The 72,089-nt window shown below is 36.1% G+C and overlaps 2 protein-coding genes across 2 annotated transcripts; one reads left to right on the top strand and one right to left on the bottom strand.

Moving 5' to 3' along the window:
- Positions 1-18,041: 18,041 nt before the first annotated feature.
- On the bottom strand, positions 18,042-20,796 carry LOC127151153 (uncharacterized). The gene is made up of 3 exons (XM_051090570.1): positions 20,025-20,796; positions 18,973-19,799; positions 18,042-18,692 (listed from the first exon to the last, which is right to left on the bottom strand). Exons 1-3 carry the CDS (start codon positions 20,794-20,796, stop codon positions 18,042-18,044), a joined length of 2,250 nt encoding a protein of 749 aa, XP_050946527.1.
- Positions 20,797-28,864: 8,068 nt separating this feature from the next.
- Positions 28,865-38,216, top strand: LOC103496730 (protein NRT1/ PTR FAMILY 5.1). The gene is made up of 4 exons (XM_008458706.3): positions 28,865-29,186; positions 29,308-29,525; positions 31,212-31,780; positions 37,163-38,216. Exons 1-4 carry the CDS (start codon positions 29,084-29,086, stop codon positions 38,031-38,033), a joined length of 1,761 nt encoding a protein of 586 aa, XP_008456928.2. The 5' UTR covers positions 28,865-29,083; the 3' UTR covers positions 38,034-38,216.
- Positions 38,217-72,089: the final 33,873 nt, after the last annotated feature.

The raw sequence follows: 72,089 nt of genomic DNA, 5'->3' as shown, positions 1-72,089 counted from the left end.
CTTAGCTTACTGTTTTACATTTAAGTATAAATAAATATATACTTTAAAAATAAATAAATAAATAAATACATTGAATTAAATTACATTTAAAAAATAATTCGGGATCGGGGCAAGGATACCATGCTCGTCCCCTACTAGCGACCCGATTTTTGTTCCCAATTTGACCTCATCGCAGTCAAATCAAAGATTCTCCGCTCCAATGGGGTCGGGTACCCCTATGGACTCGATCCCTTGGGGGTTTTTTCCATTCCTATTAAGATTAGTATGTCAATGATAGTGTCTATTGTTAATAATCTATAATGTGTAGACTTTGTATGTAATATGGGTACATTGGTGAGATGAATTATTACCATTTGAAATCTATCAATATTTAGAAAGAGATAGAATATATGTTGTTTGTGGATCGCTATCGAAATCTATCGATTATTATAGTCTATCATTGATATATTTAGTTTGTGAGTTAAAAACATGTCTAATAAACTTCTAACTGTAAAAAAAATATTCTAGAACGGTAGAAGGTAATATAAAAGTTCGAAAAATTATAATATTTTTATATTATAAAAAAAATTACACTAGATATCCTTGGTCAACTCAATTCAAATTTATACACCAAGCACTTCTTTATTAGGTCCAAAGACAATTATAAGTTGCTCTATTCAACTCAATTCTACACATGTTAAATATCCCACTAGTGTTTGATCACGTCAGAATACATAGCATGTTAGATCAATATTAGTTGATATTGTTGAAATTAAATTAATCTAAACTTAATTTATGAATTTGCATTATTAAATATACATGAACAGTTGAGATACATGGAATAGTTAATTACTAAATACATTGATATGTGAAGAGTCACATGTGTTGATATTTATTGTTGATGACTCTTAATATACTTTCCTAGTAATATAAATATGCGTAAGGTTTCTCATTTGTAAGTAAAAAAGAAAGTAAGAAATTCAGGTTTAAGAAATATTATTCAATTTCTTATTTCTTCTAAATTGTGTGAATAAGAGAACAATCTTCATCTCTTGTTTCTTGATTTGTATTGTGAGGGCCTATTACGTTTCCAACAAGTGGTATCAGAGCTCTAGTTAGCCACTACTACAAAAATCGGATTACTTGACGTTAAGACAGTGTCAAGTAAACGTTTACTTGACGCTTTTAAAAGCGTCAAGTAATCATACTACAAGTAATCGACTGTCAAGTATAGTCTGATTACTTGACACTAAAAAATCGTCAAGTATACGTATACTTGACACTACATCACCGTCAAGTATAAGTATACTTGACCCTTAAAAACCATCAAGTATACGTCTACGTGACACTAAAACACCGTCAAGTATACGTTTACTTGACACTAAACTACCGTCAAGTATCCATTTACTTGACACTAAAAAACCATCAAGTATACGTTTACTTGACACTGTATTAACGTCAAGTAATCCATCAAAGTTCACCTTTTATATGTCAAGTAATGTTGTATAGTTGACGCCTTATACGTGTTAAGTAAACATATACTTGACGTTTTTACATGTAAAGGAATATCGTATACTTGACATATATTTAACGTTATGTATAGTACTGTTTATTAATATATATTAAATATACAAATTTTTCATTTTCTGGTTCTTGCATTAGGTCATTTGTTTCAATAAAACATATTTATCAACAAAATAAAATTTTCAGAATCAGTATAGTTACGCAACAAAAAAATGACAAAATAATTAGGTAAACCAACAATAATTTCATTTGTTCTCACCACTGTCATCAACGATTACATAATTCCAATCCAAATATAGCCAACTAAAATTTCCTATCTGTGGCCTACTCCAAAATCAACAATAATAATAGCTACCTCTTATGTAACCAATAATAATAGCTATCTTGTATACCAAAACTAAAGTCTCTATCCTCTTGCATCTATTGCATCATCTATAAGTATAATGGCTATGAACAAAACGTTTACACAAAAAATGTTATGGGCATTCTCCTATGTTAGCCATTTACAAAATTAAGAAGAAGATCATATCTAGGTGTATCTATCATATGTACCGGGACAAAAATTCAGCCCACTCCACTCGTACTTCATCCAATTCAAGCTGTGAGTACGAGTTTCTTGTATCAATCTATAAAACATAAAAGTCAAGTAGACACTTTGTTAAAAAAATAGTCATATTATAGTATTTATATCGTTACAATGTAAATAGTTTAAAAACATACCGCATCAGTAATAATGCTTGTGTCCTTGCTCAAGATTTTGCGTATGTATCTCATGACATAATATCCACATTCAACAGTTCCTACCTGTAAAGGACACTATAACACAAAACCAAATAACAATGTATATTAGATTATGTGCTAAATTAAATTGTAAAAAAATTTATAAATATATTTACCTTTACCGCTTTCCAGAATGTTGTTTTTCTGGTCTTTTTCAAATTATTCTGAGATTGGAAAATCGTCAAGGCCCTACATTTCCCAAAGTATAGTATAAATTAAAATGAACTAATTTATTTAGTGATTAAAAATAAAGAAACATAAATATAGTTAGCTTACATATTCATTACGTATTTAATATCATCTCGGGAGCTTGTTCTCAAGGAATCAAGATGGTACACCACATCATCATATGGATTAATAATTACTAATGACCAATGATCCCTAAATGAAATAAATATGCAAGTAATTAGTATTTTCATACTAATGCAAGTTTAAATTGATAAAAATTATACTTACCTAGGATTATAAGGAGCAACAACCAATTGATCTTGTTTGGAAGTCATTAATCTACTGTAACGTCCAACAAATTCGATTTTTTTTGTTCATTGTCATTAATATTTAAGTGTGGTTATGGGAATTTTAAATTTATTGGAAGAACCTTACCATTTTGATTTCTCGAGTAATTAAGGTTGGGAATCCTTATTTTGTTTAAGATAATAAGTATTTTTTATTATCTTTATTGGAAATAATTGGGGAAGCCTTTATTAAACTAAAGTTGGTTGTTTTTAGTGAGATTTGGGGAGAGAGAGAAGGTGGTTGTTTTGGGTTTTTAAAAGGAAAAGGAAAAGAATTATCTTCTTATAAAGCTGCGTTGGGACCCGTGCATAAGAAGAACAAAAAAAAAGAGAGAGGAGCAATTAAAGATTTAAACCCTAGCCGCCGAAACCCTAGCCGCCGACCCGCGCCGCCGCCTTCGCCGCCCGTTCAAGCACCAGCGCTCGGGAGCCAGCCGCAGTAGGAGCCGAACCACCCTCCCAGCCGCGTCGGACGAGTCAAGCCGCCGTACGCCTAGGAGGAGCTACGCACGCCGCGCCGCGTCTGCAGTCGTCTCTCGCACGCCCGAAGCCGAGTCGAAGTAACCTTCGCGCGTCCGCAGCCAACCCGTCAGCCAGCCGAGTCGCGCCGCTTCGATCCGACGCAGCGCAGCCGAAACGCTCGTGTGCAGCCGTCGCCGAGCGAAGCAATGGTAGCCGGACCACCAGCAGCCGCCGCGCCACCCGAAATCCGGAAGCCAGCGCCTCGCGCGGAAAGATCCGACCGAAAACCCGCTCCGCGACCCGAACCGACGCGCGCCGTCTTCCGAAACCCGACTCGCGCCCGCGTGCAAGCCGCGCCGCCTGCACCACAACCTGAGCCGCGTCTCCCTCCTGTCGCAAGCCGAGCCGCACGCGTAAAGTTCCTGTACCGAGCCGAGTCGAGCCGCGCCTGCGCCAAGCCGAGCCGGTCCCTGTCCTTTTCCAGCCGAGCCGCCAAGACTAATTTGGCTCCATCCACCTAAATTTTGGTAATTAAATTAATTATTGTGGCATTACCCGGTAAGACTCAATGTTTCGGACGCTAAGTAATTTAATTTGGGACTAAATTAAATTATTTCCTTAAGGGACGTCTTGGACCAAGTAATTGCTGCAGCGCGGGATTTCTTCAGTAGAGGCTCGAGCACTGCAACCTCTTTCTAGGGTAAGTCATTTCAAACGAGTCTTGAACCGTTAGTCGTTGGTGACCTAATTACGAATTTTGGCATATTAAATAGTTAGGACCTCGTCGCTTGGAAAGCATACTGCCTCGCGGTTAGGACTCGTCAAGTAAATCTCCAGGTAAGAGATTCTACTACTAGCTCCATGTTTAGAATTATGAGGTCACGTATACCTTCAAATGTGCATGTTGAGGACTAGACTGTACGATGCATGAAATCAATGATAGTATGATGCAAATGATGATATGATTATATTATAGCATGTTGTTGTGATGACAAGAACTGTTATGGCTGTACGACGGGTGTCGAGATGGAGAGTGTAATGATGATTTATCTGTTATTTTATATGATGACGCCATATGTATGTATACTGCGATTAGGGTACCTGTTAGCTTAACCTGTTAGAGTCGTACCTGCATGGGTGTCCTTCGGGATCACCACCTATTTTGGACTATGCGGTCCGACGGGACACCAGTCTAGCATGGATATAGATATGACTCGAGTGACTCGACAGGGTCCTCGTATCCCGATTGTCCTAGGTGTCCCCCGGGGCACCGAAGACCAGAGTTACGTTCTTACGGGAGCGCATGTTGCACGTGTTCGGGAACGTGCCAGAGATTGGGTACCAGTTACAGGACTCTGACAGGAAGTTAACAGGCACCTAGTGGGACTAGTAGTGGGTCCCTTACTGAGTATGTTATACTCATTCTCTTCATGTCATGTTTTCAGGTAGAGGACGAGGCAAGGGCAAAGGCAAGCTGGCGAGCGACCCGAAGTGACCGTGGCGGGCCATAGGGACTACTGCTTCCGCTTATCCTTATTTTAGACTTTCGTACCTGAGTTTGAATATTCTTCAGTACTTACCATCTTATTATGTAGATAGGGCCCGAGTAGGACTTTAGAACACATTACATCTTTTTGCATAACTACCTTGTTTGAATTTTCATAAATAAAATTTCTCAAACCTTATGTGTTTTTAATAAATTTTATGACTTAAACCACTTGTTCTATATTTAGTAATGACTTCGATTCAGTATAAGGAGTTGGGTCTTTACATCTACTACAAAGGTTTCGAGCTCTAATCTCTCGAGTACTATGGCCAGCTGAAATAAGAGATGGATCTACAAAATCGTACTTTGAAACCTTCTTTAAATCAATAATGAGTGAGTATAAGTACCTACAATAAATTGTGAATATATATATCATGGAGAAGTAACATTTAATTGCATACATCAACTTACTACTAACTAAAAAGTGTGAATATATATATCATGAAGAAGTAACATTTACTTACGTAATATAGGCTACCATTGATAAAGTCTTAACTTTTTGCATGTTGCAAAAATCAATAACATCTTCTCGCAAAACATAAATCTCTCGAGATATACCAAATAACTCAAGAGGTAGTTGAAATAAAAAACTAGACCCATCAACCATTACCCTTTCAACATATCTAAGAATATACTTCAATTGTATTGGTAGATTTGATGATTCACTAGTAACTTCCACCTCCTTTGTCATCGACCTTGAAGATTTTACCTAACACAAGTAAGCAACAATCTAAGAACTCATATACGTAAAATTGTTTGCTTACAATCCACCTTCACATTTACCTCATTCTTTGTCATCGGCGTAGTAGCAATCACTTCCTCCTCTTTCACTTCCTCTTCTTCTACGACCTTCTTCTTTGATGTAAAAGATACCGGTGGTACACTAGTAGCAATCCCTTTCTTATCTTTTACTACATTTTCTAAAACTTTCTCCTAAAACCATCGATATTTTCAAAGCACAAGTAAATGATAGCTTCACTTTGATAAACAATTAATATTGTAACTTTACTTTAGAAACAAACATTTTACCTTCTCTTGGACTGTAACGACCCAACTTTCCGGACTAAGCTGAGGTCACTACCAAATACCAAAACTCGACCATTCAACATAAAATTTAAAACAGACCAGTTACGATTCATTGAAACATTAGAAATCTTACAAAAGACAGTTTCGGGCCCTATTTTAAATAAATCAAGAGAGTCACAAAATAAAAATATCAAGGCACCAGTTCAAAATCACAAGTCAAAATATGCTGACAAAATACATAGCGGATACGATTAAGAAAACCGGACGCGTCCATATGGCCTTCACGCGTCCTTCCTGCCTCTCGTCGGTCTGCCCCTCGCTGTACCCCTACCTGAAAAGTTAAAGAAGAGAAAGGGTGAGTATAAACATACCCAATAAGGGACCCACTACTGGGCCCGTTAGGGGACAACAGTTAACTTCCCATTCGGGGGTACCCTACATATCAGTCTAGTGCTCCCGAAGGATGCACATATCAGTCTAGTGCTCCCGAAGGACGCACATATCAGTCTAGTGCTCCCGAAGGACGCACATATCAGTCTAGTGCTCCCGAAGGACGCACATATCAGTCTAGTGCTCCCGAAGGACGCACATATCAGTCTAGTGCTCCCGAAGGACGCACATATCAGTCTAGTGCTCCCGAAGGATGCACATATCAGTCTCGTGCTCCCGAAGGATGCACATATCAGTCTAGTGCTCCCGAAGGATGCACATATCCGTAAGGCACACTACCCCATAGATGAAGCTAACCGTTACCCCTCAGTCCGAACTAAACTGTCTACATCAATCACATCCCAACGGCATTCATATCACAGTCCCGCCATAGGCTTTATCAGTCAGATAGTATAAGTTTAAACATCTACACCCTCAGTTGCTATATGCATTACCGATTCGCACACCAATAGGGAAAACCCTAGGTCCAATCGACTAACCAACCAAAACCGGACTCACGATCCATCCCCGTCCAAATTCCATGAACCACATCCAGACCGGTGTTTACTACATACTGAACCATAACTTCAAGGTCCGTCAACATAAAATCTCAATCCACAGTTATCAGTCACAGTATATTCACATCAGACAGCATATAATATCAGTATCTAACAGCCAACACGCATACAGTTATTCAGTACAGTCACTAACGTGTAATTCCCTGTGAATTACTACGTTTTCAGCCTGGACTCGGGGTCCAGTAGTAGGAAAACCCTTACCTGATACTCGGTTATGCCCCTCGATTGAATCCACGCTCAACAGATCAACCTAAACGAAAACACAACGGTTTTAGTTGATGACGTTAGTAGCAGTTGTTTTAAAAGGTTATCCGTTGACTTACCCAAGGAAAGGAAACTATCTCCAATCAGGTCTGCCGCGGAACCCGAGAACTTAAGCGTCAACTCTGTACTACCTTCAAGGGAGAAAAGTAGGGCCACATCTTAATCCGACATTCAAACTCGAATCGGACGAGGTAACATTAGGGAATTCATCAAAACAATCCTTACCGAAGACTCACCGTGAACCGAAGTGGAGGAAAGAAGGCTTAGGTGGCTCGGCTCGGCTCGGCTCAGCTCGGCTCGGCTCGGCTCGGCTCGGCTCGGCTCGGCTCGGCTCGGCTCGGCTCGGCTCGGTTCGGCTCGCAGCTCGGCTCCCTCGGCTCGCGGCTCGGCTTGGTTCGGCTCGCGACTCGGCTCACTCGGCTCGCGGCTCGGCTTGGTTCGGCTCGCGGCTCGGCTCACTCGGCTCGCGGCTCGGCTTGGTTCGGCTGGCGGCTCGGCTCACTCGGCTCGCGGCTCGGCTTGGTTCGGCTCGCAGCTCGGTTCACTCGGCTCGCGGCTCGGCTTGGGTTCGGCTCGCGGCTCGGCTCACTCGGCTCGCGGCTCGGCTTGGTTCGGCTGGCGGCTCGGCTCACTCGGCTCGCGGCTCGGCTTGGTTCACGCGGCTCGCTCGGCTCGGCTGGAAACGGTTTCGGGTCGGGTCAGCTTGGAGCCGGGTCGGGTTGGCTTGGAACCGGGTCGGGTTGGCTTGGAACCGATTTAATCTTCACACTCCCGGCGGCGGAACGCGGCGGCGATGGCAGAGATGTTTTGCCCGGTTTCTTTCGTCGACGACGGTAATACGACGGCTGACGTTTTACCACCAAGGCAGAAACGGCCGACGGCTGGCCGTGCACGCGGATCTGAGAAGAAGGGTAGTCGGGGACGGCCGTCGCTGATGCCTCCCGCCGGTGATGTGCGAACACCGAAGTGGACGGCCGACGAAAACGCGCGGGGCGACGTCTGAGTGCCGGATGAAGAAGCCGAAGAGAAGAAGAAGGCGAAGGAGAAGAGAAGATGGACGGCTCGGGTGGCGGTGGCGCGGCGTGAGGAAGGAGAAGGCGGAAGAGAAAAGAAAAATTTCGACGGGGGGGGGGGGGGGGGGGGGTAGGCGGCGCGCACGGTAAGTTAGGGTTTTCTTTTTTTTTTTCTTATATATATATATATATTAAATTAAATAATAATAATAATAATATTCAATAATAATAATAATAATAATAATATAATTAATAATAATAATAATAATGTAATAATATTAATATATTAATAATATTAATATTAAATAAATAATAATTTATTATTATGTAATAATAATGTTTATTGTTTTAGAAATAATAATATTTCTATAATATTAATTAATAATAATAATTATAATATTAATATTATAACAAATAAAATAAATATTAATAATAATAATATAATTAATGTTATATTATTATTATATCACTTGCACTTTACATAAAACGAGAAAAATTTTACCTTAAATTTTCGGAGCGTTACATTCTTCCCTCCTTAGGAAACTTTCGTCCTCGAAAGTTTTATTTCTCGAACAGTTCGGGATAACGGGATCTCATGTCGTCTTCACGCTCCCATGTAGCCTCTTCTACCCGGTGATTCCGCCATAAGACTTTAACTAAGGGAATTTGTTTATTTCTCAACGTCTTCACCTCTCTAGCAAGCACCTCAACAGGTTGTTCAACATAGCTCAAGTTTTCATCAATCTCTAGTGGCTCGTAATCCACTACATGGGATGGATCTGGCACGTACTTCCTCAACATAGAAACGTGAAACACATCATGGACTGTCGAGAGTGATGGAGGCAACGCCAAGCGATAAGCTACAGGGCCAATCCGCTCCAGAATCTCAAACGGCCCAACAAAACGGGGACTCAGCTTTCCCCTCCTTTCAAAACGCACGACACCTTTCATAGGTGCTACCTTTAAGAACACCTTATCCCCTATCTCAAACTCAAGGTCCTTCCGCCTCACATCTGCATAACTCTTCTGTCTACTCTGAGCGGTATGCATGCGTGATCTAATCTTCTGAATCGCTTCGTTAGTAGACTGAACTAACTCAGGACCCATCCATCTCTGCTCACCTACCTCCTCCCAGCAAACCGGGGATCTACAACATTTGCCGTACAGGGCCTCAAACGGTGCCATGCCAATAGTAGCCTGATAACTGTTATTATAAGCAAATTCCATCAAATGTAAGTGGGAGTCCCAGCTACCTGGAAATTCCAATGCACACGCTCGCAACATATCCTCTAAAACCTGGTTCAGACGCTCAGTCTGACCGTCAGTCTGTGGATGGAAAGCCGTACTAAAGTCCAATCTCGTGCCCATAGCAGTCTGCAAACCCTTCCAAAATTTGGAAGTGAAACGGGCATCTCTGTCAGAAACAATCGACACTGGCACTCCGTGCAATCTCACTATCTCAGACATGTACAACTGTGCCCACTTACTAGCAGTATAGGTGGATTTACCCGGAACAAAGTGCGCTGATTTAGTAAGTCTGTCCACCACAACCCAGATCACTGTAAATCCCCTCAGAGTTCTCGGTAGCCCGGTAATGAAATCCATGGATACGTTCTCCCACTTCCATTCCGGTATGCTCAAGGGTTGTAATAAACCCGCTGGTTTCTGCCTTGGTGCCTTAACCTGCTGACACACCAAGCATTTACTAACAAATTCTGCTACTTCTCTCTTCATGTTACGCCACCAATAAACCCGCTTTAAGTCCTGATACATCTTCGTACTACCTGGGTGCATGGAAAATGGGGAACTGTGCGCCTCAGATAATAATTCTGTCTTAACCGCACTATCTGACGGAACACAGAGGCGTCTCTCAAACAACAGTCCACCATCAGAGGATAACGAGAACTCAGCCGTTTGCCCTGCCTCTGCTAGGCCACGTTTCTCAACCAGATAAGGATCGTTACTCTGAGCATCAATGATCCTCTGCCTCAAGGTCGGCTGTACCGTCAACTGGGCTAACTGCATAGTAACTGCCCCCACTGACACTGCAATCTCAGCCCGCTCGAGATCCCGATGCAATGGGGCCTGCCGGGTAATAGGTGCTGCTGAATGTGATACCTTCCTACTAAGAGCGTCCGCTACCACATTTGCCTTGCCTGGATGATACAGTATCTCACAATCGTAATCCTTCACTAACTCAAGCCACCTTCGCTGTCTCATATTCAATTCTTTCTGAGTAAAGAAGTATTTCAAGCTCTTATGATCTGTGAATATCTGTATCTTTTCACCGTATAAATAATGCCTCCATATTTTCAAAGCAAAAACCACTGCTGCCAACTCTAGATCATGTGTAGGGTAGTTCTGCTCATGACTCTTCAATTGACGAGACGCATAAGCGACCACCTTACCCTGCTGCATCAAAACACAACCCAGACCCTTCTTGGAAGCATCACTATAAATCACGAAACTGCCAGAACCATCAGGTACCGTAAGAACCGGCGCGGTAACTAGCTTCTGTTTAAGGGTCTGGAAACTGTCCTCACATGCCTTGCTCCAAACAAAAGGAGCTCCCTTTCTGGTCAACTGAGTAAGAGGAGTAGCTATACGGGAAAAGTTCTCCACAAACCGTCGATAATAGCCGGCTAAACCCAGAAAGCTACGGACCTCACTGACTGTGGAAGGTCGGGTCCAACCGGTGACTGCCTCTATCTTAGCTGGATCCACAGAGACTCCATCCTTAGAAACCACGTGGCCCAGAAAGGACACCTGCTTCAGCCAAAACTCGCATTTCGAGAACTTTGCATACAACTTATTATCCCGAAGTGTTTGCAAAACCATACGTAAATGCTCCTCGTGTTCGGCCTCCGTCTTGGAGTATATCAAGATATCGTCGATAAACACAATCACAAAAGTATCTAGGAACTCCCTAAACACTCTGTTCATCAAGTCCATAAACACTGCCGGAGCATTCGTCAAACCAAAAGACATCACAATAAACTCGTAGTGTCCATATCTGGAACGAAATGCTGTCTTCGGTACATCCTCATTCTTAATTCTCAGCTGATGGTATCCCGACCGAAGATCAATCTTAGAGAACACTGTGGCTCCCTGTAACTGGTCAAATAGATCGTCAATCCTGGGCAAGGGATATCTGTTCTTTACGGTTACTTTGTTCAACTCCCTATAGTCAATGCACAGACGCATCGATCCGTCCTTCTTCTTAACGAATAAGACTGGCGCACCCCAAGGTGACACGCTCGGTCGAATGAATCCCTTATCAAGCAATTCCTGTAACTGTACCTTCAGTTCTTTCAGTTCTGCGGGGGCCATTCTGTAAGGGGCTCTGGATATAGGGACCGTGCCCGGCTCCAACTCTATGGCAAACTCAACCTCCCTGTGCGGAGGTAACCCTGGAAGTTCCTCAGGAAAAACGTCCGGATAGTCCCTCACCACCGGTTCTGACGACAGGGATACATCCGCCTCTCTAGTATCCACCACACTCGCTAAGATACCCCAAGTACCCTGACTGAGCAGTTTACTGGCCCTGATGGCTGAGATTACCTGAGGCAACGACTTTGACCCTCCTCCCTTAAATTTAAAACTGGCCATCGAGGGAGGGTTAAACGTTACCTCCTTACGTGAACAATCTATACTGGCGTGGTTAACGGCCAACCAGTCCATACCCAGGATTACATCAAAGTCTAGCATATCCAGAACTATCAGCGTTACTTCAATCACATGACCTGCTATCTCAATCTGACATGCCTTCACCTTTTCCTTCGACAACATACATTCCCCGGAAGGAGTAGATACTGACAGAACATGGTGTAAGGGCTCTACCTCTAAGCGGGCATGCGACACAAATGCGGAAGAGATAAAAGAATGCGACGAACCCGAATCAAACAAAACTAAGGCGTAATGCCCCAACACTGGGAGCGTACCTGTTACTACTGTGCCTGCCTTCTCAGCCTCGGTCCTGTTGGTAGCAAAGACTCTACCCTGATGTGGAGCACCTGCTCCCTGATTCTGCGCGATCCCCGTGACTCTCAACGGGCATCTATCAGTTGTATGACCCTCTTGCCTGCACTTAAAGCAGGTCCTGGTCCCAAATAAGCAACGGCCCAGATGGTGCTTCCCACAAGTGGTACACAACGGCTTTCCTCTGGCAGCCTCCCCTGTATCAAAAGGTTTCTGCTGGAAGCTGCGAAACTCACCACCGGGTCTGAAATTCCGCTGTGGCACTGGAACAGGCTGCTGCTCAGCCTTCCTCTTCTGTCCCGATGTCGAACCTCTACCAGCGGTCTTAGACGAGTTGGCCCTCTCCTGTAAACTGAGATCCACTGCCAGGCGCAGTGCATCGGCATGAGTAGCGGGTCTGAAAGCTCGGACCAAACCCTGAATGTCCAGTCTGAGGCCTCTAACAAACTTATCAGCTCTGGCCGCCTCGGTCGCTATCATCTCGGGAGCGAAGCGGGATAACATGTCAAACTCCGCATCGTACTGCTCCACGGTCATGTCACCCTGCTCTAAGTTCAGGAACTCCTGCCGCTTGGCATCTCTCAAACTGGCAGAGAAGAATTTCGCATATAAACTCTCCTTGAACTGCTGCCACGTGATCTGACTCACATCACCACCTAGCATCCTCTCTGTGGTCTCCCACCATGCAGTACCTCTGTCAGTCAACATAAAAACAGCACACTGAACCTTCTGATCCTAAGGGCATTTCATGTAACGGAATATGGTTTCTAAGGACGATAACCACATCTGAGCCCTGGTGGTGTCCTCCAAAGACCCATCGAACGTCGTGGGATTATACTTCCTGAAATCCCTCAGATGCTTAGCCTCTGCCGACAACTGATCCGGCACAAACTGGGGGGCACAAACTGGGGCGCAACTGGTACTGGAGCCGGAGCTGGAGCAGGAACTCGTGCTGGAGCTGGCGCTGGAGCTGGCGCCGGAGTTGGCGAGGCAGGCTTCTGCTGCTCCCGCATCTGCATAATCATATCTCTAAACCTCTGCTCCATGGCGGCTAGGTCCGCATGAGTAACTGGCGCAGCCGGGTCAGGGGCTTGGGCTACAGGCTGCACCTCAGGCTGAACGCGTCCTGCTCCCCTTCCTCGGCCTCCTCGGCCACCCCTACGTGCACCTCTCCTTGGTGGCATTTTCCTAACAACCACCAAACGATTCCCTTTAGTCATAAATGGTAATTGAATTTTCAGTTTAACTTAGGTAAGGTAATGCATGTAGAGTTATACATATACTTTCATGAGAGCGTACCTGACGAGCGGCAAGGATCGTTTCAGCCATAAGGACACAAAACACAGACTCACATTATAAGTCAGTCTACAGAACCTAAAACTTAGGCTCTGATACCAACTGTAACGACCCAACTTTCCGGACTAAGCTGAGGTCACTACCAAATACCAAAACTCGACCATTCAACATAAAATTTAAAACAGACCAGTTACGATTCATTGAAACATTAGAAATCTTACAAAAGACAGTTTCGGGCCCTATTTTAAATAAATCAAGAGAGTCACAAAATAAAAATATCAAGGCACCAGTTCAAAATCACAAGTCAAAATATGCTGACAAAATACATAGCGGAAGCGATTAAGAAAACCGGACGCGTCCATATGGCCTTCACGCGTCCTTCCTGCCTCTCGTCGGTCTGCCCCTCGCTGTACCCCTACCTGAAAAGTTAAAGAAGAGAAAGGGTGAGTATAAACATACCCAGTAAGGGACCCACTACTGGGCCCGTTAGGGGACAACAGTTAACTTCCCATTCGGGGGTACCCTACATATCAGTCTAGTGCTCCCGAAGGAGGCACATATCAGTCTAGTGCTCCCGAAGGATGCACATATCAGTCTAGTGCTCCCGAAGGACGCACATATCAGTCTAGTGCTCCCGAAGGACGCACATATCAGTCTAGTGCTCCCGAAGGACGCACATATCAGTCTAGTGCTCCCGAAGGATGCACATATCAGTCTCGTGCTCCCGAAGGATGCACATATCAGTCTAGTGCTCCCGAAGGATGCACATATCCGTAAGGCACACTACCCCATAGATGAAGCTAACCGTTACCCCTCAGTCCGAACTAAACTGTCTACATCAATCACATCCCAACGGCATTCATATCACAGTCCCGCCATAGGCTTTATCAGTCAGATAGTATAAGTTTAAACATCTACACCCTCAGTTGCTATATGCATTACCGATTCGCACACCAATAGGGAAAACCCTAGGTCCAATCGACTAACCAACCAAAACCGGACTCACGATCCATCCCCGTCCAAATTCCATGAACCACATCTAGACCGGTGTTTACTACATACTGAACCATAACTTCAAGGTCCGTCAACATAAAATCTCAATCCACAGTTATCAGTCACAGTATATTCACATCAGACAGCATATAATATCAGTATCTAACAGCCAACACGCATACAGTTATTCAGTACAGTCACTAACGTGTAATTCCCTGTGAATTACTACGTTTTCAGCCTGGACTCGGGGTCCAGTAGTAGGAAAACTCTTACCTGATACTCGGTTATGCCCCTCGATTGAATCCACGCTCAACAGATCAACCTAAACGAAAACACAACGGTTTTAGTTGATGACGTTAGTAGCAGTTGTTTTAAAAGGTTATCCGTTGACTTACCCAAGGAAAGGAAACTATCTCCAATCAGGTCTGCCGCGGAACCCGAGAACTTAAGCGTCAACTCTGTACTACCTTCAAGGGAGAAAAGTAGGGCCACATCTTAATCCGACATTCAAACTCGAATCGGACGAGGTAACATTAGGGAATTAATCAAAACAATCCTTACCGAAGACTCACCGTGAACCGAAGTGGAGGAAAGAAGGCTTAGGTGGCTCGGCTCGGCTCGGCTCAGCTCGGCTCGGCTCGGCTCGGCTCGGCTCGGCTCGGTTCGGCTCGCGGCTCGGCTCACTCGGCTCGCGGCTCGGCTTGGTTCGGCTCGCGACTCGGCTCACTCGGCTCGCGGCTCGGCTTGGTTCGGCTCGCGGCTCGGCTCACTCGGCTCGCGGCTCGGCTTGGTTCGGCTGGCGGCTCGGCTCACTCGGCTCGCGGCTCGGCTCACTCGGCTCGCGGCTCGGCTTGGGTTCGGCTCGCGGCTCGGCTCACTCGGCTCGCGGCTCGGCTTGGTTCGGCTGGCGGCTCGGCTCACTCGGCTCGCGGCTCGGCTTGGTTCACGCGGCTCGCTCGGCTCGGCTGGAAACGGTTTCGGGTCGGGTCAGCTTGGAGCCGGGTCGGGTTGGCTTGGAACCGGGTCGGGTTGGCTTGGAACCGATTTAATCTTCACACTCCCGGCGGCGGAACGCGGCGGCGATGGCAGAGATGTTTTGCCCGGTTTCTTTCGTCGACGACGGTAATACGACGGCTGACGTTTTACCACCAAGGCAGAAACGGCCGACGGCTGGCCGTGCACGCGGATCTGAGAAGAAGGGTAGTCGGGGACGGCCGTCGCTGATGCCTCCCGCCGGTGATGTGCGAACACCGAAGTGGACGGCCGACGAAAACGCGCGGGCGACGTCTGAGTGCCGGATGAAGAAGCCGAAGAGAAGAAGAAGGCGAAGGAGAAGAGAAGATGGACGGCTCGGGTGGCGGTGGCGCGGCGTGAGGAAGGAGAAGGCGGAAGAGAAAAGAAAAATTTCGACGGGGGGGGGGGGGGGGGGGGGGGGGTAGGCGGCGCGCACGGTAAGTTAGGGTTTTCTTTTTTTTTTCTTATATATATATATATATTAAATTAAATAATAATAATAATAATATTCAATAATAATAATAATAATAATAATATAATTAATAATAATAATAATGTAATAATATTAATATATTAATAATATTAATATTAAATAAATAATAATTTATTATTATGTAATAATAATGTTTATTGTTTTAGAAATAATAATATTTCTATAATATTAATTAATAATAATAATTATAATATTAATATTATAACAAATAAAATAAATATTAATAATAATAATATAATTAATGTTATATTATTATTATATCACTTGCACTTTACATAAAACGAGAAAAATTTTACCTTAAATTTTCGGAGCGTTACATGGACTTTGCTCTTGGAGCAACTACCATGTTCCGATGTTGGGATGCTTTGAACTTTTTGTTCCAACTCTCGAATACGTTTACGAAGTGCTTCATTTTCATCAATAATTTGTTGGGTTGTATCCACCTTGTTTGACTTTCTTGGCTTTGCTTGATGAAAATAAACAGTAGGTGTAATGAAACCACCCACACCACATACTCGTCCGCCATATTCTGGAGCACCCAACGCTTGAGTCAATTCATCATTGGGTGCTTTATCCAAAATCTCATCCTAAGAAAAGATTAAATATGACCAGTAATACGTTAGAAGTATATTCATGTGATTTGATGCAAATGTAACATTGAGAATCTTACTATTTCATTGGCAACTTGTTGTACATCTTCGTTTATGTATCCTCCATCTTTTTTTGTCCGAGCTTTTTTCCACATATTAGCTCGTCCAAAATCCTGTTCTTCGAAAGAACCCTTTTTCTGTATATCATTAAGCACACCATAGTTAAATTTTAGGATATTTGTAAAATACAATAACATTCTTAATTACCATATCCTCGGCAAGATTAGCATAGCCACGTCTTGACATATTATAAGTATATTTACTCCTCTTTCTTCAATCTTGCTGTTCTCTTCTCAGTTTCTATACAAATTTTACGTAAAAAGATTAAAATAAAAAACATGTGCTTTATACTATTATTCATTTGATTACAAGACAAAAGGTTAATACCTGAAATTTTGAAGACATTCTTGACCAAACAAACTCTTGCCAAACAAGTTTATCAGGTGGATCTATCAAGAGTTGTGGTTCATCCATAAAAGGGATAATATATTGAGTTTTCAACCAACTCTTGAATTGACGAAATGAAACTCCAGCGGTTTTCATAATGGCCTTCTTACTTCGACCTTCAACTACGAATGCTCCCTAGACAAACCGAACAATGTGTTCATTTAGAACAACTACAACTAATATATGAATGATTGGCTACCATAGTACAACAACAAGTGTGTCAATGTATGCATGATTGGCTACCATAGTTGCAGGATAGCCACAGCATAGTACAACTTAAACTATACAATAAGTGTGTCAATGCATGATTGGCTACCATAGCTGCAGGATAGCCACAACATACTACAACTTAAACTATACAATAATTGTATCAATCTATGCATGATTGGCTACCATAGCTGCAGGATAGCCACAACATAGTACAACTTAAACTATACAATAAGTGTGTCAATGCATGATTGGCTACCATAGCTGCAGGATAGCCACAACATAGTATAACTTAAACTATACAATAAGTGTATCAATTTATGCATGATTGGCTACCATAGCTACAGGATAGCCACAACATAGTGTAATATTTACACGATTTTAGAAAGAGAAAGGATTATTACATACCTCAACCATGCTGCATATTTTTTCTTTTAATTCAGTCAGCACTACCTTCCAAGATGCATGTGTGATGGGGATATGATGATGCACACAAGATCCAATGAAAGATTGAAGCTTGTGCCCATTCTCCCCAATAGGTATTCCATTTTCATTGTATTCAAGTACTGTTTTCTCTCCCGTACTCTTAATTCTTGTAACATCATGCATCAATGTTAGTCCTCTTGTTTTCTTCTTCTCGTTCTTTGATGCATCAACTTGTTCTAAGTGATCCGTGTGTGCATTATCCAAACCTATTTCAACCTCGTCCAATCCAAGTGTTAAGTCCTCATCAGTTGGTAGCTCCATTGTATAAGAATGAATCTGAGAAAAAAAATAAAGTTTAGTTAGCTAAGTATAAGATGCAACATATTCATATAAATTAATAAGTAAAAACCTACCCAAACATTTACTCATTAGCAATCCATGTGCCTTCACAATCAGCTCGCACATATGTTGGAGTATTTTCGTCTAAATCAAGGCTAGATTTAATATTTATTGTAGCTTTAGGCATTCCTTGACAATTTAAAACTGTATCTCCAAGTTCATCATCATTATATTGATCCGCAAAATCTCTTTGAGGTGAAGTAAGAACAATAGACCACCGACTATCACTTGGATCCTCAACAAAAAACACTTGTTTTGCTCGGGTTGCAAATATAAAAGAATCATTCTTATGCCATACTCTCCGTAAGTCAACTAACACAAACCCAAGCTCGTCAGTTTTGATACCACCACTATTTTCAACCCAATCACATTTAAAAATGGAAACCTTAAATGAATTATAATTAAGTTTCCAAATCTCTTCTATCACACCATAAAAGGATATTTCTCCGATTATAGGATTTTTATCTTTCGAGCTACATACTTGCATTGTTTTTGCAACTAAACTAACTCCACTATTTTGTACAGTTTTATTCTTGTCATGCGACTTTGTGTGGTAGTGACATCCATTAATAGCGTAACTATTGTAAGTAGTAACAATTGGATGAGGGCCATGAGCAATCCACCGCAAGTTATCTGAAACCTCAACATCTCCTGTTGCAAGTTCCGTTTCAACCTAAGTGACAACGACTGAAAGAATTAGAATATAAATGAGAACGGATAATGTTAAATAACTAATTTCAAGTTATACCTTCTCTCATAACCAAGATATGAAGGTTCGATTGTGTTCATCTTGAATCCATTTCTGGTTTGTTGATCTACTTCGGTGTTGTTGTTGCAATGCAATCAAATGTTTCCTTATGAAATACAACAAGAATGTAATTACTTTTAGTTTCATGAATTTCAATGAAATAAATGGATTATAGACAGAAGAACTTACTCTATATATGGTGCACATCAACGGTATTCTCCAAAACATATCGATGAGCTTGATATAAAAGCTCTTGTTCAGGTATGCTAGTAACTCCGCTTGACAATGGTTTACCAAGTTCTGAATAGTCAGAATTGTCTTTTAACTTTTGACAACCAAGTCCAATAGGATCTACTCGACATAAAAATTCTGAAAAAAATTCAACAGCTTCTTCTAATATATAACCTTCAGCAATACAACCCTTTGGACGATTTCGATTTCTCACAGCATTTTTTATAACCTTCATGAACCTTTCAAATGGATACATCCATCGCAAATAAATGGGCTCACAAAGTTTTACTTCTCTAACAAGGTGTACAGTGAGATGAACCATTATCATGAAGAATGAAGGAGGGAAGTACTTCTCTAGTAAACATAATGTAATCACAATGTCTTCTTGCAACTTCTCTACTTGTGTAACATCTATAACTTTGTTACATATAGAATTAAAACAAAGACACAAACGAGTTATAGCATATCGAACATGTTTTGGAAGCATAGATCTGATTGCAACATGGAGCAATTGTTGTAAGAGGACATGACAATCATGAGATTTTAGACTATTCAGTTTTGAATCTTCTATTGACATAAGATTCGTAACATTGGATGAGTAACCCCGAGGAACTTTCATTTCTGATAACGACTTCAAAAGAAACCGCTTTTCTTTCTTAGTAAGTGTATAACAAGCAGGGGGAATGAAAAATTTTTTCTCCCCATTAATAGGAGTAAGCTCAGGTCGAATCTTTAAATCAGCTAAATCACGTCTAGCATTCAAACCGTCCTTAGTTTTTTCTGGAATATCGAGAAGTGTACCTAAAATATTCATACAAACATTTTTCTTAATATGCATCACATCTAAACAATGTCTAACATGAAGATGCTTCCAATAAGGGAGCTTGAAAAAAGCAGACTTCCTATTCCAACAACTCTTGGTGCTTCCTTTAGAGTGATTTTTTTTTTTTGTTTATTTTTCCTCTTTGAAAGTCAAGATCTTTAGTTTTTTCAAATACAACCTCCTCAGACAAAGGTCAGGAATACTTCCAAGTTCTCGCTGACCATTAAACGATTTCTTTTGACGACGAAAAGGATGATTATGTGGTAGAAATTTTCGATGCCCAAGGTATGCCATTTTTTTTTCATATTTCAATCGTATTGAAGATGTGTTATCTTCACAAATTGGACATGCCTTATACCCTTTCACACTACATCCACTAAGGTTTCCATAGGCTGGAAAATCATTAATCGTCCATAGTAGAACTGTTCTTAGGTTTAATAGTTCCTCATTGTAGGCATCATAACATTGCACACCACTTTCCCACAAAAGTTTTAAATCATCAATCAATGGTTCTAAGTATATCCCAATGTCATCTCCTTGTTGCTTTGGACCCGAAATCAAAATTGATAACATCATGAACTTTCGTTTCATACATAACCATGGGGGAAGATTATAAATCACCATCACAACTGGCCAACAACTGTACTTGGAGCTCATATCACTATAAGGATTTATTCCATCTGCTGACAATGCTAAACGAAGATTCCTGGGTTCAAAACTAAAATTTGGCCACATGGTGTCGACTAACTTCCAAGCTGGAGAGTCAGCAAGGTGCCTTAATTTATCATCAATTTCTCTTTCAGTAGCATGCCAAGTTAAGTTTTTAGCACATTCAACACTTCTAAACATCCGTTGAAATCGTGGAATAGGTGGAAAGTACCACATTATTTTAGCAGGGCACACAATTGCATTGGCATATTCCTTTCGATACAACCAACAATCATTAGGGCATGCATGAATTTTTTCATATTCCATTCCTAATGCACCTAACATTTTCTTTGCTTCATACATTGATGTAGGGAGGTCATTAGGAGAAGGTAAGATATCTTTTAACGCTTTCAGTAGTTCTGAGAAACTAATGTTACTCCATCCATGTCTAACTTTTAAGTTATACAACTTCACTAATGTAGACAACTTGGTGAATTTTTGGCATCCTTCGTATAACGGCTTTTCAGCATCATTAAGTAATTTCTCAAAACCACTTGGATCCTATGAATATTGCTCATGAGCAATTTCAACCATTTCTTTGATATTTCCAACATCATTCTCCTCATACATACACTTAGAGGATTCTCCATGAAAGGATGAATTAGGAAGTTCTTCACCATGCCAAAACCAAGTCTTATAACTTTCATCAATGCCATTAAAATATAAATGATCTCTTATATCATTGGCTTTATGTTTTTGACAATTTTCACACTTTAAACAAGGACAACGTATAGAAGTATTAGTTGTATTGGAAAATCCAAATCTGATGAAGTTCTCTACACCCAACTCAAACTCTTTAGATAATCTACTCTTTGACATCTATGATTTATCCATACTTATAATATGATAATCTTAGATCTACAAAAAAAAATTACAATGTTCAAAATCAGGTAACTCATGCAACTTACTATCTTATCAACAAACAAATCCCAATCTAGCCTAAGTGTTCTACTACTCGAAATCAAGCTCAAATTAACAAGTGTTGTAATGATTTGGTTTATTTTCTTAAGAAAATAAGTTCCAATTAAATAAACAAAAAGAACCAATTCAAACAAAAAATGGAGATAAAAATAAAAACAAAATTCTACTTACTTGAATAAATACCAACTTTTTAGCTCAACAATCATATAATTCTATTTAGCTCAACAATCATATAATTCTCAACAATCATATAATTCTATTTAACTCAAAAATGGACATAAAAATTAACAAGTGTTGTAATGGATGTGGAAACTATTTAGCTCAACAATCATATAATTCTCAATCCAAATTTCCACTTACTTGAAGAAATACCAACTGTTAGAAAGCCTAAATGATAAATCTCAACCTTAATCAACACCATGGGATTTTCAAAAGTAATATACTTATCCAAAATCCACCATAAACCTTAATTAATCACTCCAAATTAATTCAGAATTAAGCCCAACAAACTTTCCCGGTTCAAAAACTGATCTACGACATCTTAATCAAGTGCGAATTAGCCCAAAATGTGTTCAACCTTGCTGAATCTTAGTCAGACAGTTAGTAATATACCCAAACAGAACAACAAACGAATTCCAATAGCTCATATGAATATTCAAATACTTAAATCCAATTTGAAAAAGAAAGTATAGCAATAATCCTTACTGACTCTTACCGAAAAGGCTCGAAACCTTGCTGATTGGCGACCAAAAAGTTGCTGCAAGATAACGAGGGTGAAAACAGGACGTCGGCGCGGGTCTTCGCGGGTCGTCAGCGCGGGTCTTCAGGGCAGGCGAGTTCGGGCGGAGACATTTCGCGCGGCGAGCGTTCGGCCTTTGTGGTCTTCGGCAGCGAGGGGCTTTGTATGGGTATTTTCGGGCGGTAGGGGGCTTCGCACGGGTGGGTGTTCGGGCCTTGCGGTCGTCGGTTGGGATATGGATTCGCGGCGGACGTTGGCGACTTGGGCGGCGGGCGGCGAGCGTCTAGAGGGAGATACCGGCTAGAGAGATGTGGAGATAGAGATGGAGAAAGAGAGATTGAAGGGTTTTGGGAGAGAAAGGGGGGAAAATGAAAGGTTGTTTTGGAGGGAATTTTTTAATAAACTTGTTTATTATTTTAATAAATTTCTTTTTACTAAATTTATTTTAATACATTTCTTTTTATTAAATTTATTTTAATACATTTCTTCTACTAAATTAATTTTTAATAAGTTTCGTTTGGAAAATTTATTTTAATAAGTTTGTTTTAATAAGATTATTTTAATAACATTGTAATAACTTTATTTTAGTAATTTTATTTTAATAAATTTATTTTAATCAGTTTATTTAATGGAATGAGAGAAATAAAATATATTTTTATATTTTTACATTTGACATTTTTAAAATATTAATTTTCAAAGTATCAAATAAAAATTTTAACTATACTTGACGTTATTTTCACGTCAAGTAAATGTCAACTATACTTGACGCGGAATCAACGTCAGGTAAAATCTGCACTATACTTGACGCGACAAAACTCTCAAGTACAATCTCAACTATACTTGACGGGACACAAACCGTCAAGTAAAAATAATTCGAAAATTTTGGTGAAAATTTTGTCTTCTTTAAACTATACTTGACGTTGTTTTCGTGTCAAGTAATGTTTCGCAATACTTGACACGAATACAACGTCAAGTAAAATGTTCTTTATACTTGACGCGAAAAAAACGTCAAGTAAAGATTAGCGTAAAATTATCCGAAAAACTCCGTGAAATCTCTGCTTTTTGTGATTATACTTGACGTTTTCCTTTAAAATTGTGAATACTTGACGTTTTTTTAACAAAAGCGTCAAGTATGTAAAAGTGCCTAGTGTCAAGTAAAGTAGATTTTGTAGTAGTGTAGATATAGCTTCAAATGGTAACATGTTGCAACTCCAACTTCCAAGGTTCAGCGGGAATAATTTTAATCAATGAAGTATTCAAATGAAAGTGTTATATGGCTCACAAGAATTGTAGGATATTGTTGAAAGAGGATACATTGAAGTTGAGAATTAGAGTGAGCTCACAAATCAACAGCTTGTTGAGTTAAGAGAAAATCGTAAGAAAGACAAGAAGGCTTTATTCTTCATTTATCAAGCTGTTGATGAATTTATTTTCGAGAGAATTTCAACAGCTACTTTTGCAAAGGCAGCTTGGGATATTCTACAATCTGCCTATCAATGAGAAAATAAAGTAAAGATGGTAAGGTTACAAGCTCTCAAATCCGAATTTGATCGCATTAAAATGAAAGAAACTGAAAACTATTGAAGAATTTTTCAATTGTATTTTTTTAATTATCAATAGTTTAAGATGAAATGGTGAAGAAGTAGGCAATCAAAGAGTTGTTGAAAAGATTCTTAGAAGTATGCCAAAACAATTTGAGCATAACGTCGTTGTAATTGTAGAATCGAAAGACTTATCTACATTGTCTATAAATAGCTTGATGGGTTACCTTCAATCCCATGAGCTTAGATTAAAACAATTTGATGTTAACCCCGAATAAGTTTTTCAAATGCTAACTTCATTTAGAGCAGTTCACGTGGAAGACGTGGTAGTCGTGGAAGACGAGGAGGTAGAAGAAACTATGATAATAAAAGTGGTGAAAATTCTGAAAATTCACAAGAAAACTCTTCTTCATCTCGAGGAAAAGGAAGCAAAAGAGGAAGAGGCTTTGGCAAAAACCAATGAGGTGGTCGTGGTAATTTCTCTCACATTCAATGTTTTAATTCCAGAAAGTATGGTCATTTCCAAGCAGGTTGTTAAGCACTAAAAAATGGAGATGGAAATACCACCATGAATATGCATAAAGAACAAAAGAAAAATGATGAAGGCATTCTATTTCTCGCTTGTAGTATTCAAGACGATGTTATAGAGCCTACATGGTATCTTGATAGTTGTTGTAGTAACAACATGACAAGAAATAGAAGTATATTTGTTACTTTGGATGAATCTTTCCAAAGTGAAGTGAAGACTGGTGATAATATCAGACTACAAGTCAAAGGCCAAAGTGATATTCTTGTGAAGACAAAGAAAGGCACAAAATGAGTTACAGATGTGTTATATGTTCCAGGTTTAAAGCATAATCTTTTGAGTATTGACCAACTGCTTCAGCGAGGTCTATAAGTTTCGTTTGAAGGTGATATATGCGCAATCAAAGATCAGATCGGTGTTCTTATTGCCAAGGTAAAAATGACTACTAATAAGATGTTTCCTCTTAACTTTACATATGCTCAAATATCTTGCTTCAACAACATAATGAAGGATCCATCATGTCTTTGACATTTTCGATATGGTCACTTAAACTTTAGATCACTATCTTATTTGTGCAAAAATCATATGGTGAGAGGCACACAAAATATCAACCATGAGAAAGATATTTGTGAAGCGTGTATTCTTGCAATACATCATCGAGATTTATTTCCAACTAGAAAAGCTTGGAGAGCCTCTAAACCTCTCGAGTTAATTTATACAAATGTGTGTGGTCCTATCCGAACAAAAACAAATGAAGGTAATCAATATTTCATAACCTTCATCAATGATTTCAGTAGAAAGTTGTGGATTTATTTTTTGAAAGAAAAGAGTGAAGCACTTGTATGTTTTCAATCCTTCAAAAGTTTTGCTGAAAATCAAAGTGGTCACAAGATAAAAACGTTTATATCTGATCGTGGTAGAGAATATATAGCTTTTGGTAATTTTTTTAAGGAGTAAGGAATTCATCATTAAATGACAGCTTGAATGACTCCACAACAAAATCAAGTTACAGAGAAAAAGAAAAGAACAATCATGGAAATAGCGAAAAGTATGTTAAAAGCAAAAAATCAGCCAAACGAGTTTTGGGGAGATGTTGTTGCATGTACTGTTTACATTTTGAATCGTGCTCCAACAAAGAGTGTTGATTAAGGTATGACTCCTTATGAAGCATGGTGTGGTGAGAAACCATATGTTACAAAAGAAGAGATATTTGTTGCACAACCTTTAGGCCTATGTGAAAAGGGGAGAAGAAGAAAAAGTGTACAAGTTGAAAAAAGCCTTGTATGAATTGAAGCAAGCTTTGCAAGCTTGGTACAGTCGTATCGATAGTTTTTCTCTAAAGACAGGATTTCGAAGGTGTCCATATGAGCATGCACTCTATGTCAAAGAAGACAAGTATGACAAATTTCTTATAGTTTCTCTTTACATTGATGATTTACTTTTTACTAAAAATGATAAAATTTTGGGTGATGATTTTAAGAATTCCATGAAAAAGGAATTCGAGATGAGTGATTTGGGTCTCATCCACTGCTTTCTCGGAATTGAAGTTAATCAAAATGAAGGAGAAATTGTCATTTCACAACAAAAGTTTACTCGTGATTTAATAAAAAATTTCGAATGGAAAATGCTTTACCTTGCAACACTCCCATGGATGCAAATTTGAAATTGTGCAAGGATGATATTGGAGAAGCAGTCAATCCAAGTTTGTATCGAAGCTTAGTTGGAAGCTTAATATACTTGATAGCAACAAGACCTGATATTTTATTTGTTGTAAGTATGTTAAGCAGATTTATGACAAGCCCGAAAAAAAGTTATTGGGAAGCAGGTAAAAGAGTTCTTCGTTACATTCTTGGCACCATTAATTTTGTAATTTATTACTAGAAAGTTCCGGAATAAGTGTTATTCATTTACCTCTTAATCCCAATTTTGAAAAGTTAATAGTAAATTGAAACAATTGAAAACTGTTTCCAAAAGGGAAAAAAAAAAGACACATCTGAGGTGAGTGGCCAACAAAAAAAAAATTTATTGTGAAGTGTGGAAATATTGGAAAAAAAATGTGAAAAAGGGCTGAGTCAACTTAGTCTATGTATAGTAAAAACGTTGAGGAGTGGCAAGCATGCATTGCACAAGTTGCTATGTGCTAACAATGGAGTTTGCTCCTTTACGTGTTTGGGATATAACCCACTACTTATTAGAGGGGCCATAGTGGAAAATTTTATTTTTAGTGTTCTATAAATCTTTATGGTGAACACATTTTTACAATATTCTTTACAAGACAAGAATAAATTACTTTTTTCCCCTTTTTTTGTTGCATTGAAGGTGAACAACTAGGTGAAGTAGTTGTGAGCATCAGCTCAATTGGAGGTGAATAATTGAATATGAGAAACATTGGATGAAAAGGGAGAGAGCACAATTGGTGGATTTCCAAAACTAAAGAAAGCACTATTGGTGGGGTTGTTTAAATTAATTATGGCAATACTCTATTATTAGAGTTTGACTAATTAGGCATTGAGACACAGCTAGAAGAGAATTACATTAGTTTCCTTCTATATATTATTATATGTTTACGGGAAGCTATGCATTAGTGACAATTATCTAGCAGAAAAGTGTATTGTTTTGGATTCCTTTCTTAAACTCAAACTTTTCTCACACTGCTCTCAACTATTTATAACTCAAATATTGTGTAGTTAGCTAAACTAATTGTGGCATTATAACTCTTCCATTTCAACACCATACTGATATGTCCTTCCATTCTCATTGCATAATAAAAAAAAAAATAGTTTAACACGTGAGATTTAGATTAAAAGCTACTCTTGAGCATGAAAGTAAACATGAATGAGTTAAATGATAATTTACCTATTAATAACACTAAACAAAAACATGCCAAAAGGTAATTGTGGAAAATCATATTCAATGTCAATCCACCACAACTACAAGAGGACGAACCTTGAACGAAAGGAAATTAGTTAATCATGGCTTTTGATAAACAATTATGGTAGCAGTACAAATTAAAGTTTTAGAGAAAACTAATGATGGGCCGTAATAATAATAAAAAAAAGATCATACGTTGATCCGCTACAATGATCTCCTACACTGATTCACTCTTCTAAAGCCCTTAATTTGTTCACTCTTGGTTTCCCACCAATTTGATATATATTGTCTCATTTTATTAGCTACAAATACAAAATGAGTATGCAACAAGACCTACGATCTTACCAAATGATTTCCACTCTCCCACAACTATGTTATAATAATTTTTGCTCCACTTAATTAGTTGCAATAAACTAAACTATTTTGTTTCGTCTCTTATCTCACAATCTCATAAGATTTGTATAAAATCATTATCACAATTCTATTTTCATATTATATACAAAGAGAAACAAGTTGATGTAAATTATTTTGATGATAATAAATAATATTTAGATAGATGATTTTGATACAAAAAAAGAAAAAAGAAAAAAAATATATTTAAAATTGAAAAGGTAAAAGTGCCATACGTTTGTCAATAATTTTGGTGGGTGCACTTTCTTTTTCTTTATTTTGTTTATTACAATATTTTGAATAACCTGCATTATTAAAAATAAACCAAACACAAATAGTACAAAATGATTGGTTAAAAATATTGATTTTTATTTATAAAGTCACAATGTTAAAAGAAGTTGGAATTTTATGTACTAATACACTTTTGTATTAGCAAAGAGAACAAACTTGTAAAAACCCTAAAGTCTCTAAAATTTTATGGTTTTAAAAAACTATATATACTAGTTTATTTTTTTCTATATTTTGGTTAAAAGTTTTTATTAGAAATTTCAAGAAACATTCTAAGAAACAAAATCAATATTTTTGATAACTTGATTTTTAATTTTCAAATTTGATTTAGTGTTCTAAAACAATTTTAAAAAATTTAGATAATAAATGCACAAAAAAATATATGTTAAAAAAACACGAAAAACTAAATTGCCAATCAAACGAATCTTCTTAACCAAACATGTGTTTGATTTGAGACAGTTGATGTTATAAATGTGAATTTTGTATGCTCTTGTATATGCAACAGAAAGATATTTGCAAACCAAATTATTCACCTTCTTCAAATCTGCTCGAAAATAAAAACTTAAAACTATAAAATTGACGAGATTTATAAAACGCGCCATTTAAATTCGCTTATCAAACACAAAAAAAGACTTTTCAAATGTTCAAACAAGTCAACATCAATATGACCCCATTTTAACAAATTTTAACTTTCTTTCGTCTCTTTCACTCCCTCCCTTGAAACACCCTGATTGAATTTGGCCACTAAGGTAGGATAGATGGTTTTTTCTTTCTCCATCATCACTGAATAATAGTATAAAATTATCAATTTTTGAAATGTTAATTTATATTTTTATCATCTATTAAACTATATTTGGATTGATTGATAAAAATAATTATCTCTTTAATAATAACAACTAGCTTCTCTTGTAGTCGCATCACTATTTATTTATATGGACTAAATAAAAGTCGGTTTAATAATTTAGCCCCACATATTTTTGAGTCTAAGTTTTGCAAGGGGGTCCCTAAGATTCTAACTCCACATAAACCAAACTACACCACTAATAACAATCTCCTCACGAACACGCATAGTTGTCAACTACTCTCAATACGTGTGTATATATATTCCTGTAGCACCTTATTTATTATTATGTTCTTGCTAGCTTATTTATAGCCATTTTTTTACACATCATTGAGACCACCTTCAACAACTTCCTTCTTCTCTTCTCTTCTCTTCCATTCTCCTTCTTCCTTAAATTTCTCAAAAACTAACCGTCTCATTGTAAGCTAGTTTCTCTAATGGAGACCAAAGATTTAACCCAAGATGGGACTGTGGACCTTCGTGGCCAGCCAGTTCTTGCTTCCAAGACTGGCAAATGGAAAGCTTGTGCTTTTCTTGTAGGTATGTGTATTTCTTCGACAACTCATTTTTTGGTTTCTCTTATTTAGCTTATGCGAGACATGTTTCGTGTTCTTAACGGAATTATTCTCTTTTGTGAACCAATTGGGATATTTCTTTTCAGGATATGAAGCGTTCGAAAGGATGGCATTTTATGGTATAGCTTCGAATTTAGTGAATTATCTGACAACTCAACTTCATGAAGACACGGTTTCTTCGGTTAGAAATGTAAATAATTGGTCAGGATCCGTTTGGCTAACTCCCATCTTTGGTGCTTATATAGCTGATTCTTTCCTTGGTCGTTTTTGGACTTTCACCTTTTCCTCTGTCATCTATGTCATGGTAAACCTCTAAAGCTCTTTTCTCTCTCTTCTTGTTTCGTGCGATTTTATATGATATTAAAGCGAAAATCAATCATCGAACTTCTATAATGTTTATCTTAAGAACGAAAATAAAGAAGTGAAGAAATAGCTGGGTTGGTCACACCTCAGGTGTGACTATAGTGGAAGGATCGGTCTTGCTTAAAGTGTGTGCATGGAGGGTGAAGGTGAAACAAAAATGAAATAAACTTCTTTTGGGTATGACATGTTAATTCACCCATGGATCAGATAATTTTTAATATTTAATTTTTTGCGAGAAAAGAAAAATGTGATAAAAATAGAAAAAATAAAAAATAAAATGAATTTATGGACAAAAATTAATGTTTATAGGTCTTGTTGGATAATTATTTAATTTATTTAATGTTTAAAAATAAAATTTACATACCCTGCTTCTACTCCTTTGTTTGCTTTCTGAAAAGTTGTTTTTTTTTTCTTTTTTTTTTTCTCTCTTTTGAACACGATTGTTGTATATAAATCGAGGACATATCCAAATATAAGCTTAATTTTCTCGAAAACTAAACATATATAAATACAATGATTATCGGATCCGAACTAATATTTTGACTTTGGGTTTATATCTATGCATATTCTCCTAATATGCTAAGTGACGAAAAGAAGCTGATCTCACTTGTTCTCCAAATTCTGCCACAAACCCCACTTGGATGTCTTTAGTAAATTAATATGGTTTTCTTCCATGTTTTAATCATTTCCATATAGTTGGTTTTTAATGTAATTCTGAAGAGCATTATATTATCCCCTATCTCCCTCTATCATCCATAAGTCGTGGTAATGCTATTATGGTATATGGTCCACTAATTAAGCAGAAATTAACACCATGATACCAACCAATTGTATGTGCAAAATTATAAAAACTTACATAATATTCGGTTATTGTACATATATTCTTGACCTTTGTGTTGCCCCAAAGCTAAACGTTACTCGGACACAATTTTTACATAAACAATAATTCAGTCCATTTTAATATTATAAGAGTTTAGTTCTGTGCATTTTCAAATTTGGTTTTAGAATGAGAATAGAAAATTAAGGTCAAGTAAGCATTTCGTTTTTTAGTTTTGAAAATTAAGTTTAGTTCATGTCGTTATCTTACCATAATTTGGTCTTTTTTTTTTTTTTTTTCTCAATAGTAATTAGAATTGCCAATAAATTCTTAATCAAATACCAAAACAAAAACAAAAACAGAATTTAAAACATGGTCTACGTAAATAGTTTCCTTCTTTTAGTTTTTCAAATCTTGACTTAGCTTGTTTGTTGAAAATATGAGCAAAAAGAAGATAACAAAATAAAGCATTTAGAAGTAGAAGGATGTTTGTAGGTTTAATTTAAAAATAAAAAAAATAAAAAGAAGGAAAAACAAAAGTACCAAATCATTATCCAACAGGATCTAAAATAATTACAAAGGTTGATTACTTCCTATAACCAAGAGTTAAATGGTTACAAATATAAAATTTGAGATCAGAAGTTGGTAACTTTTTCACAAGGGTTATGTAAAAAACGAAAATTGTATTTTAACCTTTTAAAGTATGCGAGCACCCAAATTATAGCTAGATTATGAATTATTTCTTCTAAAAAAATAATTTTTCTTAGTAGGTTGACCACTGTTTTCTTCTTCTCTTTCGGGGAACAACAGGGAATGGTGTTTCTAACAATGGCGGTATCAGTAAAAACCTTTAAACCAACGTGCAACAATGGCGTATGCAGCAAAGCCACACGTTCACAAATAACCTTCTTCTACGTATCTCTCTACACCATCGCCCTAGGTGCTGGAGGCACGAAACCGAACATCTCGACCTTCGGTGCTGACCAATTCGACGACTTCAACCCCACCGAGAAGCAGATGAAAGTCTCTTTCTTCAACTGGTGGATGTTCAGCTCATTCTTGGGCGCTCTTTTTGCCACCCTCGGCCTCGTCTACATCCAAGAAAATCTCGGATGGGGCCTTGGCTACGGGATTCCGACTGTTGGCCTTCTGTTTTCCCTCTTCATCTTCTATTTGGGAACTCCTATTTATAGGCATAAGGTTAGAAAATCTCGGAGTCCAGCTAGGGACTTGATTCGGGTGCCGGTCACTGCGTTTCGTAACCGGAAGCTTGAGCTTCCGGCCAGCCCGAGTGAGCTTTATGAGGTGGAATTGCAGAGTTACTCCGGTTACGGTGCCGGCGCCGGTAAAAGGCATGTCCAGCACACTCCTATTTTCAGGTAAATTTCCTTTTTTTTTTTTCATTTATGTTTTTAGTTCAACTCTCTACTCTTTTGCTTTGCTAAACATGCTATTATTGTTTTTTCCTTTTTAATATTGTTTTTATTTTAGATTTTTTTTTTATTGCTCTTCTTTTTCAAAGGAAAATGTAGAGTAGAAAATCAAACTATTTGGGCATATTCTTGATTAGTTATGATTGCTTGAGTGTTATAATGTATATTTTATTAGAATTTAAAAAAAATATATGTTTTTATGTAAAAAATAAAATTAAGGACTGTAAAAAAAAAGAAGAAAAAAAAAAAAAAAGAGTTGTGGACCAATTCTAGAAACATCAGTTTTATATTTTATTAGCTCATATGTCACATAATTCACAACTCGTCAAACTTCGTAATTTCATGAAGTTTACAGGTAAGCAGAAAACTTCATGGTTTTAGGGAGTTTTAGAAGTCACAACTTCACCCCTCGTCCTAACCCACTCAATTTTTAGGTAAATTTATATTATCCACAATAAGTTTAGAGGTGTTTAATTTAGAAAAAAAAAATTGTTTTTTAAAGATATAGTTTTTATTTAAACACTCTCTTTAAAATGAGTTTAAAATTTATGGTTAGATTTTTTTTATAAGTTTTTACCTACTTAATTTTGTTTAGAAGTTTCTCACACTCTAGTTCTGATTATTATTTTCTTTAAAAATTCACTTTTAAAAATGCATTTTGAAAAGTTACCAAACAACCTCAACTTTTTTAAAATTAATTTTTTTTTTTGAAATTAGACATTTTAAAAGATAATCCAAACACACCCTTATAAGACTTCATAGTTTATACATTTAAATTTTTTTCATAAATAATTATTTTATCATGTGTTAGAACAAACATATCATTCTTAATTAAATAAACTAACATAGTTTTGAAATGAGCAGGAGAAACTCTTCCTTTTGTTATATAATACACTAAAATTTTCATCCACATATCATATCTTTGAATAATGTACTTCCCTCCTAACTTGTTGGGAAAAGAAATCTTTCTATTAACCCACCATGTTTAGGAAGACCTTACATTTATTAATTAAATACCTAATTTCTCTCTCTCTCTCTCTCTTTGTATTTAATCTCCTTCCACAAAACTTTAGTACTCTACATTCCTGTGGAAATATTACAAACTATACTGTTTATTTAATGTTTTTCTTAGACTTCACATCATATATTATATTCTTGAATAATAGTGCTACTCTATGGGAAAGATTCATAATAAATGAAAGTAGTCCCTAAAGTATTATATACTATAGGCCAAAGTCAACATTATTTTAGATATATTCTAAGATTCCTTAACCACTGTTAAAATGAGAAAATGTATCAAATTGATCATTTTGTTTTCAAAAATTCAAACAATTAATGTCCTCCTTGATAATGATGATGTGTTTTCTTTTTCCTGTTTTTTGTAAATTAAGTTTATATAAACTTCTTGTTTTTCTTTTACCATCTCCTTTTTATCAAATTTAATATAAATTATGTCAAATTTTGAAAATTTATAAGTAATTTTTAAAATTTTATTTTTTTTACGATTTAACTTAAACGTTTAAAATTCAACTATCGTATTTAAGAAATATATGAAATTAGAAACAAGTTTAATTTTAAAAAATAAAAAAAAAACAATAAGATTTTTTTCCAGACAATAATAAAATATGGAAGTTCTTTCTTTATTTTTAATTTTTTTTTAAACTTTGGACTTATATATATTTTTCCTCACAAGTTGTTGAAAGTTGGAGAGTTGGTTGATTTATTTTGTGGGATGAGTAGAGGATAATGTTGGTCTATAAATTTGAGAGAGAGACCTTTAGGTACACCTTAAATGGCACTCTAAGAAGTCATATCAAATTTTGAATAATAACAAATGGGGTGAGGCCTAGAGAAACAGGCTGATGTTAAAGAAAGAGATTGTTGGATGATCCTACATCAATAGTTAAAGGGGTCCCTTTGTGATGTAGACATGACCAAATGACCATGCTAACTAAATAACGACATCAAAAAAAAAAATACAAAAATTATTACATTAAGTTTCAAAAAATCAAATAAATCATCCTTCAATGATATTGACAAAATTGAGTATAACTAGATCAAACTTTTTATGAGCTTGTTTAATAGAAAATTTAAAAATAGAAATTCAAACCTTTCTAACCAATACGTTGAATTTAAGAAAACAATAATGGTTATAATATGAAATCAAAAGATCGTTTAGATTTATCGGGACAACCTTTAAAGTAAATTACTAATTAATTAAAGGTATATTTTTATCTTGATTTTTTTTAAGCATACTTAAAGCAATTTTCTTTAAAAAATTAGTGCCTCTTCATTCTTAATAATTAATAACACCTACTCACAGTTTAATTACCCTAGCTGACTTTCACTTACTCCTACCAACATTAACCTTTCTATAAGATTGATGATTAGGAAAAGAGAATATTCATATTATACATATAAAAGGTATAATATTTCGATTTGATTTAACATATATACAACATTTGAGTTGACTCAAAATCTAAAGATATTAGAGTTGATTCATGGTGGACAACTATATCGCTATGAAGTTGTCCCTTAACAATTGGTATATAAGAGTCAAAAGACTCTAGTATAGTACAATCATGACATTGAAAACTCGAGTACTAGAATAATGAGAGAAAGAAGGTATATCATTCTCAATAACTCAATACTGAAACATGATTATTGTGTTGGTCACCTCCTTGAAGAGAAAAGTTTAGCCACAATAATAGCAAGCTTCTATATATTGTGGTTGGTAGTATATGGATTAATAACAATATTCTGTTCAAGTGAGTTCATTCAATTGTGTTTTATTTAAGAAGGAATAATTGTTGGAAATACAAGAGAAAAATAAATATCAATAAAAAAATAGAAAATAATCCAAGTTACGTAAGTACAAGATGGCACATCTTTAGCAGTATGAGGTATTTATATTGAACCCAAAAGCAAAGTTAGGAGGTTTTACACATATACAATTAAAAGCAACAGTGAAGCCACTATTAGCCACATATCATAAACAATAGCCCCTCGAGAAATTTTTCGAAAGGCTCTAGTGAATAAAGTCACTTGAGAGAAGGAAAGTTTATGTGTGTTTAGGAAATGATATGAATCTTTTTTAATTACTCCCCTGAAGAAAATAATCATATATGCTTTGTGAATGGTCACATTCACATATAATTCCAAGTGGGGTTCGTAAGAAAGCAACAATATAGCAAGTGATATGTATAGATCGTTCAGCCCCCCTTGTGCCGCCCCACACCCTCAAACCACCCGTTTTAGTTTCAAGTTTAATTTCTCTCTTTTCCCACCTTCGGTAAGTGCGCACCATCATGGTGGGCACGCCAATAAACCCACATTCAATGATCCCCAACTATTTCCCTTTCCATAATGCCATCTCCAACACTCCAACATCATTCTCTGATCTTTCATAACCATAGGTTTTGCCTTTTCTTCTCCAATTACTCCAAAATTTAAACATCATACTTTACTAGTTTTAAACCATATTCTTTTCTATACATGTACTTTTTTTTATTTGTTTCATTTCAATTTATTTAACTTTTACCTTTAATTTATTTTGTTTCTCATGCATTCGTTTTAGTTCTTGTAATTTTAGAAAGGTTATTACAGTTAAAATTACAAGGACCAAAATAAATTAATGTTGAATGTATTCTTACTCAAAATGAACAACTACATTAAGACCAAACTAGCTAACTAAAGTCAAAAGTAGAGTAACTAAAGTAGTCTTAATTAGCTTAATTATTTTAATGAATATATACATTCTCAAGGAACCATGATTAGAGGTTCAATCTTTTATTTCCACGTGTTGAGCTAAATACTTTATAATTGTTTCGAAAGAAAAAATGGGTAAAGTACTCCTAGTAAGTTTACATATATATTTGGGAAGATATTTATAGTTACTTCTAGTCTTTGTTCCTCTAGATCAAAGTTGATTAAGAACTACAAATACAATTCTTCTTCAATGGCTTCAAACGTTTACTTTCTATATATTCATGTGTAATTTTGTTGCTTTTGTCTATGTCTTCTCATACACTTATCAACAAAGTATGATGCTTAAAAAATGTTTTCAAGATGAAAAAATGGTACTAACAAGAAATCTATCTAAATATAAGTAAATAAGTAATATACACGTTAACATAGTGAAAGTTGATGATTTGATTTATCATTTGGTACCGTTAACTTAAAATGAATAAGAAAAGTTATTCATAAAATTTATGTTTGTGACTTTTGTGTGAGAGGAGTAGGTACAAGTTATATGGATGCTACCACTTTTTTGTTAAGTGGGGTTCTACATGCTTTTCTTATTTATGTTACTTTTGTTACTTTATTTGTATATCATTTAAAGAGCACATGTGTCCCACAAGCTTTTTCCCCCCAAATAATTGGACTAGGCTTATTTTGGTAAAATAAGTAGTTATGGTATGGTCTTTTCATGGAAATATTCATTTTCTTCTTGTATTAGTTACCCAATTTACCAACTGAATTATATTAAAATTTGAGGTTCTAATTTTTATCCGTTGAAAACTTGAACATGTGATATATGAAATTAATATTCCTTTTAGAGATAAAAAGATAGGTCTCTGAATTTTGTACAGCCTTAGTTTTGACAATATGTATGACTGCCTTGCGTTAGTTCTAAGATTTTATTTTTGCTAAAACCTTGATGTTTTGTTTTAGTGCTAGCTCTGAGAGTGATTTGTTGTTTGGTTTAGTGTTTAATTTGTTTGCTAGCTAGATTTGTTTATTTTTGCTAAAATGTCATACATATACATACATACATACATATATATATATATATATATATATATATATATATATATATATATATTTTAGGAACCTTCAAACGTGTTTTTAAAAATTTGAATATTATAAAGTTAAATCTTGAAAGCTAAAAAAAAAAAATAATCGATGTTTAAAAAATTGAAGACTACTAGATCATTGCATTTTTCAAACTAGAGCTAGTTCTATTGCTCTTAAACTTAGCACTTTTTAATTTCTCGTGCTTATTGGACTTGCCTCTAGCTCTTTGTCTGTTTTTGTGGGGTTTTCTTGCTTCTCATGTATCTTTTTTCATATATTAATAAAACGGGAATGATGAGAGTGTTAAGGGGTGTCCACTACGTGGGTGGAGATCCACCTACACCTACTAATTCTCCATATTCTTTTTTTAAAAAAAAACAATTTAAGACTAAAAAAATATATTTTGAAAACGTACAAACTAACAACACATTTGCTTAAAATTTTGGGATCTAAACCTTTTAAGTTTGGAAGATATAATTAGATTGTTATGTTTAAAGTTAAAATTCACCCATCAAACTTGTTGGTTCTCAGGTTCTTGGACAAAGCTGCAATAAAAGATGGCACAAATTCGTCGAGGCCTTCATGCACAGTGACTCAAGTGGAAGGAACCAAGCTTGTTTTAGGTATGATCATAATATGGCTAGCCACCCTTGTTCCAAGCACCATTTGGGCCCAAATCAACACACTCTTTGTCAAACAAGGCACCACTCTAAACCGAACCCTTTCCCATGGCTTCCAAATCCCAGCAGCCTCCCTCGGGAGCTTTGTGACGCTCTCCATGCTCATCTCTGTCCCAATGTACGACCGCTACTTTGTCCCCTTCATGCGTCAAAAAACTGGAAACCCTAGAGGAATCACTCTGCTCCAGAGATTAGGCGTCGGTTTCGTCATCCAAATCATAGCCATTGCCATTGCGTATGCTGTCGAAGTTCGAAGGATGCACGTAATCCGAACAAACCACATTGTGCAGCCAAAAGAAGTAGTCCCTATGAGCATTCTTTGGTTGTTACCACAATACATTCTTCTCGGCATTGCTGACGTTTTCAACGCAATTGGGTTGCTCGAGTTCTTCTATGACCAGTCCCCCGAACATATGCAAAGCCTTGGAACTACATTCTTCACCAGCGGGATTGGTGTTGGAAACTTTTTAAATAGCTTTCTCGTCACAGTGGTCGATAAAGTCACAGGCGAAAACAGCGGGAAGAGTTGGATTGGTAACAACTTGAATGACTCTCATTTGGATTACTACTACGGGTTTCTTTTGGTCATATCAACACTCAATTTGGGTGTGTTTCTTTGGGTGTCAAGTATGTATATTTACAAGAAAGAAGCCGTTGATGAAGTTAAAGATGGCATGGAAACCAAAGGGTTGGATACTTCTCCTCTTGGGCTACAAGTTTAATGGGAATTAATTAATATTCCTATTTATTAATATTACAAGAGGTATAAGCTTCAGCTATAAATCTAAGAAATGTAGTTGAAAGCTTTGTGCAACATTCTATTTATCTAGCCTTGATCCCAAGGCAGCAGTGATGTATATTGCAATTGCTTTCTCATAATAAAATAGTGAATATTTTGGATGGTATGTCATCTCTTTTTTCGAAACTTGAAGAGGACTCCGATGTCGATGCATAACTCTCAAATTGTTAAGATATGTATACTCAGGGATGTAGATTGTAAAAACATATTCGCATAGTAAATTAAGAAAAAAAAAACATTAAAAAACACTGAACCTAAAATGATACTCTTATTTAAAAAGTATGTTTAAATTCGATGGTTTTCCCATTAATTCGTGTTTATTGATATTTACGTCTTTTAACATATTTCTAATTTAAAGAAATAATTAACAAAAAATGTTACTTTGATAATCATTTCACTTTTGATCTTTATTTTTAGAAAATTAATCTTATAATAATCTTTCAATATATTTTTAAGTGTGTCTAAGTGAAAGATAAACTTTTTGTATGTTTTCATTATTTACTTAGGTTTTCAAGAACCAAACCAAATGATATTTTAAATACTAAAAAGAAGAAAGTAGTTTGTAAGACTTTGTTTTCTATTTTAGAATTTACGATATTGTTTCAGACGTGTCCCAAGTGATTTTAAAGAAGCGAAAATTTATTTTTGACACCAACTTCAAACTATACATGTTTCATTGTATTGAAGATTTTCGTCTACAGTAAGGAGTAACTTTTTTTTCTTTTATTCAACAGATAAACTATCCAAATTTAACAACGGTTTATGTTGTTGATTTAAAATTGTGTTTTTGTACCAGGTATTAATCCTAAATTTTGAACCGAAGAAAGTAAGGCACCTAACATTCACCCGTACGTCAAGAACAATAAATTTGTAATTTTTGGTTGGACTTTGGGTATACATCCTCATGGCTTATACTAACATGGTTAAGTTAGAGGCATGGTTCCGATACCACTTGTTATCATGATCCTGAATGATATTTCTTTCTGGTCCAAAAGAGGAGTAGTGGCAATGATGGATGATGGTTGCTGGATATTGATTGATGGTTGAATGTATCTGAACTAGAATGTTGGTTCTTTGTTTTTGTTGTCTTTTTACTATCTTAGAAGTTTCTCCTTATTTAGTTTTTGTTTAAACTTTTTGAAAGAAAGTATGTTGTTTCTAGAGCTTCTTTTCTATTGACTAAAAGCCAACTGTTTTTAAAATGATGAACTTATTAGGTTGTTGTTGGAAGCTTGTGGTGTTAGATATGATGTTTTTGGGAAGTTGGTATAACATGCTGCTGCATCTGCACTGGCTATCTAATCCATAAGACGGTACTGAAAAAGTGTTGTATTGAACCATAAAAGAAATCTCTTCTTTTAGACAAAAGGGAGAATTTGTTGAAGATTTTGTCTAAAAGAAAATATGAGATTATCCTTTTTAAATATAAGATAATCAAAAGATAAAAAAATTCTCCTTTATTTTAGGAATTTTGTAAGATATCTTTGTAAAAATAAGAAATATATATATAAGTCATATATATATATATATACACATATACATATAAAGATGATTATCAAAAAGGGATGAATGATGAAGAAACATAAAATATACACTGTAGAAGATCGACAAAATAATTGATTGCAGAAGTTGCAGGTATGAAACAGTAGTGCGATCTTATGTCTAAAGGTTTGGATGTTGATCAAAGCTGATTCTTATGTTGAGTAATAAAAAGGACAAAGCAGTGATTTGAGTGGTCACAGTAAAAACTTAAGTAAAGTATGAAGATATCGTTTAGGAGATTCACTCATGCACTCAGGGGGAGCCTGAAGTCAAACACTATCGAGAAGGATTACTCATGCATTTAGGGGGAGCCTGGAGTCTGAAGCTATTGAGCCTAATTAAATAGTTATATTGTAGAACAAAGTTTATATGTTGTATCTATGTATTTTGATTGGAAGTGAATCATAATAAAATTACTCATCAGGGCTGTGCGCAGCTCCCCAGATGTAGGCATCATTGGCCGAACTGGGTTACCAAAGTTCTTTGTGTCATTCTTATCTGTTGTCCCTCTAGCTATCATAATAGTTATTTACTTTTGGATTAACTGAAGGATTATTTGATTATCTCACATTGTTTTTTTTTTTTTCAGAATATGTTAGTTTTTAGATTAATCTTTACCTATTTTATAAAATTAAACATGTTCTAATTAAATAAGTTATATGTGAATTGATTTATGAAAATTGGAAAAAATTAAAGGATGTACGTTAAATTAATTAGGTTAATATTATAGTTAATTTTGTATGTAAGTTTCAACTTGAATTACACGTAGGATTTAAATTGTTGTGTTTAATTGTAGTGTGAGTTATGCTTATAACAATCCTATAGATAGGATTTACATTGACAATGTTGAATCAACCAAGTGTGATGTTAATTTAAAGAGTGTTTCGAATAAATCTTTTTTATGTCTTTTCTTAAATATTCTATTTATGGTGATTATTTATTTGAGATGTTCATCACATGCTTCCAACAAAGTGATATTAGAGCTTGAGTTTGGAGTTAATTTTTTTTTTGCAAGTGGCAAACAACAATTTAGTTCTCTTCCAAACGTCTCGACTTACAAAAGAAAATTATAGCAGTTGGTGTATCCGAATGAAAGCTCTACTTGGTTCACAAGAAGTGTGAGGCATTTTAATAATGGCTATGAAGAACCAAAAAGTGATAGGACTTAGAGTCAAGCTCAACCAGAAACTTTTCAAAATATAAGAAAAAAGGACTAAAAGGCTCTCACCATCATTCACAAAGTCATTGATGATTCAAATATTGAGAATATTCTAGAGCAACTACTCTACATCAAGCATATGACAAATTTTGAGAATACATATAAAGGAGTAGATCAAGTCAAGAAGGTTCACCTCCAAAAATTGAGAGGTGATTATAAATCACTACTATATATGAAAGGAGTCTGAATCAATTTTAGATTATACTTCAAGATTGCTACCAGTGGTAAATGAAATGAAAAGATATGGTGAGACAATAAGTGTTGACCAAGTAGCTAGCTAGTAGAAAAGATACTTCGCTCATTAGATGAAAAATTCAATTTCATCGACATAGCTATTTGAAGAATCAAAGGATTTGAATACAATGTCCATTGATCAATACTACAAAACAACATTAATTACTGTACGTCTTTTTCCAGTCAAGTATTTGTTTACTTTACATTTTTAAGTACATCAAGTAATCAAATGTAAAAAATAAAAGAATTATTGTTGACTGGGTATATGCGTCAAGATGAAATTTACTTGACATGTTATAGATGTCAAGTATATGAGATTTGTTGACTTGTTTTACGTGTCAAGTAAGGTTACAGTCTTCACATTTATTATTAGTCAAGAATATTTAACCTTGACATTTATTACGTATCAAATGAAAGTTCTTCTTAACACTAAAAAATGAAGACTTAGGTAATACTTGACACGTTTTGCGTGTCAAGACCTTTTTTTCAAAATAAAAATGGTACAATTTTAAAAAGCTATATAATTATATTGCACCTGTTTTGAAGTCCAACAATGGCATACAACATGACAAACCCTGACAACACATAAGTAAAGCCTTTAAGGTCTCCATCAATCTTGCAAAAGTACACATTAATTGAACTACTTAAGTTTTCTTGAATCAACCAAAAGTTTCCATCGAAGAACTAATAAATTGCATATATATCATTGATCATACATATAGTTAGTCATAATTACATACTTACAACAATCCAAATTTAGCAACATCTCCAAAAATCTACGTATGAACATATTGTTCTACCTCTATATCCAATATGAACAAAATATAGTGTAGCCCAAAAAACAATTTATCGAAAAATTTACCACAAGAACATTCTACCTCATATCAACATTGATTCACTTGTAACTAATATCAACAAAATATATATGTCTAACATAAACAACTATATTTTCAAAGCTCACAATATCAACATTTTACCCCTGACACTAATAAATATATCCAACAACCTAACTAACCCAAAAAAACAATGAGCTAATCACCATCACATGTGACCACCTAATAAATCGGCTAGCTCAATGCGCACCTCATCCAACTCAGATTAACTGTATGAGTTCCTTGTATCAATCTAATGTAAAGCCTAAGATATTGAATTGTATAAAATAATGCAAATAATCATTAAACACAACATGTAGAATATGTGACTACTAAACTCTCTTTAGTGATTATATTTCTCATGTATCTCATCACATAGTACTCACATTCAGTGATTCCAACTTGTAAAGGATACTGTAATACATAATATTGCAAATAGCCTATATATGTATACTTTTAATTAACGAACAATATGTCTACACATGCCTTCATTGTCTTCCATATTAGTTGTTTTCGACCTTTTTGAGTAGTTTTTTGGGATCGAAAAATCATAATAGCCCTACTACCAAGAAACAACTACATGTCATAATAAAGTAAACTGTAAGGTACGTCTTTAATATCATATGAAAGAAGTTAACTTGCGTACCAGTTATATATCAAATATCTACTGTAGATGTTGTACGAATTGAGTCAAGATAACAGATTGTCTCGTCGTATGCTTTAATAGCCAAAAGTGCCCAATGACAACTACATAGAATACCAAATAGGTTGTTTTCACTGTTAATACAATAAATTTTAATGAATTAATTAATAGAATATTACTTACTCTAGAATAAAAGAAGTCGGAACGATTTGGTATTGTTGTAAACCTTTAATCTACTATATAGGTGCAAGCTCTAACTTCCTGGGTGTTGTGTCCAATAGATATAAGGGACAAGTCAAGAAAGATGTAGTTTGAAACATCTTTTGAATGCAAGTACCTAAAAAAGATGAAAAGTCAATAAACGAGTAGTTATATAAAAAAACTAGAGTGGATAAAGGAGTACTTATGCTATATATGCCACCAATGCCAAAGTCTTGACTTCTTGCATTGTTATAGAAGTCAACAATATCTTTTCATGTAACACAAGTTCTTATACCGATACCAAACAAAACAACCCTTAGATTGAATAGTTCTTCTTGATTAGCATCAGAACATCAACATCGCTTGCCCTTAAGAGTTTTAAATCCTCAATTAGTGGTGCTAAGTATGTGTCGATGTCATGCCCTGGTTTTCTTGGCCCCAATATCAACATTGATACCATCATGAGCTTTCTTTTCATGCACTACCATGGTAGAAGATTATAAATAACTATCATTACAGACCAACCACTATATTTAGAACTCATTTCACTGTGTGGGTTGATTCCATTAACTGACAATGCTCAAAGAATATTCCTAGATTCAGAACCAAAGTCTGGCCACATCAAATCTACTAATTTCAAGGCTAGAGAGTCTGTATGATGTTGTAATTTCTTATTAACTACTCGCTTGTTAGTATGTTAAATCATATTTTTACCTTAGTCAATACTTCGAAACAATCTTTTGAAACGTAAAATTGGTGGAATATACCATACAACTTTTGCAGGAATATGTTTTTCTCCCTTCATTTGCATTATTAGCATACTTCCACCTAGATTCACCACATTTAAGACATTTAGTTGCATTATCATATTCTTTAATATACAAACAACAATCATTAAGGCATGCATGAATCTTTTCATAATTCATTCCTAGTGTACCTAAAGTTTCCTTTGCTTCATACATTGATGCTGGGATCTCACTAATAGTTGGTTAAACACTACTAGAAAAAAGATATTTCTTAACGATTGTAGATTTTATTTCTTGACATTTTTTGAAAAAAACCGTCAAGAAAGGGGTGATTGGAAGGAAAAACTGTCAAGATTTTTTATGGAAAATCAATTTTTAGCTTTCTTGACATTTTTAAACGTCAAGGAATATAACTTTTTTCTTGACGTTTTGAAAACGTCAAGGATTATCTATTAAATTCTTGATGTTTTATAAAACGTCAAGAACATTTATAATTTCAAGACTCTTGACGTTTTGTAAACGTCAAGTAAAATGTATTTTTTCTCGACGTTTTAAAAACGTCAAGTTATATCAATTAAATTCTTGACGGTTTAAAAAGTCAAGAATTTTTATAAAAAGCGGAGGGAGTTATTTTCATTATTTATTGACGTTTTAGAAACGTCAAGATTAATTTTTTATTAAAATATTATATTTTTTTAAATTACAATCCCTAAATTAAAATATTAAAAATTACAATCCCAATCGCGCGCCTGCTCAAAATTTTCATGCCTTGCTCATCTCCCCTATTGTCGAACGTCGCTCCCTCTTGCCGAATGCCACTATGTCTTCGGCCGTTGTCTTCCATCTTCGGCCATATTGAGTTCGTTGAACGTCATCTTCCATCTTCGACCGTAGTCGGATCTTCGATCGTCGTCGTCTTCCATCAAATATTTTATTTAACAAAAGCCCTAGACACTCATGAGACTCACGCTTTTTCCTTCACTTTCGCAAGTCTCCCCCTCTTGCAAAAAGTAACCCATCGTTGATCTCTTTCATCTTCGTCTTCCCCGGCCGTCTTGACTTCCAAAAGAGCCGCCGCCTCTACTTTGGTTGTTAATGCCGACGATGTCAAGCTTCGAGCATCCATTACTGATGCCACAATCATCAACGGTCCTAGTTTGAACGACCTTGCTCTTTCCGTCGAGAAACCATGCTTTTTCATAGTCGACTACAATGTCCCTAAAAAGGTATGTTGACTCCTCAAATTTTCAAGATTCTTATGGCTCTTTGATGCATTCGAGTTCAGATGACATAGAATTTCACGAAGTGAAACTTCTTGTTACGACTGGAATTTGGTTGTTGTCTATCTTACTTATTACCAGAACGAACCATTTGGTTTAATCTATGATAAATTTGGCACGATGTTTTTGGAAGCTGGAGTATGTAATTGTTTAGGCTAGACGTGAAATTGATTCATTGTATTGAAATTTCTGAGTTTAATCCGATTATTTTGCTGGAAGCTTGAGTTAGGTTTCTCTAGAATTCATTTTCCTTCTTCGCATCATAAAATTCAATCTCGTGCTAACTTGTTTTGTTATTGCATCTGAATCTGGTCATTTTGTTTAGATAGCATACAGTGTTTGTCATGATCATGGAGATGCCTTTATTTGCACTAACATGGATTTTCACCAACACATTGATTGTATTATACTTTCATAATGGCTGGAGAGCCAACTGACCTTAATTCCATTTTGCATTTGAAACTTTCTCTTTCACTCTTGGTATTCTTATACTGTAGATTAGTTTCCCCTGAATTTGATGTTTACACCATGATTCGAAGATATACCTCTTATTATTAGTTGATTATTATGATCTAAACATTTATGAAAACCATTCTATAGGTTAATTTTGAAGTGTGGTAACTGTGAAAATAGTTTAGGGCATTTCTTATTCAACTTCACGTTCATTGAGTAGGTCTTTAGGTAGCTTTTGTTGATTCATTAGTGGGTTGAATATGCAACTTGTAATTGATAGATGGTTACCTTGAAGGCTGAAGTGTTTTCTCTGACTGATTCTCTTCCAACCCAAAGGGATGTTTGGTTTATAGTTGAATTTATGGTTGTTTGAGGATTATATGATCTATAGTTTTTTTTAAGGCTTCCCTTGAGCTTAGAATGCAGATAAATGATTATGAAGCTTTAGGGATATTATGCAGCATTTTGGAGTTTTTTTCAGACAACATTTATTTTTCTCCTTCTATTGTTTTTTTTTTTCTTTTCTAAAAATTGCAGCACAAATTTGTACAGGCTTCATCTTTTCTTCATTAAAAAACAATATTAGCTTCTTCTCAAATTAATAATGGTTTGTTTAGTACAGTTTTTATGGGGTTGGTTTTTCATATGACCTTGTATTATTTCGTTTGTTTTCTTAAGAGAAACAATCATAAAAATAATTTTTTTTGAAATGGTTAATAATAATAATAATGATGATGATGAGGTTTTGTTATTGAATTTAGGGAGGATGCTTTTACTTTTTGCAGGCTGGTTATGTTGGAGAAGACGTTCAATCAATTTTGTACAAGCTACTTGCTATAAGCTTGGCCGTGTTCATTTCTTTGACTTCGTGTATAGCAATTTCCCTCATCCATTATACACTACATTAGTAAGTGTGTAATCCTATTAGATGTTTAATTTAGATTTACATAATTTGTTTCAATAATCATATGTGTTACCAATGTATATTAGTCAGGATGAAACAAAAGTTTGATGGTGATGATGGTTATTATTATTATTTATGGAGAATGAGCATTATTGAAGGGAAAAGAATAAAAGACGATGGGTTAATTTAGAGAAAGAATATATACTAGTGTTTAACCGTTGCGTTTGGTAATTTAGATTTGTAAAAAGCATCTGAAGAGTGCTTTTCTGGGATTCTCTCTAATAATCAATCACCTTTTTTGCTTTCTATTGATGTTCTTTTGAGACATTTTTTGTTAAATGAATAAATTTTTGTTACCACAATTATGTATATAGATTATTTACATAGGAAAAACAAATTACAAAGTAATAGTTAGAGAATAGAATTTATAAATTGTTACGATAGTTTAGGGACTTAGGAATAGAGCAAAGTATGAGGTGGCCCCTAAAAACACTGTAATCTTATTTATAAATAGTTTTAAGTTCTTTATTTGGTTAGTTGGTGGAAATTTAGTCTTATTAAGCGAATGTTTGTTCAATCTCCAAATTTGTTGTCTCTTTTAATTATCTCAACAAGACTTTTTGAACTAATTTCATTTACTTTATTTCTCAATAGATTTACAATTATGGATAAATCATGGATGCACAAAAGTAGATTATCCAAAGAACATGAGTTGAGTGTGGAAAATTTCATCAAATTTGGATTTTCGAATACAATTACCTCCTAAATTCGTTGTCCTTATTTGAAATGTGGGAATTGTGAAAAGCATAGTAGAAAGGGTGTTAGAGATCATTTATATGTTAATGGTATTGATGAAAGTTATAAAATTTGGTTTTGGCATGATGAAAAACTTCCTAACTTATCTTTTTATGGAGAATCTTCAAAGTTTGACACACATACATGTGAAGAGAATGATGTTGGAAGTGTAAAAGAAATGATTGAAGTTGCTCACGAGGAGTATTCAAAAGACCCAAATGGATTTGAGAAGTTGCTTATTGATGCTGAAAAACCATTGTACGAAGGATGTAAAAAGTACACCAAGTTGTCTACTCTAGTTAAATTGTATAATTTAAAAGTTAGATATGGATGGAGTGATACCAATTTTTCAGAATTACTTAAAACTTTGAAGGAAATTCTGCCAACTACCAATGAACTCCCAAATTCATTGTACGAAGCAAAGAAAAAATTAGCTGCATTAGTAATGGAATATGAAAAGATTCATGCATGTCCTAATAATTGTCTCTATAGGAAAGAATTTGTTAATTCAACCAAATGTCCTGAATGTGGTCAATCGAGGTGGAAAAACGTTAAGGATAGAAATGAAGAGAGAAAGTAAATTCCCTCAAAAGTGATATGGTACTTCCCACCCATTCCACGATTCAAAAGGCTATTTAAAAGTATTGAATTTGCTGAAAACCTAACTTGACATGCTAGTGAAAGAATTGAGGATGGTAAGTTACGACATCCAGTGGACTCTCTAGCATGGAAGTTAGTAGACTTTAAATGGCCAGACTTTTGTTATGAACATAGAAATCTTCGTTTAGCATTATCAGCTGATGGAATAAATCCTCATGGTTAAATGAGTTCTAAATACAGTTGTTGGTCGATAGTGATGATTATTTATAATCTTCCACCATGGTTGTGTATGAAAAGAAAGTACATGATGCTATCAATGCTAATTTCAGAGCCAAAACAACTGGGGGATGATATAGGCACATACTTAGCACCACTAATTGAAGACTTAAAACTTTTATGGGAAAATGAAGTTGAATGTTATGATGCTTATCGAGAAGATGTATTCAACTTAAGGTCGATTTTATTGTGGACAATCAATGATTTTTCTGCATATGGTTACCTCAGTGGATGTTGTGTTAAAGGGTATAAGGCATGCCCAGTTTGTGGAGATAATACAAATTCTATAAGGTTACGACATGGGAAGAAAATAGCATGCCTAGGACATCGAAGATTTCTAGCATGCGATCATCCGTACCGACGACAAACAAGTCATTCAACGGTAAAAAAGAACTTGGAACGATTCCAGAACCACTTTCTAGGGAGTATGTGTACTTAAAATTGAAAGATCTTGAATTTCCTAAAGGAAAGAAGATCCATAAGAATCTATCGATGAACAGAAGTGAAAAATTTTGTTGGAATAGGTTATCTTCCTTTTTTGAGTTGCCATACTGGAAAGATCTTCATGTTAGACATTGTTTAGATGTGATGCACATCGAAAAAAATGTTTGCATGAATATCTTAGGTACGCTTCTTGATATTCCTGGTAAAAGTAAGGATGGGTTGAATGCTAGACGTGATTTAGTTGATCTAAAACTTCGACCGAAGCTTGCCCCTATTAGTAGTGAGAAGAAAATATTCATTCCTCCTGCGTGTTATACTCTTACAAAGGAAGAAAAACGATGTGTTTTAAATACTTTGTCAAGAATAAAGGTTCCCGAAGGTTACTCTTCCAATATTAGAGACCTTGTGTCAATGAAAGATTTAAAACTTAATAGTTTAAAATCTCATGATTGTCACGTGCTCATACAACAGTTGTTTCCCATTGCAATAAGATCGGTGCTACCAAAACATGTTCGTTATGTTATAACTAGGTTGTGCATCTTTTTCAATTATGTATGCAACAAGGTGTTAGATGCGCAACAATTAGACAAGTTAGAAGAAGATATTGTGGTAACATTGTGTTTATTTGAAAAGTATTTTCCCCCTTCATTCTTCACAATCACGATTCATCTCGCAATACACATAGTTAGGGAAGTCAAACTTTGTGGTCCTATATATCTTCGATGGATGTATCCCTTTGAAAGATTTATGAAAGTCATAAAAAACTCTGTGAGGAATAGATATTGTCCAGAAGGTTGTATTGTTGAAAGTTATTTAATAGAAGAAGCTATTGAATTTTGTTCTGATTTCTTATCTGGAGTAGATCCCGTTGGGCTTGGCACTCGCAAGTCACAAGACCATTTAGACACTTCAAACATTGGTAGGCCATTGTCCATGGGAGTTTCATTCAAACCTGAACAAGAACTTCTACGTCAAACTCATTGATATGTGTTGGAAAATACAATTGATGTTCAACCATATATGGAGTAAGTTTATTCATTGCTTTCTTCATTGTTTCATTGACTTTTATATAATTAATCTTACTATATTAAAATGTTTGAATGATGACTAGAAAGAAAACATATGAAGGCTTTGCAACTACAATATCAGAATAAATCTAAAAATCAGAAATGGCTTTAAGAGGAACATAATCAAACTTTTATACATTGGCTACGAGAAGAGGTATAGTGTTGAACCTTGTAATTTAGTTATACATGTTATGTGTTGAACTTGAAATAAGAATTCTTATGGTAGGTATCAACTGAGCTTGAAGTTGGAAATAGTGGAGTTTCAGATAACTTAAGGTGGATTGCTCATGGCCCTCATCCTTTTGTTATTACATCTAGTGGTTATGCAATAAACAGATGTCGCTATCATACAAAATCTTGTGAGAAGGATCGAAGTGTACAAAAAAGTGGAGTTAGCTTAGTTGTAAAAACAATGCAAGTGTCTAGTTCTAAAGATAAAAATCTCGTCATTGGAGATATGTCATTCTATGAAGTGATACAAGAGATATGGGAACTCAATTATAATACGTTTAATGTTCCGGTGTTTAAATGCGATTGGGTTCAGAATAATGGTGGTGTTCGGATCGATGAACTTGGTTATATTTTAGTTGATTTAAATAGAGTAGGACACAAGTCAGACTCATTTATACTAGCAAGCCAAGTAAAGCAAGTGTTTTATGTTGAGGATCCAAGTGATGTTATATGGTCAGTTGTACTCACTTCACCACAAAGAGACTTTGAGGATAGATATAATGACGACGAACAGATGTCAGTTTAAACAATGATTTGGATGACAATATCTCAATGTACGTAAGATCAGATTGTGAAGGCACATGGATACCTTCATAATATTATAATTGTGTGTTTTCACAATTTCAAACAACTAGACCATAAGTTTATTACGTTTATTTATCTTATTTCATTATTTATTTTTAAAAATTTGTATATCATGCTAATTGTTTCTTCATTTTGATTGACAGCCTTCGCATAATATAATATGGACGATGAAGAGATTGATACTAGATATGAAACCCCAAAAGAGTTGAAGCGACAACGAGAACCTACTCTTATGTTTGATGTAACTCGCATTAGAAGTTTGAGAGACAAGAAGGTGGTGAGGTACAATGAAGACAGAGCACCTATTGGTGAGAATGGAGCCAAGTTAAAGTCTTCCATAGGGTCTGCAACCCATTATCATGTCCCTATCACATATACGTCTTGGAAAAGTGTGCCTGCACAACTAAAAGATAAGATATTCACTACAGTTGAGGTATATATAACTTTAATGTGCTTATTATATTGATAATGTTTTTGTTGTATGGACACTTGATTAAGTACTTTTAATTATTTAGGCTGCATTCGTCATTGATCCAAGATCTAGGAAAAACGTTCTCCAAACTGCAGGTATTTCGTTTTGTCAGTTTAAGAACTGGCTAACAACGAAATACATCATGTCGCATAAAGATGAACCACATTTGCTTCAAGTTCCACCTAAAACGTATTCCTTCATTGAGCAAAATCACTGGGAAGAGTTTGTAAGGTCAAGGTTATTCGAGACCTTTCAGGTATGAATAACTTTTATACATGAAAATCATTCGGAAGAATATTTGCTACTTTCTCATTAACAAATACATTTGGATATAGGAAAAAAGACAATTACAACAAGATAGACAATGGAAGAACAAGTACAATCATAGAATCTCAAGGAAAGGGTATGCCAATCTTAAGGAGGAAATGGTAAGATGTTTAGATGTTTAAGGAGGAAACTCCCATTTTTGTAGTTTGTTCTTTCTTTGTTGCCGAAGAAAACTTATAGAATTTGGGATGTCTATTTAATATTATTTCCTTCTTGTTTGGTTTGATATCTGGTGTAATGCTCCTATTTGCTTGCGTGGGGGGAGGGCAGGTTGTTTGTTTATTGTAAGGCTTTGTCATTTGGGGGGGGGGGGGTTGTTTGTTTCTTGTAAGGCTTTGTATAGTTTGTGAAGTTGCATAAAAAGTTGTAAGTTTGTTTCTTGTAAGGCTTTGTCATTTACGGGGGGTTTGTTTGTTTCTAGTAAGGCTTTGTCATTTGGGGGGGGGGGGGGGTTGTTTGTTTCTTGTAAGGCTTTCTATAGTTTGTGGAGTTGCATAAAAAGTTGTAAGTTTGTTTCTTGTAAGGCTTTGTCATTTAAGGGGGAGGGGGTTTGTTTGTTTCTTGTAAGGCTTTGTATAGTTTGTAGAGTTGCATCAAAAGTTGTAAGTTTGTTTCTTGTAAGGCTTTGTCATTTAGGGGGGTTTGTTTGTTTCTTGTAAGGCTTTGTATAGTTTGTGGAGTTGCATAAAAATTTGTAAGTTCGCTTCATACCTAAAATGGAATACAAGCTAATATGTTTACCACTTGAACTCCATGTTCTCGAATGAAGAAGGAGGGTTCAAATGAAGTTTATGTTGATTGAGCTAAAATGTAGAAAAAAACTCGAGTTAACAAAAAAGGACAGTACGACAATGATGATATTCAGCAAGTCTTCCATAAAATAGTAAGTCATTACATGTAAATCACACATTTCAATTATCCATTATATAAGCAATCATTTCTATAACTTACATTAATATTGCTATCTTTCTAGAATGAGATATCAATGAATACAGATTCATCGTCTATAAATAGACACTGTTCAAATGATGTGTTAACCCAAGTATTGGGTACAAAAGAGCACAATGGTCGTGTGCGTGGGGTTGGTGGATACGTTACTCCGACAACGTACTTTCATTCAGTTAAGAAAACATAAAAAGATGAGGTGAACATTCTAGTTGAGAATGAAGAACTTCGTAGGTGAGTTAGTGAATTAGAGGCACAAATTCGCTCAAACTTGTCTGCACACGGGAGTTGTTCAATGCCAATAATGTTAGAGAAGATTGAAGAGAAGGGTAAGAGAATAAAAGTGGAATCGTTGGACAAACCAAAAGAGAATGAAAAGAAAGGGAAGGAGGTGATGAAGATGAATGAACCAGAGTTAGACGTCTTGAAGGTATGTAATCCACTATTAAACTGTAATGTCTAATATTGTACGTTTTACTGAAAGTGGATGTTCTTGAATTAGGAGAGGGACTTAATAAAAATGCCTACAGAAAAAGAAGTTGTATGTGAATCGACATCAACTTTGTCATTAGCATTGAAGTCGATTCTCAGATATGCTGAGAAGGTAATGGAGAAAGATTCCAGCATCACTTTTTCACTACCTGCTGACCTTTTTGGGATTAGTCGAAAGAGTTCTGTGCTTCGAGAGGATATCATTGATCTTTGTAACATGAACGAAGTTAAAACGTTTACATTGGTGGCCTATATGATGTAAGTCAATTTCATTCCTTTACTTCTAAATTTATGTATCTCCTTTACGAGTTTATATATTTTGTAGGTACTTGTATTCATCTGTTCTTGGTTCGAAAGAAAATGTGCATTTTGTCTTCATAGATCTGTCCCCGATCTCTTCTGGAAACACATAAGAATCTCGAATTCGAAACTTGTGTAGTAGATTGATGGTTTCAAAAGAAAACCAAGTAATTCTTGCTCCTTTTAATCCCGGGTAAGTTTAGTTAGGGTATCGATTGCATTGACAATAAAATAGTACTTACATTTTTGTATAATTAGGGGTCATTGGGCACTGCTTGCCATAAATGCGTATGAGGGTACAATGTTTTACCTTGACTCGTTAAGGACGACATCAAAAGCAACTACAAGATATGTAACCGACACGTAAGTTTAATCTTCTATATCTTATAGTCCTATTAATTCTAATGCATGTACAATATTGTAAGATATGTGCAATCTTATCTTGCCAAAACAGAGCAATAGCGATATTTGACTCACAAAAGAACATTAATAAAAGAAGGAAACAAATTTTATGATGAACAGTAAAGGCAAGTATAAATATTTAAATTCATTGTATTTTGTAGATTACTAGCAATTAAGATTAGTTCGTTATTCTAATTTGTTGTTTTTATAGTGTCCACTACAAGTCGGGAGCACTGCGTGTGCATACTATGTCATGAAGTATATGAGAGAAATTGTAAATAGGGGAATAATTGTCATCTCAGATTCGGTATGTTTATGTCAAACTATTTCTTTTGTGGGTATAATAATTTTCATGAATACTAATTCATTTATTTTACATGTCTACAGATTGATACACAAAAACCATACTCACAGGTCGAGTTAGATGAGGTGCGGATTGAGTTGGTTGAGTTTTTGGGTTCATATATATGATCTAGGACTTATTTTTCATCTCTGAAACAAGAAACTTTATTTTTTGTAGTTGATTTTTGTTAATGTTCATATGGAGGGGGAGGGAGAGAGGGGGGTTGATTGATATACTTTTAAGACTTTGTTGAGGTTTAGAGTTTAGGTGAATTGTTGATAGGTGAACTGTTCATATGTAGGGGGTTGCCCTTATGAAACTTTATGTATTGGGGATGATATACTTTTGGGCTAGGTTAGTTAATTACATGATGTTTAGTTCAATTCTTGGAAATCTGCTGAAATTGTTCATATATATATTGGTTTTGTCAATGAAATATGAATATGATGCAAAGTTTTGGAAATGATATGAATGGATGATGTTTAGTTGCCATTTGATGTATATTTGTCGTTTATATGTAGTTGAATTCTTGGACCAATGAGAGCATAATACAGGAACAATAATATAAATAAATTACAATTAAAAAAATGGAAAATTGCTTGACGGTTCTGAAATGTCATGAACAATAAATTTCTTGACGGTTCGCAAATGTCATAAACATTCCAAAATGTTATTAAAAAGCACTCTTGATGATTCCCAAATACCATGAAAAAGAATATTCTTGACGGGTACAAAATGTCATAAACAATCACTTTCTTGATGGTTATTAAATGTCATGAAAAATGCAATCTTGACGGTTTTAAAATGTCATGAATATTCGTATTCTTGACGGTTTTTGTCATTCATAGTCACATTCTTGACGGTTCTAAATTGTCATTAAAACTTATACTCTTGATGGTTCTAAACTGTCATGAAAAATTGAATACTTGACGGTTATAAACTGTCAACATTAACAATTCTTGACGTTTTTTTACAATTGTCAAGAAAATTACCTTTCTTGACATTGGATTCAACGACGATTTTAAAACCGTCAAGAATAATCATTCTTGACAGTTTAAAACTGTCAAGAGAGTCAGTTTCTGTAGTAGTGAAATTTCCTTTAAAGTTTTAAGTAGTTCTGAAAAGCTAATATCACTCCATTCATACCTAATTTTTTAATTATACAACTTAACAAATGTAAACTCTAGATTTTCTATTCTTGTGTTTAAGTTGAACCCATAGGTAGAGTAAGGAATAAATGTCGTTGTTGTAGTGGTTGGTTGAATAAGAGTTGAAGAAATTAGCTTAAGTGTTTAAGGCTATGTGAGGTTGGCCATCAAGATAAGGAAAGAAAGGGGTTTGATGTGGATTTTGCTTAAGTGTTGAAAAGCTAGGTGTTTTGATATGCTAGACGTCCAAAGGGTGTCATGTGAACCTTCAAAGACATGTCCAAGGCGTCTTGGCAAGGGCAAGGCTTGTTAGGCGTGATGAGTTATGCGGCCATGGCAAAGGGCCTTGAGGTTAGGTAGGTGGCATGATCCTTTAAGGCCATGTGAAGAATGATTAACCTCTAGATGGCAAGTGTGGCATGCGAGAAAGCCTCGGGTTTAAGAGGTTAGGTAGCAATGAGCACATTGAGGCTTTGTGAGATGGTGAAGGTTAAGTAAGATGGGCTTAAGAGGTTAGGTAGCAATAATTATGGATGTTATTTAATTAAATCGTAGAGTGTTTGTTGGAGATTTGATAATTATATTTATATGTGGGAATATGTATATAATTATTATGTGAAAGGAAAAGATAATTATATTTTGTGAAAGGAAAAGATAATTATATTTGTTTAAATATAATTATTTAAAGAAAAGATAATTATATTTTGGAGAAAGATAAATCTTGATTCTAGAGAGAAGTTGTTATGATTGGGTAAATAAGGAAAGAGAAGAATCTGGATTTATTTAAAAAGAAAATTGATAATTATATTGAAATATAATTATTGGGAAAAAGGAATGTAACATGACAAATCTTTAAGGAGTTTTTATTAATTATGTTAAATTATTTGGGTGTTATATTAAGGATTGAAACCAAAATTTAATGGTTGGGTTGAGATAACTCATGTTGGAATTTTATGAGTGATTTATTGGAAAAGATTTGATTGATTAAAAAGAATTAAGAATTTAAGATAATTTGAGATTTTGGAGGGAAAAGTTGGTTTTGGTGGAATTGGACTTAATTGAGTATATATATATATATATATATATATATATATATATATATATATATATATATATATATATATATATATATTAATTAATAGTTTGGATTTTTTGTGGAATATGATATTAATTATTTGGTTTTGTGGAATATGATATTAATTATTTGGCAAAGTTTGAAGATTTAAAAATGATGAATTTCCCCACCAAGGATAAGAGAATTTTTCAACCTCCATTTGAGTAACCTTGGTAAGCTAAAGAAATTAAATTAATAATTTGTTTTAATTTAATTTTGGATATATTTGGGGTTTCTTTAAAAGTTCAATTGGCTAATTTTGGATGATTTAAATCTTGGATTTTTTCCAATCAAGGTTGAATTGATTTCAACCCCATTTTTTAAAGTTAATTAATTTGGGAGAATTTTTGGATGATAGCCAATTGTTAATTTCATTGACTAAGATACTGAATTTTCCTTTTATGATTAAGATCAAATTAATTGGAGAATTTTTACTGTCAACTAGGGAGTATTTTGTTTGGCTAAAATCTATAGGTAAGAGATTCTTTTACTATACCTTTGAACTGAAGTTAAGAGCTTGCATGTAATTTTACATTATGCATTGATGTAGCTAAGATGCATAATGTGTGTAACGACCCAACTTTCCGGACTAAGCTGAGGTCACTACTCAGTACTAAGACTCGACCACACAACACAAAATTCATAACGGACTGGTTACGATTTCTTAAAACGTTGGAAATATTACAAAAACAGTTTCGGGCCCTATTTTAAATCACAGTCACAAAAGTTTCAAATAAAAACTCAGGTCATCAACTCAAAATCACAAAACCAAATATTCTAACAAAATACATCAGCGGAAGCAATAAGAAAACCAGACACGTCCATATGGCCTTCACGCATCCTTCCTGCCTCTCGTCGGTCTGCCCCTCGCTGTACCCTTACCTGAAAAGTTAAAGAAGAGAAAAGGGGTGAGTATAAATATACCCAGTAAGGGACCCACTACTGGGCCCGATAGGGAACAACAGTTAACTTCCTATTCAGGGTACCCTACATAACAGTCTAGTGGTCCCGTAGAACGCACATATCAGTCTCGTGATCCCGAAGGATACACCTATCAGTCTAGTGATTCCGAGGGATGCACATATCAGTCTAGTGCTCTCGAAGGATGCACATATCAGTCTAGTGCTCCCGAAGGATGCACATTTCCGTAAGGTACACTACCCCATAGATGAAGCTAACCGTTACCCCTCAGTCCATACTAAACCGTCTACAACAGTCATACCCCAACAACATTCGTATTACAATTCCGCCATAGGCTTTGCCTGTTAGAAGGTATAGGTTTAAACAACTACATCCTCAGATGCTATACGCATTTCCAATTCGCACACCATTGTGATAACCCCTAGACCCAGTCAACTAATCAATCAAAATCGGACTCACCGTCCTTCCCCGACCAAACTCCATGATCAATGTCCCGATCGAAGGCTACCATGTACCTAACCGTAAAACTTTAAGGTCCATCGACATACAATTCCATTCTACAACGTAGCCCATTAATATAACTACAATATACCGAACATCCGGCATCGGTGCCTATCCGTACGCTATTCCTTACACCCGATGGCACACAAGCTACAACTAACGGTCGCGTTACCTTTACATCAGACAAGAACATAGCAACGATACTTAAAGTCAAACACACATGCATTTATTCAGTACAGTTATTAACGTGTAATCCCCTGTGGATTACTATGTTTCCAGCCTCGATCCGAGGTCCAGTAGTAGGAAAACCCTTACCTGATTCTCGGTTATGCCCCTCGATCGAGTCCACACTCAACGGATCCACCTAAACGAAAACACGAAGGTTTTAATCGATGATACTAGTAGGAGTCATTTTAAATGGTCCTAAGCAACATCCGTTGACTTACCCAAGGAAAGGAAAGCTATCTCAAAACAAGCCTGCCGCGGAACGCGAGAACTTAAACGTCAACTCCTTAATACCTTCAAGGGATGAAAGGTAGGACCAAATCTTATTCCAATATTCAAATTCGAATTGGATGTAGCAACATTAGGAAATTCATCAAAATAATCCTTACCGAAGACTCACCGTGACCCGAAGTGGAGGAAGGAAGGCTTAGGTGGCTCGGTGAACAGGGAGCTCGGCTCGGCTTGAAGGTGTTCGATTCAGCTCGGCTCGGCTCGCGGCTTGGGTTGGCCAGCTCGCGGCTCGGCTCGGCTTGGATCAGTCCACGGCTCGGCTTACGGCTCGGCTCAACTCGGATTGCGGCTCGGCTCGCGGCTCGGCTCAACTCGGCTTGCGGCTCGGCTCGCGGTTTGGCTCAACTCGGCTTGCAGCTCGGCTCGCGGCTCGATTCGTTTCGGATTTGTGGCTCGGGTCAGCTTCACTTCGCGGCTCGGTTTACTCCTTCCTCCTTCCGGCAACGACGGCGCTCCCCTCGGTGTTCTGTCTGCGTCGGGAACACGAGATGAGAAGGGAGAAGCCGCCGGCGGTGGCAGAGACGAAGAGAGAGGGAGACGTCGGCTGCAGATGGACGGCAGACGGCGCAACGCACAGATGGTGGCTGCGATGAACGAACGGTGGAGCTAAGAACACCGACGGAGATGGAGACGGGGACAGAGGACGGTGACAGCGGATGGAGACAGAGATGGGACAACGACGGAACGCGAGCGGAAGAGAGAAAGCTGGAGAGACGGCGGCGGCGTTCGCAAGCGGAAGACGATGAAGAAGAAGAAGAAATCGAAAGAGAGGGGGGGCGCGCGCGATTCTTTATGGTTTTAAAAAAAATAAAAAAATATTATTATATATATATATATTAAATAAAAAATAATAATAATTTATAATAAAATATTAATATTAAATAATTATAATAATATTAAATAATAATATTAATATTAATATTAAATAATAATAAAAGTATTAATATTAAATTATAATGATAATAATACCGAATAATAATAATATAATTAATATTATATTATTATTTTATTATTTTACAAAATTTTAAATTTCCGAAAGATTACATAAAATGATAAAAAAAAATTTACCTCGAAAATTCAGGGCGTTACAATGTGTTAATGATGATGATTGATGGTGATGACTGATTTACGTTGATGACGATGCAGAATATATTAATTACATGATTAAGGACCTTAAGATTAATGTTCATGTCATGTTATGATGTTTATGATATGCTACATGCTATGGATGGATGTTTTGTTAGCTTTATCTATTAGAGTCGTACCCACATGGGTGTCTCTCGAGATCACCACCTTTTTTATGACTGCGTAGTCCGACAGGACCACCAGTCCAGTATGAGATGATATGTTTATGAGTGACTCGACGGGGTCACTCACAGCCCAATTGTCTTAGTGTTTCCTCCAGGTCCACTAAAGACTATTTGTCCTAGGTGTTCCTCTGGGTTCATTAAAGACAAGAGATGTTCCTACAGGATTATAGATTGCACGTGTTCGAGAACGTGCCAGTTTAAGGGTACTACTCTATAGGAATCTAATGGAAAGTTAACAGACACCAAGCGGAACTAGTAGTGGGTCCCTTACTGAGTATATGTTTATACTCACTCTTTCTATGTTTAATATTTTAGGCAAAGGTAAAGTAAAGGAAAGCTGGTGAGCGACAGAGAAGGATCTGTGCAATGTCATATGAGGACTCAGTTTTGCTTCTATGTCTATGTATCAGTGTTTCAGTATTCTGTTTTTAATGAAAATTTATTCTTCCTCTTTTCGAGAAAGTGTTTCGTGTTATTGTTTCTTTTAGTAATGACCTCAACTTAGTATAAAAAGTTGGGTCGTTACACACATGATCTCAAATGGCATGTTCCAATTAGGTGTTTGCAAGATAGAAGAAGAAGTCAACTTATCTTTCAAAGTATCAAAATAATGCATGCATTTATCATCAATTACAAAAGGGACATCTTTTTGAAGTAAATTTGTCAACAACAAAGCTATTTTAGAAAAGTCTTCAATGAACCTTCTATAAAATCCAACACTACCCAAAAATGATCTAACATCCTTTAAACAAGTAGGGTAGGACAAGTTTTGAATGACATGTATTTGAACTTTGTGAACTTCTATTCCTTTAGATGATACCTAGTGACCTAGTACTATACTGTGAGAAGCCATGAAATGACACTTTTCAAAGTTAAGCTTTAAGTTAGTATTAATAACATCTCTTTAAAATCAACTATAAGCTATTCAAGCAAGAATCAAAATCATTCCCATAAGTTGTGAAATCATCCATGAACACTTCTATGCATTTTCCTATAAAATAAGTGAATATGTTTAACATGCATCGTTGAAATGTTGCAAGGGCATTACATAGTCCAAAAGAAATTTTTCTAAAAGCAAGAGTTCCAAATTCACATGTAAAAGTTGTCTTATGTTGGTCTTCACACGCTATGGGTATTTGATAAAATCCAGAAAATCCATCTCGAAAGTAAAAGTAAGATTTTCCTCATAATTGTTCAACCATTTGATCTAGAAAAGATAAAGGAAAGTGATCTTTAAAAGTTACCTCGTTTAGCTTTCTATAATCGATACACATGTGCCAACTATTTGAAACACGAGCAGGAACGAACTCACGTTGCTATTTTCCACAATGGTCATACCGGTCTTCTTCGGTACCATATGAATAGGGCTTACCCAAGTGTTATGCGGTACTAGATAGATGATCCTGGCATTTTTTAGCTTCGAAATCTCTTTCTTGACAACAACTTTCAAGGTAAGATTGATGCACCTTTGTGGTTGAACCTTGTTCTTAGCCCCTTCTTTAAGATGGATTTGGTGTGTGCAAAATGATGGGTTAATCCCCTTTAATTCTTCAAGACTCCAACCTATGGCTTGCCAATGCCTTTTCAAGGTTTCAAGCAACCTTGCTTCTTTGTTCCTTGGTAAGCACCTTTGAAATAATGACAAGATATGTGTTCTTTTCCCCCAAGAACACATATTTGAGTTGAGAAGGGAAAACCTTTAGTTCTGTCTCATTTTCCTACAAAGGTAAAGTAACATTAGTATTGGAATTCTCACATTCTTTATGTAAGGAAATTTCACAAGAATCTTTCTCTAAATCACTCTTTTCTCAAAAAAATTTTATGTGGATGCTTGTGTCATGATCATTCTTAATGTCAATGTTTTTCAAAATTTGTTCATCATCATCCTTAATGTTTTTTCCTAGATAATGCTCATTACTAGATGCAAAATCATTACCTAGAACATGTTGTTCATTTGTTGCAATATTATCAACCAAGACATCCTCATCATTTATGCTGCTTAAAAGTCAAGAAAGATAGAGAGATCATCATCTAGGTTTATCCTTAGCAAATTCATTTTCAACATATGCTAAAGTTGCTTGATCAATAAGCTCATTGAATTTATCATGCTCTTCTAGTATCTCTAATGAATTTATCAAGTGCACATAATGAAACATGATCATTAAAGAACTTTATATCATAAAAAATGTTGAACGATACTACATCACTATCAAACTCAACACTAAGAAGACCTTTATCAACGTTAATTATAGCCTTAAAAATTTTCAATAATGGTCTTTCTAAAAGTATGACAGGAAATGTACGTGCATATTCATTGTCCCTTTCAATTATATAAAAATCCGAAGGGAATATTAGTTTCCTACCTTAATTAGGACATCTTCTAAAACTCATAATGGTGAAATAAAAGATCGATTAGCTAATTGAATACAAATACTAGTCTTTTCAAGTCTATTTAATCCTAAGTATTTAAAAATTCTAAAAGGCATGACATTAAGAGATGCACCAAGATCAAGCATTGCACTAGATATGTCTCTATTTCCTGTTGTGCAATGGAGCGAAAATATACCTAGATGGAAACGTTTTTCTGGATGACTCTTCTTTAAAATTGATGACACACTACTACAAAAATTGGATTACTTGACGTTAAGATAGTGTCAAGTAAACGTTTACTTGACGTTTTTAAAAGCGTCAAGTAATCGACTGTCAAGTATAGTCTGATTACTTGACACTAAAAAATCGTCAAGTATACGTATACTTGACACTACAATACCGTCAAGTATAAGTATACTTGATCCTTAAAAACCATCAAGTATGGAGCGAAAATATACCTGGATGGACACGTTTTTCTGGACGACTCTTCTTTAAAATTGATGACACACTACTACAAAAATTGGATTACTTGACGTTAAGACAGTGTCAAGTATACGTCTACGTGACACTAAAATACCGTCAAGTATACGTTTACTTGACACTAAACCACCGTCAAGTATCTGTTTACTTGATACTACAAAACCATCAAGTATACGTTTACTTGACACTGTATTAACGTCAAGTAATCCATCAAAGTTCACCTTTTATGTGTCAAGTAATGTTGTATAGTTGACGCCTTCTACGTGTCAAGTAAACATATACTTGACGTTTTTACATGTAAAGGAATATCGTATACTTGACATATTTTTAAACGTTATGTATAGTACTGTTTATTAATATATATTAAATATACAAATTTTTCATTTTCTGGTTCTTGCATTAGGTACATTTGTTACAATAAAACATATCCATCAACAAAATAAAATTTTCAGAACCAATATAGTTAAGCAACAAGAAAATGACAAAATAATTAAGTAAACCAACAATAATTTCATTTGTTCTCACCAATGTCATCAACAATTACACAATTCCAATCCAAATATAGCCAACTAAAATTTCCTATCTGTGGCCTATTCCAAAATCAACAACAATAATAGCTACCTCTTATATAACGAATAATAATAGCTATCTTGTATACCAAAACTAAAGTCTCTATCTCCTTGCATCTATTGCATCATCTATAAGTATAATGGCTATGAACAAAATGTTTACACAAAAAATGTTATGGGCATTCTCCTATGTTAGCCATTTACAAAATTAAGAAGAAGATCATATCTAGGTGTATATATCATATGTACTGGGATAAAAATTCAGCCCACTCCACTCGTACTTCATCCAATTCAAGCTGTGAGTACGAGTTTCTTGTATCAATCTATAAAACATAAAAAGTCAAGTAGACACTTTGTTAAAAAAAATAGTCATATTATAGTATTTATAACGTTACAATGTAAGTAGTTTAAAAACATATCGCATCAGTAATAATGCTTGTGTCCTTGCTCACGATTTCATGCATGTATCTCATGACATAATATCCACATCCAACAGTTCCTACCTATAAAGGACACTATAACACAAAACCAAATAACAATGCATATTAGATTATGTGCTAAATGAAATTGTAAATAAATTTATAAATATATTTACCTTTACCGCTTTCCAGAATGTTGTTTTTCTGGTCTTTTTCAAATTCTTCTGAGATTGGAAAATCGTCAAGGCCCTACATTTCCCAAAGTATAGTATAAATTACAATGAACTAATTTCTTTAGTGATTAAAAATAAAGAAACATAAATATAGTTAGCTTACATATTCGTTACGTATTTAATATCATCTTGGGAGCTTGTTCTCAAGGAATCAAGATGGTACACCACATAATCATATGGATTAATAATTACTAATGACTAATGATCCCTAAATGAAATAAATATGCAAGTAATTAGTATTTTCATACTAATGCAATTTTAAATTGATAAAAATTATACTTACCCAGGATTATAAGGAGCAACAACCAATTGATCTTGTTTGGAAGTCATTAATCTACTACAAAGGTTTCGAGCTCTAATCTCTTGAGTAATATGGCCAGCTGAAATAAGAGATGGATCTACAAAAACGTACTTTGAAACCTTCTTTAAATCAATAATGAGTGAGTATAAGTACCTACAATAAATTGTGAATATATATATCATGAAGAAGTAACATTTAATTGCATACATCAACTTATTACTAACTAAAAAGTGTGAATATATATATCATGAAGAAGTAACATTTACTTACGTAATATAAGCCACCATTGATAAAGTCTTAACTTTTTGCATGTTGCAAAAATCAATAACATCTTCTCGCAAAACATAACTCTTTCGAGATATACCAAATAACTCAAGAGGTAGTTGAAATGAAAAACTAGACCCATCAACCGTTACCCTTTCAGCATATCTAAGAATATACTTCAATTGTATCGGTAGATTTGATGGTTCACTAGTAACTTCCACCTCCTTTGTGATCGGTCTTGAAGATTTTACCTAACACAAGTAAGGAACAATCTAAGAACTCATATACGTAAAATTGTTTTCTTACAATCCACCTTCACATTTACCTCATTCTTTGTCATCGGCGTAGTAGCAATCACTTCCTCCTCTTTCACTTCCTCTTCTTCTACGACCTTCTTCATTAATGTAAGAGATACCGGTGGTACACTAGTAGCAATCCCTTTCTCTCTTTTACTACATTTTCTAAAACTTTCTCCTAAAACCATCGATATTTTGAAATAACAAGTAAATGATAGCTTCACTTTGATAAACAATTAATATTGTAACTTTACTTTAGAAACAAACATTTTACCTTCTCTTGGACTTTGCTCTTGGAGCAACTACCATGTTCCGATGTTGGGATGCTTTGAACTTTTTGTTCCCACTCTCGAATAGTTTACGAAGTGCTTCATTTTCATCAATAATTTGTTGGGTTGTATCCACCTTGTTTGACTTTCTTGGCTTTGCTTGATGAAAATAAATAGTAGGTGTAATGAAACCACCCACACCACGTACTCGTCCGCCATATTCTGGAGTACCCAACGCTTGAGTCAATGCATCATTGGGTGATTCCTCATTGGGTGCTTTATCCAAAATCTCATCCTAAAAAAGATTAAATATGACCAGTAATACGTTAGAAGTATATTCATGTGATTTGGTGCAAGTGTAGCATTGGGAATCTTACTATTTCATTGGCAACTTTTTGTACATCTTCGTTTATGTATCCTCCATCTTTTTTTGTCCGAGCTTTTTTCCACATATTAGCTCGTCCAAAATCCTGTTCTTCGAAAGAACCCTTTTTCTATATATCATTAAGCACTTCATAGTTAAATTTTAGGATATTTGTAAAATACAATAACATTCTTAATTACCATATCCTCGGCAAGATTAACATAGCCAGTAATACGTTAGAAGTAACATCATGCATCAATGTTAGTCCTCTTGTTTTCTTCTTCTCATTCTTTGATGCATCAACTTGTTCTAAGTGATCCGTATGTGCATTATCCAAACCTATTTCAACCTCGTTCAATCCAAGTGTTAAGTCCTCATCAGTTGGTAGCTCCATTGTATAAGAATGAATCTGAGAAAAAAAATAAAGTTTAGTTAGCTAAGTATAAGATGCAACATATTCATACAAATTAATAAGTAAAAACCTACCCAAACATTTACTCATTAGCAATCCATGTGCCTTCACAATCAGCTCGTACATATGTTGGAATATTTTTGTCTAAATCAAGTCTAGATTCAATATCTATTATAGCTTTAGGCATTCCTTGACAATTTAAAATTGTATCTCCAAGTTCTTCATCATTATATTGATCCGCAAAATCTATTTGTGGTGGAGTAAGAACAATAAACCACCAACTATCACTTGGATCCTCAACAAAAAACACTTGTTTTGCTTGTGTTGCAAATATAAAAGAATCATTCTTATGCCCTACTCTACTTAAGTCAACTAACACAAACCCAAGCTCGTCAGTTTTGATACCACCACTATTTTCAACCCAATCACATTTAAAAATGGCAACCTTGAATGAATTATAATTAAGTTCCCAAATCTCTTCTATCACACCATAAAAGGACATTTCTCCGATTATAGGATTTTTATCTTTCGAGCTACATACTTGCATTGTTTTTGCAACTAAACTAACTTCACTATTTTGTACAGTTTAATTCTTGTCATGCGACTTTGTGTGGTAGTGACATCCATTAATAGCGTAACTATTGTTAGTAGTAACAACTGGATGAGGGTCATGAGCAATCCACCGCAAGTTATCTGAAACCTCAACATCTCCTGTTGCAAGTTCCGTTTCAACCTAAGTGACAACGACTGAAACAATTAGAATATAAATGAGAACGGATAATGTTAAATAACTAATTTCAAGTTATACCTTCTCTCGTAACCAAGATATGAAGGTTCGATTGTGTTCATCTTGAATTCATTTCTGCTTTTTTGATCTACTTCGGTGTTGTTGTTGCAACGCAATCAAATGTTTCCTTATGAAGTACAACAAGAATGTAATTACTTTTAGTTTCATGAATTTCAATGAAATAAATGGATTAGAGACAGAAGAACTTACTCTATATATGGTTGCACATCAACGGTATTCTCCAAAACATATCGATGAGCTTGATATAAAAGCTCTCGTTTAGGTATGCTAGTAACTCCATTTGACAATGGTCTACCAAGTTCTGAATAGTCAGAATTGTCTCTTAACTTTTGACAACCAAGTCCAATAGGATCTACTCCACATAAAAATTCTGACCAAAATTCAACAGCTACATCTAATATATAACCTTCAGCAATACAACCCTCTAGATGATTTCGATTTCTCACAGCATTTTTTATAACCTTCATGAACCTTTCAAATGGATACATCCATCGCAAATAAATGAGCCCACAAAGTTTTACTTCTCTAACAAGGTGTACAGTGAGATGGACCATTATCGTGAAGAATGAAGGAGAGAAGTACTTCTCTAGTAAACATAATGTAATCACAATGTCTTCTTGCAGCTTCTCTACTTGTGTAACATCTATAACTTTGTTACATATAGAATTAAAAAAAAGACACAAACGAGTTATAGCATATCGAACATGTTTTGGAAGCACATATCTGATGGCAACAGGGAGCAATTGTTGAAAGCCAAGTACCTACAGTTGTTTCCATTGGCTTGCTGAATTTCAGGGACGAAATTCCAATCAGGCGGTAGTAGTTGTGAGGCCCTAATCACATACCACCAACGCGATAAAGGCCCTACGATAGGGATGCTGTACAAAGAGATTCGTACAGTAGAACGTATTTCATGAAAGAATTATGTGATGGAAGATCACTACACGAATAGGGTATGTGGCCAACAACTGAGCCAATTAAGGACACTTCACCTAGGAATAGTGATGTCACCCATACATCAGTATAACAGTGATTGATTGGACCCCGATGCCAATCCAAATTAAAGATAAGGGATGGGCAGAGACATGTGGCATTTCAAGATTGGACCACTTTTTGCCACCAGTAAGGGGGAAAACTCACCGGAGAGGCCTATAAATAGACAAATTCATATTAGTTTGAAGTTCCTTTACCCTAAGCTCACTTAAGAGATAATTAAGAAAATTGCTAAGGTTTCAAGAGGTCCAAAGAAAGCCTAAATCTGACAAGAATTGCAAGAAAGTTCGAAGGAAATTTTTTGCCGAGGAAGCTAGGCTAAGGAGTTAGTTGACTGTAACTGTGAGTGGTTTTTCTTACAGATGTTTCCAATTTAAAAAGGATTTCTAAATTGTGTTTCAATCCTTGAATGTATTTCTATTAAGACCATGAAATATATGATCTCCCTCATGCTTTCAAATTCTTAAAATGTATATGACTTACAAATGAATAGAATTTATCGTACACTAGAATGATGTGATGAAACAATGTGTCCTGAAGAATGTATGATAACTACGATATAATGTCTCACACCTATTGTATAATTTCTGCGAGATGATTATGTGGTATGCAAGAGGCATACAATGCGATAAGTTTTATAGTGAAAGAATTGGAAAGACAATTTTTATATATGATTTATGAGTAGTGATAAAAAGAGTGATTTTTCCTTTGAGATTTATGAATAGTTGATAAAATGGAACTCTTGAGAAATGCTTAACACTCTAGAATGAGTGTTTTAAACTCAAAGATGTAATGTTGAACTAACATGTTATTTATATCATGTGTTTGGGTAAAATGTCACTTGTGTTAAGGCGAACATGATTCATTAAAGTGATTATAAAAGATCCCACACACTAAGTCTTTTGTATAACATTTCAAATATTTTGTTTTATTCCCCCTAGGTAGCGAAGAATGTGTAGTGTTAAACTTGCAGCCTTGATTGCCTACTATCCAAGCATTGTTTGAGTCATGTCTAATGGTTTGTACAGAATGTTGTAACAGTACTAGAAGTGCTTTAATTGAAATATCAATAAAGTCCAGATTCTGTATTAAATTTCTTGCGACTACTTTTCTTTAATTCCGCTTACTAGGCTTTCAACGTGTTACTTCGCATAGAATATCTCATTGGATGTTTAGGCAGTCACATCCCCATTCTATGTTATAGTGTGAATTAGAGCAAGGCATGACACATATACAACCCAAAAGATTTATAATCCCATACCTCTCCGACCTTGGACACAACCACACGAGCGTCGAAAATCTGTAATTTGTAAATTTTAAATTTGTCACGCCTCGCCCCAAATGTCACTTCATTTGACCAGATGGGGGCGTGCGCCTAAACACCCATCGTGTACCTCTCTACGAGATGGTGTGCTAAACGCCTTGTAAGCGAAATAACTTATTTAACTTGTCTTTTCATGAAGCCTTTGCCTTAAACTTAGACTTACTTATCACCGCGAAAAATTTATAACTTTTATACTTTACTATATCTCCTAGTACTCTTTATATAATACAAATCAATTTTAGCTTATAGGTGATAAACTTGAATAATAATAATACAATGGAATAACATAACTTCTTCTCTTTATTAACTTAGCTCTTTACAGAGTTCATGTATTACAATTACATTCCTTTTCTTGCAAGGCATAAAAATTAAATTAAGTTCTGATCCACTTTTCTTCCTCCACCGTTCAATGTTACTTCTTACGGTGAAGGTAATTAGAGGTGTAAAAATCTCATTTTTCATCTCCTTGGTTGCCCAACAACCATTTTGGGGACAATTTATAAACATAGGCTTTTATCACATCAAACATAACCACAACAATCACAATAATTCCCAAGTTGTTCAAGTCATCAAGCATTCACTACTCATCATCGGGACATGGGATTCTATCATCGCCTGGACCTGAGATTTACTTCACTACTGTCTCGCGATTTACTTGGAATTTCCATCAGCCCTTTGTAATACTCATTCTTTTCTCAGATCTGGTGTAACGCTCCGAAAATTTAAGGTAAAATTTTCCTCGTTTTACGTAATGTGCAAGTTGATATAATAATAATATAATATTAATTATATTATTATTATTAATATTTATTTTATTTATTATAATATTAATATTATAATTATTATTATTATTATTTAATATTATAGTAATATTATTATTTTAAAACAATAACATTATTATTACATAATATTAATTTATTATTTATTTAATATTAATATTATTATACATTATTATTAATACTTTATATGATTATTATTATTATTTTATAATATAATTATTAAATATATATATATATATATATATAATAAAACCTTAAAAAAAAAAAAAACCCTAAAGAGGCGCCGCCCCCCCCCCCCCCCCCCGATTTTTTTCTTCTTCTTTCTTCTCCCTTCCACGCCCGACGCCCGAGCCCCTTCCACCTTCTTCGTTTCGTCTGTCCGGCGCCGCAGCCGTCTCTCTCCTTCCCTCTTCGTTTCCGTTTCAGCGCCGCCACCATCCTCCTCAATCTTCTCCTTCTTTTCCGACGGTAGCAGCACCGCTTCCACCTCCGATCTCCGCCTCCATCTCACCGCTACGGCCGCTTCCATCTCCGATCTCCTTCGGTCTTAAGCAGCTACGGGACCGCCGGCCGTCTCTGTCTCTACCACCAGCAGCGCCACCCGCATCCCTCGTGTGTCGTCCGCGATTCGCCGCCGCCGTCGTTCGCCGGGAGAAAGAAGTCTCAGAACCCTGCTGCCCGTTTCGCCAACCCGACCCGGTTCCAAGCTGACCCGACCCGAACCCGTTTCCAGTCCGAGCCGTACCCGAGCCGCCATCCTTGTCCGAGCCGAGCCCTAAGCCGAGCGAGCCGCGAGCCGAGCTGCGAGCCGAGCCGCGAGCCGAACCAAGCCGAGCCGCGAGCCGAGTGAGCCGAGCCGCCAGCCGAACCAAGCCGAGCCGCGAGCCGAGTGAGCCGAGCCGCGAGCCGAACCAAGCCGAGCCGTGAGCCGAGTAAGCCGAGCCGCGAGCCGAACCAAGCCGAGCCGCGAGCCGAGTGAGCCGAGCCGCGAGCCGAACCAAGCCGAGCCGAGCCGAGCCGAGCCGAGCCGAGCCACCTAAGCCTTCCTTCCTCCACTTCGGTTCACGGTGAGTCTTCGGTAAGGGTTGTTTTGATGAATTCCCTAAAGTTACCTCGTCCGATTCGAGTTTGAATGTTGGATTAAGATGTGGCCCTACTTTTCTCCCTTGAAGGTAGTACAGAGTTGACGCTTAAGTTCTCGGGTTCCGCGGCAGACCTGGTTGGAGATAGCTTCCTTTCCTTGGGTAAGTCAACGGATAACCTTTTTAAAACAACTGCTACTAAAGTCACCAACTAAAACTTTCGTGTTTCGTTAGGTAGATATGTCGAGCGTGGATTTCGATCGAGGAGCATAACCGAGTTTCAGGTAAGGGTTTTCCTACTACTGGACCCCGAGTCCAGGCTAAAACCGTAGTAATCCACAGGGGATTATACGTTAGTGACTGTAATGAATATCTGTATGCAAGTTGACTGTTAAGTACTGATACTATATTTTGTCTGATGAAAATATACTGTGACTGCTATTTGTGGATTGAGAATTTATGTTGATGGACCCTAAAGTTACGGTTCAGTATGTAGTAAGACACTGGTCTGGATGTGGTTTATGGAATTTGGACGGGGATGGACCGTGAGTCCGGTTTTGAGTTGGTTAGTCGATTGGACCTAGGGTTTTCCCTATTGGTGTGCGAATCGGTAATGCATATAGCAACGGAGGGTGTAGATGTTTAAACTTATACTATCTGACTGATAAAACCTATGGCGGGACTGTGATATGAATGCCGTTGGGATGTGATTGATGTAGACAGTTTAGTTTGGACTGAGGGGTAACGGTTAGCTTCATCTATTGGGTAGTGTGCCTTACGGATATGTGCATCCTTCGGGAGCACTAGACTGATATGTGCATCCTTCGGGAGCACAAGACTGATATGTGCATCCTTCGGGAGCACTAGACTGATATGTGCGTCCTTCGGGAGCACTAGACTGATAGGTGCGTCCTTCGGGAGCACTAGACTGATATGTGCGTCCTTCGGGAGCACTAGACTGATATGTGCATCCTTCGGGGGCACTAGACTGATATGTGCATCCTTCGGGAGCACTAGACTGATATGTGCATCCTTCGGGAGCACTAGACTGATATGTGCATCCTTCGGGAGCACTGGACTGACATGTAGGGTACCTCCGAATAGGAAGTTAACTGTTGTCCCCTAACGGGCCCAGTAGTGGGTCCCTTACTGGGTATGTTTATACTCACCCTTTCTTCTCCTTAACTTTTCAGGTAGGGGCACAGCGAGGGGCAGACCGACGAGAGGCAGGAAGGATGCGTGAAGGCCATATGGACGCGTCTGGTTCTCTTAATCGCTTCCGCTATGTATTTTGTCAGAATATTTTGACTTGTGATTTTGAACTGGTGCCTTGATATTTTTATTTTGTGACTTTCTTGATTATTTAAAATAGGGCCCGAAACTGTCTTTTGTAAGATTTCTAATGTTTCAATGAATCGTAACTGGTCTGTTTTAAATTTTATGTTGAATGGTCGAGTTTTGATATTTGGTAGTGACCTCAGCTTAGTCCGGAAAAGTTGGGTCGTTACAGTTGGTATCAGAGCCTAAGTTTTAGGTTCTGAAGACTGACTTATAATGTGAGTCTGTGTTTTGTGTCCTTATGGCTGAAACGATCCTTGCCGCTCGTCAGGTACGCTCTCATGAAAGTATATGTATAACTCTACATGCATTACCTTACCTAAGTTAAACTGAAAATTCAATTACCATTTATGACTAAAGGGAATCGTTTGGTGGTTGTTAGGAAAATGCCACCAAGGAGAGGTGCACGTAGGGGTGGCCGAGGAGGCCGAGGAAGGGGAGCAGGACGCGTTCAGCCTGAGGTGCAGCCTGTAGCCCAAGCCCCTGACCCGGCTGCGCCAGTTACTCATGCGGACCTAGCCGCCATGGAGCAGAGGTTTAGAGATATGATTATGCAAATGCGGGAGCAGCAGAAGCCTGCCTCGCCAACTCCGGCGCCAGCTCCAGCGCCAGCTCCAGCACGAGTTCCTGCTCCAGCTCCGGCTCCAGTACCAGTTGCGCCCCAGTTTGTGCCGGATCAATTGTCGGCAGAGGCTAAGCATCTGAGGGATTTCAGGAAGTATAATCCCACGACGTTCGATGGGTCTTTGGAGGACCCCACCAGGGCTCAGATGTGGTTATCGTCCTTAGAAACCA

The sequence above is a fragment of the Cucumis melo genome, chromosome 10, assembly GCF_025177605.1.
Source record: "Cucumis melo cultivar AY chromosome 10, USDA_Cmelo_AY_1.0, whole genome shotgun sequence".
Lineage (NCBI taxonomy): Eukaryota > Viridiplantae > Streptophyta > Magnoliopsida > Cucurbitales > Cucurbitaceae > Cucumis > Cucumis melo.
Note: the sequence above shows the minus strand (reverse complement) of the source record. Positions and strands in the feature narration are given on the sequence as shown.

Coding starts and splice junctions, on each gene's coding strand:
- LOC127151153 (XM_051090570.1), bottom strand. CDS start 20,796: ATGGAATATGAAAAAATTCATGCATGCCCTAATGATTGTTGGTTGTAT. Junction 19,800..20,024: donor TGGTCAGCGAGAACTTGGAA/GTATTCCTGACC, acceptor TGAATATTTTAG/GTACACTTCTCGATATTCCA. Junction 18,693..18,972: donor TTTTGGAGAATACCGTTGAT/GTGCACCATATA, acceptor GTTGTCACTTAG/GTTGAAACGGAACTTGCAAC.
- LOC103496730 (XM_008458706.3), top strand. CDS start 29,084: ATGGAGACCAAAGATTTAACCCAAGATGGGACTGTGGACCTTCGTGGC. Junction 29,187..29,307: donor AGCTTGTGCTTTTCTTGTAG/GTATGTGTATTT, acceptor ATTTCTTTTCAG/GATATGAAGCGTTCGAAAGG. Junction 29,526..31,211: donor CCTCTGTCATCTATGTCATG/GTAAACCTCTAA, acceptor GGGGAACAACAG/GGAATGGTGTTTCTAACAAT.